This window comes from Copidosoma floridanum, unplaced genomic scaffold, assembly GCF_036245765.1.
Source record: "Copidosoma floridanum isolate Cflo_tuat_1 unplaced genomic scaffold, Cflo_Japanese_pri ptg000029l, whole genome shotgun sequence".
In the NCBI taxonomy this organism is placed as follows: domain Eukaryota; kingdom Metazoa; phylum Arthropoda; class Insecta; order Hymenoptera; family Encyrtidae; genus Copidosoma; species Copidosoma floridanum.
Window position 1 is genome coordinate 2,847,930 of NW_028321906.1, and position 62,945 is coordinate 2,910,874.

The following is a 62,945-nucleotide window of genomic DNA, read 5'->3' on the forward strand; positions in this document are numbered from 1 at the left end:
AATTGTACTGCATGGTAAATTTTGGACCAATATGATCATTTTAACAACCATACAACTACGGATCAGTATTGGCGAGCAGTATTGTCAATAATGGGTATCTACCGATGTTGAGTCACTGTTGGGCCGTGTTGGCTTTCTTTCATGGAAGTGTGAATCAATTTTAAATTTTTCAAATCAATCACGAATTAAGGTACTATTCTTACTAACATTATTGATTTTAATCATAATTCTGAACTTCTGATCTGGCGCTCACATGTTTCCTAGCTTTGCTAACTCTGACTTTCCGGGAAGATGATTGAGAAATATTTTGCAACCGACTCAAATTTTTGTTGGAATGTGAAAGTATATGATGATGGCTGGAGCATAGCTGTCACGGATTATTTTTTAAAATCGTGACGAGAATACCTTTGTCTCAAACAATTACAACACAGTTTTGTATCCTTACACCTCTCCATTTTTTAAAACGCAGTGCTTTAAAAAAATCTCGACAGTATGAAATATCGTATAGTATCATAAAGTACTCCTTTTTAAAATAATATTTTAATTTAGGTTTCAAAAATCTAAAAATTTAATCAGTTTAGCAGTTTTTTAATGGTGAAGAACTTTAATTTCTTACTTCTTGGACAAACATTCAGTTGGGGTCCAACAAATTTTTTTTTACCACTGATGAATAAAAATCAAGAATTCATTATTTATTTATTAATTTATAAATGATAAAAAAGATGAGATAGCAAAGATAAACTGGTCGGAAGTTACAGGTTCCCACCAAATCTAGAGATTAAAGTTTGAATACATTGAAAAAGGATTTATACTGCTAATTAATATGACATTATGTTCTACGTCTAAAAAGAAATTGGTATGGTAAAAATGGACGTTGATTCTTTAATGGAATCTCTTTACAACCCGTTAAATATTTGCATAAAAAATATGTTACTTGTGAAACCTGGCTTTCTATGAATAATAAAAGAATGTTTTCCTCAATAATTAAACAAGTTTGTAAGCAAATAAAATACCTTAAGGAATCAAGGATATGATAGACTACAGAGTAGAAAAACAAATAAAACTGGAAAACTATGAGTACAGTACAAAGTTATGTATTTAAAAACCAAAAGATAAAATCTACAAACATTCTAAAACATAAGCTTAGTAAACACATGTTAAGAAAAAATTAATATTAGAAAGGATAACCTCAGACAAATAATATGAAGATACAAAAACTACGCATGAAAAACCCTACACGACAAAATAGTTGTGAGAGAGTAAGCTTAAAATAGTTGAGCTTACACAGATATATTTGAAACAATAAAACATAATAAAATCATAACTTAACACCTCGATGTGACTAATCACTGAAATCTTACACTATTACTAACAGAAAACTTAAATTCATTGTTATACATATTCTATTGTAACAAGTTTCTTCAGGTATCAGATGGAGGGCAGCATACCATTATACTAACGAAGAATGTGGTTTTTTTACTAAAACAATCGTGTGCTGCCCTCCTCCAGATACCTGGAGGACGAATGCATCTTTGACGTGTTTTGAATTAATTAGTTCAGGCTCGTATATATCTTCCTCTTTACCAGTTCCTAACTGACCTTCCGAGCCCATGCCCCAGGCATAGAGTGTTCCTGAAAAAAATTGTCGAGATTAATTCGTTATCGTATATTGTAGACATTAATTTTTATTTCGCATACTATAATTAGACTTACCAGTATTTGTGACGGCAAACGACTGTGCAGTACCAGCTGCCACGTCAATACACTTTAAGTTTTCCAGCTTGGGCACTGGCATCAGCTCCTGAGCATCCTCGCATAGGCTCCCAAGGCCTAATCTTCCGTATTCCTTACGCCCGATTGTATAAACTCGTCCTTTATCGTTCACAGCAACAGTGTGATGCTGACCTGAGCTGATTTGCATCCATCTGTGTCTGCTGAATGTGTTCGAAACCTTAGGGTGTAAGGTTCTATCACATCCTTTGAGACCTAAATTTAAATGAAAAATAAGTTATTCGAATCAGGTCAAACATTTATTTTAAAAATTTTCTTATAAAAACTAACATACCGATCTGGTTATAATTGTTAAGTCCACAAACGTACAGGTCACCATTCCCTGCTTCAACGAATGTGGAAAAGCTTCCAGCCCAGATGTTTTTAATACTGATATTCTTTTTTATGTTAAAGTGGACTTTCTCTGGGGTGAGGAGATGGTCCTTTCCTCGTCTTGTGTGGCGGTCTACTTTTCTAATGGAAACTCTGCCGAGCTGGCCCTGCTCAGCACATCCCAATGTTAACACTGTGCCAGTGTTATCGAGTAGCACAAGATGGTCCGAACCAGATGATATTTTCAGAAATTTTTTTTTTGGAAGTATGTTAATCGGAGTCTCTTCTTTTTTTCTAGTCACCAGCCCTAATGTTCCATGCGAATCCTACAAAGTGAAATCATGTGACAATTTATTAAAATGCTTATTACTGCTACCTAAATTATTAATTCTTAGTTTTTTTCATTATAAATTAACAAGCTTTCTCTTACCCGAAATGCTCCCCAACAATAAACCCTCCCATCTTCAAGGAGAGCGGCACTATGAGAATCACCCGCGGTTACTTGTATAGCCCGCGCAGGTAACTCTACAAATCCCGGGGTAGCTTCTCCACACTCTGTAGTGTCTCTCCCCAATGCCCCTTCGTCGTTACAACCAAAAGTTGCAACGCAACCATCTTTGGTGAGGATTATGTTATGCATGCCTCCTCCAGCTATGGAAATTACATCTGTTAATTGCGAGACTTCCGTGAATCTTGTTTTTTCTAGGACTTCCTCTCCTAGTCCCAGCTGGCCAGTGTCCCCTTGGCCGCATGTAAGTGTCGCACCACAAGTGCTCCCTTGTCGGCGGATCTCTTTAGCTACTGGATCTACGAAATGTGAATTATCATTATCTGGGGAGTATTAGATTTTTATTCGTCATTAATTTCATGGGACAGATTTATGGGCTTATAATGTTTGATTAACTTGTAACTTTTTACATTAGTTCGATCTAGAAAATTGTGTGAAAAACTGCATCTACGATATTATGGCAACCACAAAAAAATCCTGCGATATGGTTCAAAATGTGCAAAAAACAAGAATTCACGTACCCTCAATCTCCAATATTTCTTGCTTTTTTTTACAAGTCCTAGCCCGTTTTACGGGTATGGCTGACTTGTCTTGCAGTACTGAAGACTTTCGTTTAAGTGTGACTTTTTTTTTCGGTGGCACTGTTGAGAAATAGATAAACAAAGGGTTATTTATTTATACTTGAATGAATAATAAAGCAATAAAAGTAGCATATGTGTATGGTAATAGGTTTAAAAAATAAATTATCTAGTGAATACAGAAGTTTACACAATTGCGAAAGACCTTTCGAAGCTATAACATTGAGCCAGTTGAACGATGACAATAAACTTATAACATAGTTTTTTAAAGAGCAACTGTAATCTACTCGTAATTTTTTATACTGATTGTAAGCTCTTTTAAGGCACAATACTGTCTTATATCAATGTGAGTGTGAAAAATACAAAAAACAATTACAATTTTGAAGAACGTGGGAGATTATCGTTGTTGAGTTGCAAATATAGGGTGAGTATAATTCCTTACCACATAATTTGTAAATATGTTTAAGTATTTGTTTGTCTAGACTTTTCGTTTCTTCTCATGTGTACAATAAAATTCGTTGTATGAATCGTAAAATAAAATTCCTTGTTAGAAAATCTGAATGAAAATTTAATATTCATGGCTCACCACATGCATTTTTTTTTTTCCCTCAAATAGATTGTATTCTCAACAATTTTGAAAAATTCTTGTTTTAAGTTATGTTAATTATTTTCAATCCGAGTGAAAATTACGGGATTAAATCAAGTAGAATTACACCTATGTGCTTGAATTTCTTTATAATTTCTTAGGCAAACGGTATTGCAAATATCCGAGTTTTTCGTATATCGTTTTTTTTTATCGTTCTGTAGAGTTATGCTTAAAGTTTATTTTATCTAAGAAAACCTTGAAAAGTAGAATAAATAGTTCCAACAGAACGTCATATAATTTAACAATTTTAAGGCGCACAGGAATTATTTGAAAATTTGAAGCAAGTTGAGTACAAAGATTTGTAAAATTCCGTGTTATTTAATCAGTCACTAACAATTTATCTTGTGGTTGGTACTATTTTTATTTTTATTTAACTAGCCAAAGTGATCACAGCATATGTAGGATAAAGAACTTAAGTGTAATATGTTGTAACAGGCACACTGATATGTAAGTATTGTATTACAATTGAAATCAGGTATTTACACCCAATAAGGTATTTTCACTACGTCATTTAAGATATCATGTATTATGTATATTATAAGTCATAGTGCACAAAAACTTTTGATTAGATATTGATAAAACCAATAAAACGTAAACTAGTATTGGGTCTGGGTAGAATCCCGTGTGCGACAAGGTAATAGAGCACACAATAAGGTGAGTTTTTTTGTAATTTTTGGCTAGTACATTTGATATGTGTATGTTTAAATAGAAAAATCTAGGTTATTTCTTAACCTCCGAACGTGGTGCGTACACTATTTTTCTGTCTACCCTCACCAAAAAAGCTGATTATCTGTTTTGAAGCAGGTCAGGCATGAAGCACTTTCGGCAGGGGTGTGCAGAAAATATTTTTAAATTTCTTTGTGTTTTGATCGAAAGTATAACAGAAATTTTTATCAATAAAATTATATACCGGGTGTAGAATACGATAGTGCTGCTGATTATTAATAAAAACTATGATTTGTTTTATAAGTATACAGTTTTATAAGAAGCCGTATATAGGATGGCCCTACCGTCTGGAAACGTTAGAAAAAGTACGCTGTGGACATTTCTCTTTTACTTTTTTAGGATGTGGTTGTTCAGTGCCAATCCCTACATTTGTGCAGCGTGAGGTAGAGCCTGAGCACAGAATCAACAGAGCATATCAAATTTATTCAAGTTTTTGTTTTTATTTCAAACGTCAACATTGGTTGAACTTTTCTATCTTAATTTTATGCTACAGCAGATATGTCATTCCTACGTAGTATCGATAACAGCTACGAGCAACCATCACCGTGTTGTGTATGTACCTACTACTACATCTAATAAATTTTCGATTGTCTGCAAATGGCTAGACAATGTACACGAAATCTTGACAATTAATGATCTAAATTATACCACTTTTCACTTTTTGACTAATTTTCTTTAGGATTTTTTGGTATCTAGACATTTGTTACAATATGCAAGGTATTCTTCATGTACAACTTGATGAATAATGTATTATTTACTTTAAGACTATAGCTTATTTTCAGTAGATATTGTCACTTTTACGCTTTGAAATAATTAGTTCAAGAACAATAAAAATTGTAAGCCATAATATTAAATAGAAATATCTTCTGAAGTACCTTGACTTTTCCTTAAGATAAAATAAGTAAATCTTCCATAAGAGACGGTTAGGGATTAAAAATAAATTTGATATGTGTTCTCACATAAAAGCAGGAGACAGTAAAATGACGAAAACCATTGTTACATAACGAAGAAAGAAATGCTAAACTGAATATTGTTTTTTAGAGTTCGCTTTTTTGCTTACAAGTTATATAACTGTACCCTACATTTACACTAATCGGAGTGCTCAATCGGGCAAAACGATGGCAGCTGTTGACGAAAAAGGATGTTTCAGTAGATTTCAGTGAATTAAAGAAAAATGAGTTTAAATTAGAAGACAAATTCCCGATAGTACACCACTATTTCAAAAATATTGGTATAGTAAGAAAGTCATTTCTGGATGTTACATTAAAAGACGTAAAGAAAAAAAAAACTAATAACTGTTATCAACAAACAAACAAACAAAAAGTACTTCATATGGGTCAAGCTCTTACTTATTTACTCAAATTGTTCCTAAAGTAATTGAAATTTGAAAAATCAATCACATTCAATAGAAAGAAAAAGTTTTATTAGTAAATGATTGATTAAAACATGTGACATTGAAAAATATTTATAAAATAGAAAAAACCGAAAACTCTGTTATCAGATGTCTGGTCTATTAACGACTGTTATTACAGTGTCTTCTTTATTTTTTTAATAGACTTAACGTTTTTTGTAAACATTTTTACAGATGTAAATAACTCATACAAAGTATCTGTTTTTTACGAGTAAGATTTCACATTTTCAATAGAATCTTAATACTAATGATTAATATGTTTAACGTACATATTCAAATGACTGGAAACTATTGATTAATAATGCATAATACTTATTCCAAGTCTTATACATTTAAAAATTATTACTATAAATTTAGTAAAAGGGAATAATTTTAATCTGTGAAACTTAATTATCAAGTAAGACGTAGAAACATTTAGAAACTTTTTTTTTAAATCTTACATTAACATCGTAAAATTGACGTATTGCAGAATCAAAATAGTTTATGTATGTATGAAACTTGCAGGAATCACACTTAAATTCTAGTTAAATCACCTCACAAAATTTCAAAACATTTTGCCAGACAATTTTTTCGAATCGAATCACAAAAAATTTTATCGTGGTCTCTATACGAGACTATTCATTCTTGATTACGTTTAATGGAATATCTTCCAAGTAATAATTTAATTAACATTACAAAACTAGGTACTAAAAAACTATTCTACTATGATCATAAGAGCAGGAAGAGAAAATGTAAAATAAATATGACCAATGTTGTATGTGAACGTACGTATACGTAAATATCCTTTCAAAAATATAAAGTTGTGGTGTATAATATACCTTATTACTTTTGTACAAGAATATTTCCGTTTTTATAGATGTTATAAAATAGTACGCCGTGTTTACATAGAATTAATGTGTTTACTGATTAGGAAAAAATTAAAAACTATAACAACTTTTTATACTCAAGTTCATAAAAAAGTATCGCTTGTAGTTGGAATCAATTGTTCATTTAAAATGACGTTTAAAAATAAAAAAAAAAATTAGTTTAGAATTTTTTTCAACAACATTTAAAATAAATTATATCTACAGTCTAATCATAGAATTCCGTCTTATCACACCAGGCTTGTAAAGCACATAATTTAATAAGTATAGTACGCTCTATTATAGTAACATACTATATTATGTTTCTAAAACATTGGATTTTTGAAAAATCTTTGTTTTAACCCGAACCTGAATTGACTACTTTTCGAAGCCAAATCTGAGTTAACTGCTTTTTCAACTCGGATTTTAAGTTGGCTTCTTCTTCATCAACTAGGAATTGTTTATAAAAAATACAGGTTACTTGAACTGTAGCAACTTCATCACCCAATATTTTTAAGTGAGATAGTTGTATGTCACGTAACCAGGTAATGCCGGTGTGATAAGCGATCTTTAAAATAATATTGGTATTTTTTGTATAAAGAGCTGGTCTTAAGATTATTTTATTAATGCCATGATGTTTAAAAAATTTGAAAAATCGGCAGAGTTAAGTTTTTAAAAACAAGAAAGAAAATCGATGGGCGAAGTCTTCTTAGTATACGGTTACATGTATTGTGACCATCGGTCATATAACTACATAAAAATAGACTCATTTTTGTTTGTTTGTTACAATGTAAGTTTAAAATTAGGCGCTCATAAATATCAAGCGCACTCGCGCATTAAGTAGGTAATTTTCTGGGAGCTTGCTACGCAGCACATCCCGTACCGTCGCCCGCGCCGCAGTCACCAAGCCTAACGCTAGCACTACATGGGAGAATCACAATATGTGACTTGAAGCGACTACCTGTCTCTTTCTCTGGGACATCGGTATCATAAACAAGGACAGCGAAGATTCATATGCCGCCCTAAAACCGAGATTTTATGTAGCAGCTAGAAGAGAGACCTGGCACTCTAACTTTGACTCCCTTGCTTAGAAGGCTACGAGGCCTCTCTTTCCAATTAAAGAACCAAATGATAATGCTGTCAAAAATTGAGAATTATTTTAATGAAGGACTAAATAATCATAATCAAGTAAACCTTTCACAAAATTCGGATTGTAAGATTGCAAAAGTTCTAAGGAATTTAGCATTGAAATACAATTCTCCACCTACTCAGATAGACTTTTATTAGGCGAATTAAATAGCTTTTACCTTTACTACCTCTTTCGCATAAGACCTTGCTTAAGAAAAAAGAAGCAAAGAAAAATAGAAATTTTCAAATTTGATATGTCAAACAAAAATGATATGTCACAAATGGCATACTATGGAATGACAAATCAACTAAAAAAACTCATCAAACCTCAGTTACATCTGAACAAAGTGGTAAAAATACAATTTAATATGGATGGATTGCCGTTATTCAAATCCAGTTCAAAAGAATTCTGACCTATTGTATGCAGAGTATCCATTTCCTATAGCTGTACAATAAAATTTCGGAAAACCTAAGTCAATTGGATCACATTTTTTAAAATTCACGGAAATATTATGCGATGAACTTACTAACTGAAATGAGATAAATAAAGCATTTTTAAGTTGTCATCATGTGTTTTGTCTGTTACCGTCCGGCTAGATCTTTAATTAAATGTATTAAAAACCATTGTGATTGTTCGAGTTGCGAGCACTGCATTGAAAGAGGTATTTACTATAAAAAAAAGTTATAATTCCTTATTTAGAAAAACCCCTTAGGACAGATAAATAATTTCATGACAAGCAGGACCGTTAAACATATATAGGTATTTCTCCATTGAAAAAAATTTCTCAAGTCGACATGATTTACCATTTTGTCTTGGACTTCATGTATCTCTGTCGTATTGGAGTCACGAAAAAATTATTAGAAACTTGGGACTCGAGAAAAAAACAAACTAGATCGTGAAATAATATTAAGATTATCTGGCCACTTTTGTGATATTGGTAGCCCCAGGTACCTCGCGAATTCCAGAGAGCCACGTGTTCTTAAGGTGAACGAGGAACGTGGAATGCGTGTGAATTCAGATTTTCTTTTTATGTATTGTGGATCGGTGGTGTTAAAAGATCTCTCACCAATCGAGCTTTATAAAACTTTTTTATTATTACTTGTTTTAACTAGAATCTTCAACTGTCACGAATTGTATGACAAATACTTAAATCACGTAAGAATATATTCAAATATTTTTTTTAAACCCATCGCTAAAATTTTTGGGCAAGAAGTTATAACTTCTAACATGTGCAGTTTGATGCTACTATAGCTGACGATGTCGAATACATAAATTGCCTGTTATCGGACATTTTAGCGTTTTACTTCGAAAATAAATTAGAAAAATTTAAAAATGACATAAATAGTGCAAATAGACCATGGGCACAAGTAAGTAATAGTTTATAGCAGCATTTACAAAATATTTTTATAGACTCAAAAGCTTTTTAAATATTGCAGCACAAAAAATTCACCGATAGCATAATAATCGAGCAGCTTAACTGTTTAATTTTTTTTTTTATCACAAACAAGCCACTAGATAACGTTGGATTTACAAAAAAAAACAAATTATTAAAATCGAAAAAATTTACTCTACAAATAAACTAAAGAGTAATGATATATACCTGTCTGGCAAAACGTTTATGATAAAAGGCAGTGCTTTTTATTGTCCAGATTGTCCAACAAAATCTTCTATACTGAACATTTTTGAAGTGAAAGAGTCTGATGTGAATATTAATGATTTAAGTAATGATGAAGAGAACATAAATGTAAAAAAAAATTCCAAAAATATTATTTGTAAATTAAGATGTTTGATCGAAAAAATTTGTCGGAATAAAACCTTGAACATGCAATTAAAAAATTCATGCAGAGATTTAAACATAAAATACGTTAAACCGACTTTAGATATTAGAGCTATACATGGAATAGCACAAGCGATCTCATCGACACTGCGCTACACCTAAAATTAGCTATAAATATGATTCTTATGAATGTTGTAGAATTTCAAGAGTATCACTTAAGCAATTCTGATCGGGATTTCTTACAGGACTTAGTATCTTATTTATAATACTTTCAGCAGGCAACTGCGATAATTTCCAATCTGGTTTGGATAAGTTAGCTAAGCATTATCGCAAATGTAACTGGATGTATATTAATTGTTTAATTTTGGAAACGTGTCATAAGTATAAGGGTTTCGATGTAACTGCGTGGAGTAAAAAGTTAAAAAAAGTAGCTTTACAAAAATCTGAAACCATTTACAAAAAAGACTATTATAATGTGTATACGAAAAATTTTATTCAAAATTATACTGCAACAAACGAACCGAAAAATAACTACTTAGATTTAAGGTCAGTGTACTCTGTTAAAATAGATAACAGTGAAATTGGAAAATCGAAATTAATAACTACTGTGACAGGCTCAGGGTTCTCGCGAAAAATCCTATGTTACAATAGTGAAAAGAAGTGAAAAGAAGTGAAACGAGAGTGAATTCCTATTTTATCAAAGATGGCCAGAGATTTTCTTGCCATCATGCCAAGTTCAGTTTCAGTTGAGCGGCTGTTTTATGCAGCCTCTGATCTTGTCACAGTAAAACGATGTTCTTTAAGCTATGTTTCTATTCGAGTCATACGGTGTATCTCCTGGATAAAAAGTGAATTTAAACAAAAAATTAGCAAAGTACCGTTGTAGGAAACTAATAACAAAACTTAAATTTCTCCAATATAAAAACATATTTTGTCGTTACTTTAGAAATTTCAATAAATTATTAGGTGTAATAATATTTAATTTAATATCACAACTAATCCAGTCATCTAAATATAAGATGTTACTACATTCATAAGAATCGATGTTTCAATATATATGTCAGATCTAAAATATTTATGAAAATAAATATATCTTTAAATTTATGTTAGAACTACATTCTTTATTTATTTATTTACCGATACCTTTTATTTATCTGTCTGTAGCGTACTTTTTTCATCTATTATAATTTTGATTTATAAAATATTAAAACTATGGATATTTTAAGACAAGATCAAGATTTTTTGAACAAGATCTTTTACAAGAAAAGACAATATCAAGATCACATGCACAAGAAAAACTCGAGAACAAGGCAAGACTTGATTTGTGAGTATTTGTCGATAACGATAATGAAATGCTAAAAATATCGTATTGTCTTGTCTTATGGCAGCCCTAAAAATTAAAAATGATAGATTAATTCGTTTACGAGCTGCCAAATGATCAAAAAGATTTTGTCATACCGTTTCTCCATTCAAATTTAGTAGAAATTTAGTGTATTTTTCATCATTGTAAGAAATGTGTATAAAACAAAGTTACTTTGTAAGTCATGTATATATATTTACCGAAAATTTGACCACCCACACGTTTTTTATGCAAGAAAAGTAAACACAAAAATTTTTTTTATAATTGAGTTATATTTTCCAATATAATTATTTAGAATTCATCTTTATATTGCATATTGTACGTCAAATAGTATAATTCATACTTGTTCAGTCATTTCAAATGATTGCATCTAATGAAAAAAGCCATGTTCTACTGTCAGTCAAGAAATTATGCCCAAGTATTGTAAACAGTCAGATGTCATGTAATTTTGAACATTAGAAACATGACACGAGAAACATATTTATTATGCAGTAATTTAGACGATCATTTATTTATTGAATAACTTAAAGACGTGTGTAACATTTGCAAAGACACGTTTGTCATGACAACATGATACAAAACTTAACCACTGTCATACCAAGAAAAAGTTACGATTTTTTAGTTATTTTTTTTCTTTGATGAACCTAACTAAATTAAGGTGGCTTGGGCGATTTATCAGGTTGATCAAAACCTCCGAAATTCTGAAATTATATCAATAAAGTATACCAAATTCATTTGCGATAAGAAAATACTGGGGTTAACAACTTAATTTTTTTGCAAATCACTTCTAAAAATTCACTAATTTAACATCTACTTTTATGGACAGTGGTCACAAAATCAACTATATCTGCGAAAATCTTTGATTAATCTCAAAAATTAAAAATGGTTCTTGTGTATCTTTTTACAAAGAATCTATTAAATTCTTAAAAATATAGGGTCATGGACTTAACTTAAAAAAAAATCATAAGAAGAGTATTAAATATTAATCTAGCTTGATTTGCAACTTCTCCAAATTTACACAATTATGATTTCACGGTACTGTAACGTAGAATAAAGGAGCTGGTAAGGAGGTGCGTCACGAAAAGAACTCAACTCGTTGGTCAATTATTTATTAGCTTCTTGAAGGCATAGGCGTGTGAGTTTCGCGCGGTGTTTTCTACTTATCGTTCGGTCTCTTGCCTAAAAGACGCTCAAGTGCTCCGATTCGTGTCTCGCAGGGCCTTATACAAGCTCGTTCCCCGTATTGGTATCCTTTACTAGCGTTGGCTTGTTGTTACTAGGGTGAATCAGTCTGATATGCCCAGCATATGGTACGTGACAGTACTTTTCTGGGAATTTCTTGATCTTGTACTTTGGTTTTAAAATTTTTTAAATTTTATCTTCTAAAGTAAAAGGACTTTAAAGAAAGTATTAAGATAAAACTGTAGGATTAAAGTTTGTGAGCAAATCAAAAACTTTGTTGCGACTACTACAGCAAAATAAACTCCACTATATGCGATAAATGATTAGTCACAGTTGTTCTGATACTAATAAAACTAAAAAGTTGATTTGAAATGTGGAAGTACTAAATACTCGTTCTGAAAAATTGTTGTCCTCGTTTTTTTGTAAAACCTCATAGAATAGAATCAAACGATCATAATGTACTGTACGGGTAAGTCCAGAATCATGCGATACAATCTTACAAACGTTAGTTATGTACATATCGTCGGTTGTGTACGTAAGCCACATAAACGGGCTTTTTGTAGGACATTTTACATTTTTCTAACGTAATGCCATTTAACATTTTATAATTTAATGTAAACGATATTTATTCACACGTTAATAAAATATAGTTAAGCCTTTAAATGATAAAAATTAATATGAAAAGTATTTTTTGTGCTGTGTGCAACACAAATATCGTGAATAAGATTTTTTCTTACATGGGTGGTGTGAATATTGAGTATATATAGTTTTTTTTTTTTTTTTTTATATTATAGTGCTCTACGTCCGGCTCCTTCAATAAGGGCACTACTATGGGCACTTAGCACTTTGGAGAAGGAAGGGAAGAGGGATAAGAGGCCTGCCATTACTGGGAGGGGGTAGGAGGAAATTAGGCAATTATGCTGCGAGGAGGTCGCCTAAACCCTCCTCAAGGAGCATTGCGTGGTGAAAAAGCACATATGAAAAATCACAGAGGTACTTGCCCGATAAGTCGCACTGGCCGGGAATCGAACCACGGTCTCCCGCGTGTCAATCCACGACCTAGCCGACTGAGCCACCGCGCGCTCAGTATACATAGTTAATTCTGCCCTTGGGTAAAACGTACTGCTCAACCGTATAAAACTAAGAAGTAAACATGTAGAGTAAATTTGCCCTGCGTATGGTATAAATTGTCTTCTGAGTATTAAATACCCTTATAAATTCTTTTAACTTTCATATTCAACTCTAAACTTGTGTGAAATAATAAATAATAAATAATAAAATAATAAATGTTTTGTTTACCACCACTGATACCATTATTATTTAATTCACTTTCAAAATTTCCACGTTTCTTTTAATTTTTTTTTTTTAATTTGGAGAAACTTTTTATTTCTCTTTCTGTTGGGAGAACTCATTTATTCTCATTTTCTCTCATTCTGAACTTAATTCAGGAAAAGTCCTATAAATTATTACAGTATTTTGTTCTTTAAATTTCTTTAGTATTTTAATTAAGTGCTTATAAAATTTGTTTCATAAATTATTATAGTTGAAAATTTAAATTTATAGGTACAGAATTAATACTTAATTATCGTTAAAACGCATACAGATATTAGATATTAGGTAGAGATATTATTATATCTCTATGTTAAATCAGGAAATTATAATTCATTTTCATCATTCACTTGGCAAAGAAATACCTTATCTGGTATGAATATAAATAAATAAATATAAATATATATTTATCATCTCCTGTTATATTTAAATAGCAAAAATCGTCTCACAAAATAATTATTTATCAACAGCAAAAGGGCTATAAACATCAAACAATCGTCTTAGGCCCTTAAGATTAGGTGCGTAATTGCGCAAGTCAAACGCGCAGTTTTACCGAGACGTAAGCCAAAAACACCTGCGGAGCCACATTTATTCTAAGTCATCCTAGCGCTGCACACAATAACTGTTCTAGTAGGTTAAGGAAGCTCAGGAGTATCATTCAAAGGGGTGAGGAAGAAGAGCACCCTGCCAGCACAGCTTGGCCCCCTTTACCAAGTACTCAACCAAGTACTTTACAAATAGTGTAACCACTCATGAATTGTCTATTTTTAGTATAAAAAAAATTTTTAACTTAGTATTAGGGTGACCTGATTTGGTCAAATAGTGTTTGTGTGGTAGGATGTGTGAGCGTCATCGAGTTTTTTGATTAACTCAAGTAATTGTGATCTAAATTAGTTGCAATCTTATTTGTTACTTCGATTAGAATGCCTAAGCTAATGGTTTAGGTTTAGGTTTAAATCAGTTTCATTAAAAGAAAACTTTTAAATAATTTTAAGTGCAGAGCTCCGAGACAAAAAAACAGTCTTTTGGCGATAACTTTTTTCACATTCATTTTACACGTTTGCGTTCAAACATGAAGATGTAGATTTCGTTGTAATACAACTTTTTTGTATCATGCACTTTGCTGCAAATTGCAGTGTGGATACTTTATACAATAAAATATACATCAAAACAACGAAAATAATGTTTTCGCCCTTTTACAGAATAATTTCCAATTCTACAACAAATTGTCAAGTACAAAAGTTGTAGGACTCATGAAAATAAATCTTTTTTTTGCAGTAAGTGTTTTCTTAAGTGCCGTATTAACGAGTAAATCGATGGACATCGTTTTAAAATAGTCAAAAAACCATTCTACACCATGTAACTTTCAACAGCACATTTTTAGATCAAGTATCTAATATGAAAATTGTAGATCTTCTTGAAATACAATTTTTTGTTCTAAACAATTTCACTTATAATATTGTTATAAAGATTCTTAATATCAAAAAACTTTTAAAATGGCTGTAAAAGCAAGTTTTAGTTTGAATTTAAAGTTAGTATTTTGATACTAATACTCAGTTGGATATGATAATAAAGTAATACTCAATAGGATTTTGTTATTAAAATGAATTTTTTTGCTTTGGTACCTTAAGGATTCGTCATGCTTTACATGCAAGACACAGTGTTTTGCATAAATATAGCCACTTGTTTTTTATTTATCCTAAACGCTGTAGATCTCCTCGTTAGTGGGTATGGTGTAATAATACCGTGACATCTGACAATAAGGAAAACAGTGTCCGGCTTTACGGTGTAAACGTACCGTGCCGTCGGACAGTTAGAATTAACAATACCTTGAATTATTTTTCCTCGAGTAAACAAATTCATATCACATAAACAAACGATTTGATATGGTAAACCGTAGTCACAGTAAGTGACACTATGGCAACCACAAGAACAAAGACAAAACTAGCATGGAACAAAAAATCGTAAAGTTCAATTTAATTTTAAGAAAAACTGTTGCTAATGACGAAACAAAGAAGTTATTCTCTGTTGACGATTATGTTTTTCATAGTGTAAAGGTTACGCTAGGAACAGTATATATTATTTTTTGAACCTCCTTAGCAAGACATATCACGTTAGAGATTAAAAGTAATTGGGTTAATTCAATGGAATCAATATGGTTAAGTTAACTCGTCCGTAGTAAAAAATCAACAATTACACGATGTGTATGAAAAAAAAAAAAACTAATCAAGATGGAGAAAAATAATCAGAGAAAAAATAACTGTCCTATTAACTAAATAAAATGGAAATAAATAATGAATTATTGCGTAATCTAGCATGGTACGGAGTAACGCTGTACTTAATTTCATTGCAACAACAAAATAGAAAGTCGTACAGTGTTTTAAGTGTCATCATTGAAAAGTATAACATTTCGACCTCACTATGGTAAAGTTCCACGTTTAAATGTCATAAGCCACAGTGATTTTTTTTGTAAACCGTAACTTTATTTGTATTGTTTGTAGGGCACTTTCTTATTAAATTTGCGGAGAAGTTCTAGCTATGCAATACAATTTCAATCAATACTCAAATATTTAAATAAATTATTTCGTTATTAATAAAGCCTAAAACCGTATTCATAGTGAAATAAACGGTTATTTTTAAAAAAACATAATTTCTTCTGATTATTAAAATATATGATCATTGGACTGTGTAAATTTAATGACAGTCATTGGAGATCGCCCAAAAAACTTTTATAAAGAATCCAACTTTTTGCCTTTTTTTAATTGAAATTTGAATTGTATATGAAATATTAGGCGGATGGGTTTGATTTTTGAAATGCTATTTGTATATGTTTAAAGTAACATGTGTAAAGTTTGGTCATCCTAACTAACTTGCGACAGTAGATATTTAATAAAAAAAATTTCGCAGAATTTCGTGTTATTATTTAATTTGCAACTTATTTATTGGTTGTAGCGTATCCTTTATTTTTTTAAATTTAGAGACCTAAGTAGGCTACATATTTTAGATAAAACGTTTTTTTGTACGACCCATAATTTTTTTAATGTTTAATGGAAAGTAAAGAAAGTCCGATTTCAGGCTCTGAATTGTTCATAACTAATTTGACTTCCAGCTCTTTTGTTTCAAATAATATATATTACTTAAAACACTATTACGATGAGATGAAAAAAAGAAAAACGTTAGGACTTTTCGGTCTGAATGAACCTCCTAACATTTAATTGTACTGGTCTATGAAGTTGTGAAATGATGCCACTATTTAAAAGGTAAATTACCACTATAATTAAATTGTTTAATGGGAGCTTTTTTTAATTCTATATTTTCTATATAGTTTCTATATAGATAATTGACCTTATTAACTTTAGAAAGTTATATTATTCTAGAAAAATCTTTAAAATATTTATAAGAACACGATAAAAAAGTCTAGAAAATTCACGATACGGAGCACACAGTTTTACGAAATAGCACTTGAAAAATTTTATTACTGCATATTAATTACAAAATTTTAATTTTTTAAATTTTATTTCTCTAGCTAAATAAATAATGATTACGTGAGAAGCCCCAAACAAATGTATGGATTTTAAAACAGTTGATATTATTTGGGTTTTGTTCACTGTCTTAAAGGTTACACCACAAAATTATGCATGATTAGCAATTACAACGTTTTTTCCTTCAATAAATTTTTTTTTTCCATCACCTACGTGATTCTTTGAATCACAGATTGAAATTAGATACCTTTTTCTGAGTTGATCCCGTTTCAATTTTAAAAACACATCCGGCAGCTCAGTTGGGTTCTTTGTCCAGCCGCTAGGGCGGCGCTAGTAGTAAGTTAATATGTCGAAAACCTATAAGATTTTTTTCATATATTCTAACCACTGTGATAGCATCGTGGGTCTAGGCAGCTGATAGTCAAATCCTTAACCATGCCATGCTGATAATAATAACGAATGACTCGAAGGGAAGAAGGAGGGTGAGCGGGGAAGATCGTGTGATTGTGAATACGCCTATAGCAAACAATCATTAATGAAAAATATAAAATGTTGTGGTGTGTGGTGAAAGTAAAAGATTTAGCTTTATTTGTACCAAAACTATTAAAAGTCGTTAAATAAAGAAAAAAGACATGAAACGTTGTTGAACTAAGACACCGGCTTGACAGCAAGTTTATTTGTTCATAAATATTAATTACCTCCAAATATCCCAATCAATTCGCTTCTCAAAACTAGTCAATCACATGGCGTATTTGGATGTTTAAATGTCTTTAGTAGTGCATAATTTAATCTGAAAATTATTCTAGGACAAAGGTATTTTGTATGCTATATTTTTTTTAAAGTAGGCAATTACAAAAGAATAGCTTCATGCATTAGTAATTTTTAAATTGCTGTATTTCTTAGGAAGTAATTATTAGTCCCATCTTAAAGATCGAATGCCACATAACTGAAACATTTTTATTCGTTCTATAATTGGACGACAATTATAAAGAGCTGGGGAATTTGAAAACGAGTTTAAAAAAATATAGTTTCAAAAGCTAATATTTGAAATAATTAAAATTTTTTTCATCATACTGCGCTGAAAGTAGGAACTTTTGTCCCACTTCGCGGAACGAAAATCCCGTCTCTCGGCGCAGGATTGATGAAAAATCGTATACTTACAACCCACCCACGGGAGGAAACAAAGAATTCCTTAGATCGCATGATTATCGCCCTCGGCTTCGTCTCGGGCGTCAATTGCCTGCAATCTGAGACATTCTTTGTTTTTACTCCCTAGGTGAGTAATATACTAATAATGTAAGATAACTAATTAATTAATAACTATGGATTTACATACAGCATATGGTTATTGGAAAGAATTATTTTAAGTATCGATTTTGTTAAATCAGAGTAATAATTAACTTAAAAAATTAGTTAGCGTTGTTAAAATTATCTGGAGCTGGGTACTATTTGATTTGTTTGCACTCTTAAATTCAACTGTCATTTTTGGAATTACTATATTACTTTATAAAGTTAAGATCCTTAAGTGTTTAGTATGGTATCTAAAATTAGGAAATTGTTGATACAATCATCAGTTTGAAGAAAGAATCAGAATAATAGATAGAAAAAAATAATTCTTTTTAATTTTGACATGATACAAAATGCAGAAAAGTTACTTTGTTCGGTTATACGTTAAAATTAAGTAAAAGAAAAATAAAGGGCGCAAGTGCTTCTGACATAACTTTGAACGATTTCTAAAAATATATCTAGCATACATTAAAGAACTGTAAACATCACGAAGTAGCTGGTAGTATAATGTTAATGCGTGGAAAATGTACTGGTGTAAGTTACTCTTGTAGAATAATTATAGTAGGTACACCATTGCTCTATAGTGCAGACTTTAACTACATCCAGTACTTTTTAATATGAATAGTATATCACTTATAAAAATAAATATGAAGAAATGCTATTTTCCTAAAAGTATAAGTGACATAATTACTTTTAATTAATATTTTGGGAAAAGCGATATCATGTTGTCTCGTTATCTGTTTCAACTGACGATTAATTCATACTTAACTAAACAAAGCATTGCTAAGTGCAGTCTCGAAAACACATCAATTTTAAAAAACAGATTAGTAAAATTAAAAAAAAATCTTATTCTTGCACAAGTTTCACAAGTATAATATTCTGTTTCCAGACGTAGGTGATTTTAAAAAATCATCTTTTAATTATAGGTTTTTTTTAAAACACTCATTACAAATGTGCTAAATTTTTATTTCGTGTTGAGCAACAACGTGACGATATGTGCTTTTACATTCTCCCTTACAGCAATCTTCTTGAAACATTGTAAAAAATTTCAATTTTTTCGAAATAATTTTTAAAAACTCTAATATCAAACTGACTTACTACTGTACAACGTTCTCTAGGAGCTCTTAAAATAAATCATAGTTAGCGAAGTTCACTAACATAGTATTTACCAACAGCTTATCTATATATTTGAATCCCATATTTGATAGAAATAATACTTAAGCTAAAGGCACTTTTTAATGCAACTTACTCTAGAAAATTATGATCCATAAGACACAGACACATACTGACTTATAGTTTCGCTGGTATTACGTGATTTTTGTGTATAACAAAGCTTTTTCTATGAAAAAGCAAGATGAAATGGTAGTTTTTGTACCTGGTGGCACATATCGCCAGTCCTGAGGGACTCCTTGTGATTGCTTTTATTGGATGCTCACCAGGTGCAAAAGCCTATTTTTTCTATTGAGGGCGCACTTAACGTCCGAATGTTAAAGAAAAAAAAATCCCTAAGGTACTAAAAGGTATTTATTTGTACAGTGACTTGATAACAGTAACTTGATAATTTATTCAAGTGTGAATCTTATAACACTGATATAAATTTTGTTTTTAAATTATTTAATTTTAGACACTAACAAATTATTAAATATTCAGAAGCATATTCTTCAGATACCAACCAATGATAAAACATTTAGAAATTTGGGACTATTGAAAATACGCAAAAGACCTTTGTTCAATAACGTTAGAACATCAACTTAATTAAATATTGTAATAACCTGTACTTACCATCAGTCTGCATAAAAACTCGTTTTACGGCTCTGGTTTTATCCTGCAATTCGACATTAGCGGGCCGTTTTCTTCCAACTTTTTTTTCCGGCTGCACTGTAAATCAAAACAAAAAATACAGGATCATTTAATAATAATTAAGTTTATAAAGGAAAGAAAAAAGGCATAAATGCATTACTAATAGTTAATAAAATAAAAAAACTGGTTTACACTTACTCTTCAAAGATGCCTTTTGAAGTTTCAAAGTTGAGCTGCGAATACACTTCTAAATAGTTCAAATAAATTTTAGTTGCTCTGAGCGAGGCAGTACTAACACTGAAGTCCAAAGCTGGTCTCTTGCCACAGTTATGCCACGTGGGGTGGAGTCAAGTTAAAATTTGTCGTGAGTGTGAGAAAAATAACACGACATCACTGTCTCAATTCACCACGTCATTGTTCGTTGTTAATAGGTGATTGGTCGCTTAGGAGCAGCCAAATGAAATTTCATCACCTGACTACAGCAAACAAATTGGTGGCTTTGTCAGGTGAGTGATGTAGTTACTAAAAAATTTCTGTTTGGGGAAAAGCGATATCATGTTATTTGTTTCAACTGATGATTATTTAACACTTAACTAGACAAAGCATTGCTGAATGCAGCCTCGAAAACACGATACGACTATAGCTTTAGTATATATGGCTGTAGACTTTCACAAGCTTCTAAATGAATTTGTTATCATCAACCGTTACACTGATAATATGGTTTTCTTGGTAATCCTCTTGGGAAATTTTTTTGTCAGTGTGCGAACGCCTGTATAAACTTAAAGTAAAGACATTAAAGGCTTTTTATGATTGTAGCCAGACTTTGCATTTTTTCCTTCATTAGTTATACAAATATTAAAATTTTGATTCTTAATATGGGGGTAAAATTCTCTACAATTAAACAGTGGGTTTTGCAAAACTACTTCTAGAAACCCAAGCTGTCTTTTATTTTCTTGATCTTGTATAACACATATGGTAATAATCATAAGCATTTGTCCAGTTGTTTTTCCTACATACTGTTTTTAAACTCTATAATACAAAAACATAAATAATTTATTAGAAAAATACTACATTCTTGTACGCTACTAGATAGTACTTATATTTTTATTCCCTATAATTTGTTATTATATGGACGATCATTTTTATGAAAAACCAAAATAAAAGGTATTTTTATACATATACTTTTCAATCACTATCGGCGATCTTATGGCATCAATATGTTCATTATGATTTGCAATATAAAAAATATGTGATAGAAATGTGAAAAAATTTATATTTATCTAAGTATTAATCTTCTGACAGTGATACAAATTTTGTATTTAAACTGACCCTACCTGGCTATGAGACTACCTATTTTTCCTTCACTTTGCTGTATATTCTGGACCAACGCGAAAAAGTTGGACGTTTACAAAAAGGAAATTTATTTTAAGCAATATTTTATACTGTCATATTTCAGTTTCTATCTGACCCCTTACTTACGTACTGATTTCGAACATCTACATAGATTTTGATTTAATTTAATTTGCATTGTAAACAAAAAATGTCTAAGGTAACTAAGTAGATCTTGTACTAGGTGATAAATGTCCTGAAACCTGAAAGACACTGTGAATTAGGGCCCAAAGAACTGCTTATAGACTTGCACGTTTGCCCTGGTTAGAGTGTATGAGATGCAAACTCAACTTTTACTACTGAGGGCCCAGTTTAAGTGTAAAGGTAAAAAACGATCGTTTAATATCAAAAAAATAACTTTTTATACTAATTTAATTATATACAGGCTGTAAAACAACTCGAAATAAATTTTTCTATTCAGGATATTTAAAGTGGGATGAAATCCTCTACAAATGTCAGGTTGTGTCAATTTTAACTAAATTATAGTACATTAGATTGAAAAAAAAGATACAGAAGTAAAATTTTGTTCTTAAAATAACGTATAGTTTCTTCATTTCCTCAAACAATGATTACTAATTTTTTTCATACTACTTTCTTATCAGAGGTTAAAACATAGTGTCATATCGATTAGCAATGCAAACACCTTGCCCATGTCAGTAATAAGTGCATTACACTTCTAACCTGGTTTTAGTAACCTGAAACTTTCAACCAGTTTATCTTTGTCATCTTACCTCCTTTAACATTTATTAAAAATAAATAAATAATGAATTTTTCATATTTTTCTGTATGGTGGGAAAAAAAATTTGTTTGACCCAAACAAATTATTCGTTCAAGAAGTAAAGACCCCAATTGTTTCGTCTATTAGAAATTTCAATGTTGTCATTACTTGTTGCATGTAAAAATGGTGAATATATGTTTGGGGTGTCCACTAAAGCGTCAGCATTAATATCCGGTCCCGCTTGTGACATAGAGTACTTTTTCACGACATGCATTAATGGTATCACTTGTTTTAAATTTGGAAAAAATTGAGTGGTTTGATGAAATGTCATTTAAATTGTCCTTGATTTTTTCGTACAAGAAAAAACAATGTTTTTGAAGGAAGGAATATCAAGTTAATTTTAAAGCTAATAAATATCAATTTACAGCATCTATCAGAATTGCAAAAAATATATGTTGTAAATAAATTTAGTGTGAAATCCAACCTTTTTTAATTGGATTTTAATAATATCATGAGTTAAATTACGTGTTTCACTATCCAGTGAAATTTGAACGTATCATTTTTTGAATATAAATATAAAATTCTCTGTAAGAAACAAAAAAGTTTTGATAAATAATTATAAAACAAACTTGTTTTTTTTGCTACGACAAAATAGACCAGAACTTGAGGAATCTTCATGTGCACCGTCTACCACCTATGGGTGGTGTGTGTTGATCCTAATATTAACTAGTAACCCCTTTTCCAATGTTTTATTTACTCTACAGATAAATCTATGATCCTGGTCTCATTTTTCTTAACTAATATTTGACATCAAACCCCTTTTACGTTTTTTATTAATCCTAACGCATCCTTAACTAGTAGTGCACCTACCAGACACCCATGTAGCTGACATCGAGGTGGTCTCTGAGGCCAGCAGTAAAGCGTAAGAAGTAATCTAAGCCTAAAATAACTCTGAAAAAAAATTTTTAATGGGCAAGTTAACCCTTGACCAAGATTTGAATCAACAGTCTACTAATGCGCCCGAACCTAAGAGAACTTGGACTTCCATCTTGACCAACCGAGCTAAGACTAAAATAAAATACATTATTAAATAAAATACATTATAAAAAAATCGGTTTCTGGCAAAGTGTGACGCAATAGTAGTATTCCTACGAGTTCGAAAAGTCTTTGCTTGCGAACCGAGAGGTTTGCGGCCCGAGCCGAAGGTGAGGTCCGTAACGAGGTTTGTAAAGAAAACTTTTTGAACGAGTATCGGAAAACTGCTTTTTTGCCCAAGGAAGTACCACCCTCCCAAAATCACTTGAGGGTGGAAAAGTACTTTCATGTCCGTGGGCACAAACCAAATCTGCAGGGTATGAAGACCAATTACCAAAATTAAAAAGTTAAAATAACTGCTATAATGATTGAGGAGGTTCCGGCAAAAATTAGAAAATGTTAAATAACGCTGAAAAAAAATCAAGTTTTTTTTAAGAACATTATATGTTGAACTTTTTCGATATTTTCTTCCAGACGTATTTTCCAGAAATAAAATCATTCTTTTCTATGAGTTTACGTATACTTTTATAGATTTTAGTTTCTAATTTGTATTGAAACTACAATTCCATTGAATTAAAACTTTTAAATAAACGAATAAAAAAAAATCACACAATAAACTAAATAAGTTCTTTTTTCGAAAACACTCGGTAAAAATTTATAAAATAACAATTAACTGTTAAATAACAAAAATTTTTCAAGGCAGCTGATTTTTTATTTGTATAAACTAGTATTAAAAGTTATATAAAATACGTCAATTTATTCAGTGTTGGTAAATGTACGTCTATCATCAGTTGACTTTTTTGGAATAGGCATCTTAATACACAGTAAAGGTTATAAAACTCAGCAAAATTACCCTAATACAATAGGCGGAAATCTTAATTTATGATAGCATATTGTAGTACGATTATAGCAATTGACAAATACGATTGCCCTGGCTGGTGGAGGAATGCACAACATAATCCGGATAAGAGAAAGCTTTCTTTAAAATGCAAAAAATTAAGAATTAATACCGTAGGTAGTAGTAGTAAGTATTGTAATAAGTTGTCACATGTAGTCACATGATTTAACTTTGTAGCATTCACATGAAACCTTAGGATTGATTAAGACAAAAAAGGAATGTACTCCAGTCAAAGTACTTCCGAATAAAAAATTTTTAAAGATTGCATCCGGGTCGGACCATCTGGTGCTCCTCGACAACACGGGAAAAGTATTTACGTCTGGCTGTGCTGAGCAGGGCCAGCTCGGCAGATTATCAGAAAGAAAAGTTGATCGACATACTGGATTGGAAAAAGACCATCTTCATTCTCAGACCAAGTTAACATTGAAATAAAAAAGAAAATATTTAAAATATTTGGGCTGACAGCTATGCCACTTTCGCCGAAGCAGAAAATGGTGACTTATATGTTTTTTTGACTAAACAATTACAACCAGATCGGTATGTTAATTTCTATAATAAAATTCTTAGAATAAATGTTTGATATAATTTGAATCACCCATTTTTTACTTAATTTCAGGTCTCAAAGGATGTGAAAAAACTTTATACCTTAAGATTTCGCACATGTTTAGTGGACACAAATGAATTCAAAGTAGCTCGAGGCAGCATTACACTATTACGGTAGATGGGAAGGGACAAGTGTACGTGATTGGAAGCAAAGAAAATGGGATGTTTAGACCTAGGTACTATCTGTGGCGACGCAACTGAACTTAGTGCTGTGCCAATGCTGGATAATGTAAACTGCGTAGACGTAGCTGGTATCGCGTTGTCTACTGCAGTTACTGATATAGGTAACTACTCAGAAGTTTTGACTAATGATAGTGTATAAAATAAAAATTAATGTCATAAAATAGATGACGATCAATGATCTTGACAATGCTATTTTAGGAAAACTTCATGTCTGAAAAATGGGTTCAGAGGGACAACTTGGGACTGGGGAAGAAGAAAATGTCTTTAAACTCATTCTAATCAACTCCAAGTATGTAAAAGATCCGGAGGTCTTCAAAGTATCAGGCAAAGGATAACATGATTTCATTTTAGCAAAGAAAATCAATGAAGTACGAAATACTAAGAATTGAGATTCCTGTTAGATTTTTTTTTTTAATTAATTTTACTGCATTGAATAAAAATGCCAGGAGCCTAATTAATTTTTGTAAAAGTGAGTGAATTGTTCTACTTTTTGTTAATACGTTAAAAACCTGTTATTCTCTAAGTGTTATTTGAAGTAATGTTAGTTTTCATGACTCGAGCTTAAATATTTTTGTCGTGTTTCACGTTGTCTGCTGTACAAGCTATCGTATCGTATGCGTGAACCTAGCGATGGATTTTTTGCAATATTATTATGACGAAATTATAAGTAAATAAATGTGTACGAAAATAAGTTATTCCCATTCATCTAGATTTTATGATTGCTACACTTGTTATAGTTTTGTTTATTTTTTAAAACGTTTTGTGTTGGAATTCATTATAATAACTGTGTGAATCGTCGTTCAAAAAGGAATAGAAATTACTGAATGAAAATATGGACGTTGATTTTTGAAGTTCTGAATCTTGTTTTTAAGAATTCTGTAGGTAATGGTGTAAGATTTCTATGATATGTGATAAATTACAAAAAGTTGTTGAACTGTATTACGTCGAGTTTGACCGCGTGCAATATTATTTTTTAGAATTTTATTATTTTATTATTTTTGTGTAAATTATATTTGTTTTGAGTGTACTCTTGCACAATTATTTTGTCTTATAGAATTTTTCCATGTATAGCTTGTTCAATACTTTCTGTGCACAACACATATAAAGAGTTTTCGTATACTCATTAGCTTTTTAACAAAAAAATAATTGTCAGTAAAATATAATTAAATCTTGATTGAGAAATTTGTTACCTTTACAAATCTAAAGTCAGTACATAAACAGTATTTAGTTACAATAGTAAAAAAAGTTTAAACAATAACAGTGATAAGCGCCGTACGTATCTAGAGAATATTTATGGTATCGCTAGAATCAATCTTTGATAAAGATTAAAACATCCGATTCCTGCAATTTTTTGCTTCAGTTACTTATTGGGTGTTTTCCGCAATCGTCACCAGCAAGTAATTTAAAATTGCGCTTTACGCTACCATCAGGTCGATAAGTTAACTACCTTGAATTAACTGGCGCTCTGTTCCGTAATCTGGCCAATTATAATAGCAGACGACAGTCAACAGCGATGAAATCTTCAGTTTTTTCTCGACTTTCACGTCGTCTGGTGTTTTAACTTGCAGATTACGGAATATATTTGTTGACTTACTGACCTGACGGTAACGTATAGAGCGCAAATTTAAATTACTTGCTGTTGACGACGATTGCGGAAAACACCCCAAGCGGCGTTACCACCACGACCTATACGTAACTTTACAGCCTCTGATTTTATCATTCTGGTGAAGAGAGCACGGTGTAAGATGTACTTAAAGTTATGTGTGGTAATTAAAGAAATTACTTTTAAGTAATGCCATGTGTTCGATATTATTGAACCATATGAATATCTCTATTTTTAGAGGTCGACTTTTTAGGATAAAATAAATTGTAAACTTGCCGCAAACAGCATAAACCACGTCAACTTTTTATTATCTATCTACAAGATTTAATGCGGCTGGTTTGTAAATATCAAAGTGACTTTGCTGTTAATAGCAATAGTTATTTGGATCAGCGCCATCTAGCGGTCTCAATTTTTTGGCCAAAAGTGGCTCGTAAAATTCTCAATCAGAGCATTCTGGAATAGAGCCATTTAGTCTATCACAAACCAGCCGCAACTCATGATGAAGCTATGAAATAAAAAAAAATTACAATACATGTGTCTTAGGCAGCAAGTTAACAATCTATTTTCTACAAAAAAATCGACCTGCTATGTGTTTGTACTTTTGAAGATAAATTTTGAAGCATAAGATAGATTGTTAACTTGCCGCCAAAAACATACGTATTGTTATTTTTTTTATTTCATAGCTTTACTATAAGTTGCGGCTGGTTTATAATTGACTATATGGCTCTAATCCTGAATGCTCTGATTGAGAATTTTAGGAGCCACTTTTGACCAAAAAACAATGACCGCTAGATGGCGCTGATCCAAAATAATTAATGCTACTTACAGTAAAGTCTTTTTGTTAGTTATAAACCAGCCGCAAATAATCCTATAAATAGACGATAAATAGCCGACATTTTTTGTGCTACTTGCGGCAAGTTTCTACATTAATATACTACATATCTCATATGGCTCATAAAATCGAAAATATTTACAAAATTACAACACTCTTGACCTTTTACCATTAACTCATGTAAGCACAAATTAATCAGTCTATTAAAGAGACAACCGAAGAAAAATGGCCTGAAAAAGAAGCACAGTCACACGAAAAGTGATCAGAGAAGGTTGGGTTCTTTGTTTACTTATAACACTTAAAATTTACATCTCTGTAATAAATGTATTTTTCAATTAGTGAGATCCGATGCTCCGTTTCAGGAGACTCTTCGTGTGGCTGCTTCTTTTTAAGACCTTTTTTCTTCAGTTGTCTCTTTTCGACTGATTAATTTACGTGTATATTTGATCGTGATTTACGATTTCTGTAACACAAATTTTGTTATGTACATATTATATAAGTTAACTGTTTATTGGAAATCTAAAGATGAAGGGCTGTTCTTTCATTAGTTAATGGTAAAAGGTCAAGAGTATTGTAATTTTATAAATATTGTCGATTTTATGAGCAATACAACATAAGTAGAATATTGATAGTTTTGGAGGTCAATTTTCAGGTAAAAGATAAATTGTAAAGAAATCTAAATTAAGTGAGATCCAATGCTCCATTTTTAGGAGACTTCCTGTGTAACTGAACTTCTTTTTTAAACTTTTTTTCTTTAGTTGTCTCTTTTGGACTTATTACTTTACGTATCTATTTAATCATTGTTAAAGATTTCTGTAACACAAATCTTGGTATGTACATATTATATAAGTTAGCTGTTTATTTAAACTGAAAAGTTGAAGGGCTGTGCTTCTGCGAGTTAATGATAAAAGGTCTAAAGTATTTTAATTTTGTAAATATGGTAGATTTTATGAGCCGTATAAGATAAGTGGAATATTTATACTTTTTAGGGTCCATTGACAGGTAAAAGACATATTGTAAACTTGCCGCAAGTAGCACAAAAAATGTCAACTATTTATTGTCTATACACATAATTATTTGCGGCTGGTTTATAACTAATAAAGTGACTTTACTGTAAGGAGCAATAATTATTTTTGATCAGCGCCATCTAGCGGTCTTTATTTTTTGGTCAAAAGTGGCTCCTAAAATTCTCAATCAGAGCATTCAGGATTAGAGCCATATAGTCAATTATAAACCAGCCGCAACTTATAGTAAAGCTATGAAATAATAAAATAACAATATGTGTGTTTTTGGCGGCAAGTTTAAAATCTATCTTATGCTTCAAAATTTATCTTCAAAAGTACAAACACATAGCAGGTCGATTTTTTTGTAGAAAATAGATTGTTAACTTGCTGCCTAATACACAAGTATTGTTATTTTTTCATTTTATAGCTTCATCATGAGTTGCGGCTGGTTTGTAATAGACTAAATGGCTCTATTTCAGAATGCTCTGATTGAGAATTTTACGAGCCACTTTTGGCCAAAAAATTAAGACCGTTAGATGGCGCTGATCATAATAACTATTGCTATTTACAGCAAAGTCACTTTGATAATTACATACCAGCCGCACCTAATTTTATCGATAGATATTAAAAAGTTGACGTGGTTTATGCTGTTTGCGGCAAGTTTACAATCTATTTTCAACTAAAAAGTCGACCTCTAAAAATAGAGATATTCATATGGTTTAATAAAATCGACCATATGGCATTACTTAGTAGTAATTTCTTTAATTACTACACATAACTTCAAGTACATCTTACACCGTGCTTTCTTTACCAGAATGATAAAATCAGAGGCTGTAAAGTTACGTATAGGTCGTGGTGGTAACGCCGCTTGGGGTGTTTTCCGCTATCGTCGTCAACAGCAAGTAATTTAAATTAGCGCTCTATACGTTACCGTCAGGTCAGTAAGTCAACAAGATAACAAATATATTCCGTAATCTGCAAGTTAAAATAGCAGACGACGTGAAAGTCGAGAAAAAAGTGAAGATTTCATCGCTGTTGACTGTCGTCTGCTATTTTAACTGGCCAGATTACGGAACAGAGCGCCGCAGTTAATTCAAGGTAGTTAACTTATTGACCTGATGGTAGCGTAGAGCGCAACCTTAAATTACTTGCTGGTGACGATTGCGGAAAACACCCATGACGATGGTGTCCGATACTTATAATGTGCTGATGAATAGGACTGTGACCATATAACAACGGACGTTTTTCTGATTTGACTTTTAGTAAAGTAATTTTTTTACACGGTTATACCAAAAGGTGGGGAAGACGTGTTCATTTTAAAATTGATAGGTCCTACACTATAGAGAGTGGGTATAATATACTACATGAGTGTGGCTGAAGATGCCATTCTCGCGAGGCCGCACTTGTTATTTCTTCGGTTATTAGTCCCAGAAATGTCGGAGTCAATCAGTGACTACTTTCTGTTATCCCCCAACTATATCTACTTGCACGAAGCCAAAATATACAGGTTTCTGTAGGATTTCTACGGTTTTCCGATACGATCAACATTATCTTATTTTTTAACTTATTATGCAATAAATTTCTGAAATCGTTTTTTCGTAGTTTTTTCAATAAAACGTAAGTGAAGGAAAAATATGAAAAGTGGTACTTACAGCTAAGAAAAAAAAAAACACCAAAAAATATTCTTTTTTCAACAAATATATAATTTATTTTCTCCATAACAAATGCATGGAAAACATGGCGCACAATGAGCTGAAGTACAATAGACAAGATGTCAGTAAAAAACAACTAATCTTAGGCTGTAAACTTTGGTGTACTGTCGTGTATTTTGAAATTTTGTCTCACTATAAGTATGCGGGTGTGTGGTGTGTACCTGTCATTAATAAGTTTACCTTAAATATTTATATTTACACATGTATCAACACTTCACTGTGTATTTTTTTCCAGTTACAAAATAATAGAGTTTATAAATTTATTACTTTCACAACGATATGAAAAAAATCAGGAGCAAGTTAAAATGCCATCACAACCACATCCTCGTCGTTCGAAGTGTGTACTTAACTCAACCAAATCAAAAAATACACGTGTCCAAATCTACTCGTTACAAATGCCCTTTCACCTGTCACCCATAACTACATCGTGAAAAAAACGGCACTCGTAAACTTGGTCCAACTCCGCAACATAAATCGTAACTAAATCTTGCTTATTTAGGGTAACAAAAAGTGAACTTATAATATTTATGCACATTTCCACAGCCTAATGTAGGGAACGATATCTACGAATAAAAATTAATTAGCAAAAAAACATATGATAAATGTATTTACGTTTCAAAGACGTGCTACTTTTAAAAAGGAAAAAAAAAAAAAAAGAAGAAACTCATCATTAAAAATGATGGATACTAAAAATATAATACCGTTAACGTGTAAATATAATTTTTTTCGAAAATATATATCACTCAAAACATGATTGTCAATACCGTCGAGGGAATGAACAATAACAAAAAAGAAATGTAGAAAAAATATATCACGATCACATTACTCTCTGAGGCAATTATTTTTGTTGAATATTGTTTTTATGTTTTCGTAAATCTATCTCAAGATCGCGTGAGCAAACAAAAAAGCTTCTGCTGCCAGCTGACATGATTTTATTTTATTTCTCTCGTTTACTTTTACGAGCTGTACGGGTAGTTAGGACACATAGGTATCATGAGATCATCCATATTCGGGAGCACTACTATTTTTTCAAATTCCTTCAATAGCTTCTTTTCGATCCACTTGGTGACGTAGACGATGTTGAAGGATCGTTCTCCAACCGCGGGCTTGGCGGTCAAATTGATTTTCGGGACGGGCTTGAAACCATACCATAATCTATCAGACGGTGGTGGTGGAATATTCACGGACAAGCAGCCTTCTATACTGGAAACACTAACCATCAGTCGAATTTCCGTATTTGAAACACCTTCCATCGCCCTCTTTACACAAGATATTTCTGTAGCCTGTGCAGATAAACAATTTAAACTAAACATTCTAGCTCTTTGTTTATTCAAATATATAATTGATGGTGCAAAAAATACTAACGTGCTGAAAGTACTTGTTGGACGCCAACTTATCGACCATATTGAGAAACTTTTTTCCGGACGACTGAGTGGGACTATCAAGACGAAAAATAATATTTAAAATCATGGAAAACAGTGACATTTAGCAAGTTAACGACTTACGTGATATCCTTGGTCGAGGCCGTAGTCGGTAGAGATACACTGTCTTCGTCTTCCGTCGAGGTTTCTGGACTATCTTCTACGTCGCTGTCGAACATCGGGGACCTGGGAGGCCGGGCGGCCTTTTCGATTCCCACAATGTCGCCGGAATACGAGTTGGAATTCGAAGGTGACGAGTTGGCCCGCTTGAGCTTCATCAGGTTCAATTTGGTCTCGATGGTCATGGTCAAGCTGCCCTCGTAAGCTATGTCTAGGTCGAACCAAAGCCCCCGATCGTCCATCACTGGTTTCGTTGAGCCGTGGATGACTGGAGCACCCTGGCCGATCACCAACTCCGAAACAAGAAGGCTCTCCATGAAATATGGGAGTTTTATGTTGGAGAGCTTGCGTTGTATTTTGTCTTGGATGACGTTTATGGTCTCCGGGCATTTGTGCATGTCGAAGAGCATTCGGCCGAGGAGTGCGTTCAACCAGAGACCCTCAGGACATGCACCAGGTGCTGGGCTTGGCGCTTCCGATTCCATGTCTGATGCTAGAGCTTGAAGCTATAATAAAGCCTTTTTTCATTCCAGATTTTTGGTATAATTGCTCAGTTAGAGTCTTTTATGTTTTTGGAAGAGCAAAAAGTGTTACCCGCCCCTTTAAACGTTTAAAAATAGTTGGGTCTACAATGCAATTTTGTTGTTACACGTAATTAACTATTCGATTTGCGATATCAGAACATAAATCAAAATCAGGTATGGAATTTCTCCAGCAATTCGCACGAAAGGGAGTTGGAGTAGAATAACTTTTTTTTCAAACGAATCGCCAATTGTGATTGGGTTATTGTTTAATTAAATACAAAAAAATTCGCTCTTTCGATTAAAGTTAAAAGTTATAAAATTTTTTTTAAATAGCTTTAGTTGCGAAAAAAGTAAAATAATTTATGAAATTGTATAGTTTCCAAATGAGAACTCATGTATACTCAATTGCCTATTGGGATTATGCCTCTACCACGTGACCTCAGTATATATATGACTAATATAGAGGAGAAATAACACAGGTCTTATGGGAGGAATCTTGTTTTTATTTTTTTTTCGCACTTAAAAAGATATTGAGCTTAAAAAGGTTGTTAATTTCATGTTACTGACACAATGAGAGTTAGGTAGTTATTTTTTTTCTTTGATGAATTCGTTCATGAAGGTTGAAACAGCGTTTTGAACGTATACGGAGTGCCGTTAACCCTACTTTGAGCTGTTTGTTTATCTCTGAGCATCAGCAGCAGTAGCGCAGCAGCAGCAACAGCTGAAACAAACAGCTCAAAGTAGGGTTAACGGCACTCCGTATACGTTCAAAACGCTGTTTCAACCTTCATGAACGAATTCATCAAAGGAAAAAAATAACTACGTAACTCTCATTATGTCAGTAACATGGAATTAACAACCTTTTTAAGCTCAATATCTTTTTAAGTGCGAAAAAAAATAAAAACAAGATTCCTCCCATAAGACCTGTGTTATTTTCCCTCTACATTAGTCATATATATACTGAGGTCACGTGGTAGAGGCATAATCCCAATACGCGAGATATTCATTATTTTTCCTCCCTAGATGAGTGATACAGTATTACAATAAGGATTCTCATTTATAGTAAGATAATGTACCCTAGTATTTCCTTCTCAAGGCAAGTATACGATTTTTTTCTTTCTTCCGCTAAAAATACCACTTTGTTTCTATTACTCCAGGAATGAAAGTGCTATACTTAACCTCAAACGTAAATAGTGTATTACGCACCTAGTGAGCAAGGTTAAGAATGTCGCAGATTTCACGTGAATAAACGTGGATAACGTGAAAACTAGGGTATTTCTTAACCTCCGAACGTGGTGCGTATACTATTTTTCTGCATACCCTCGTTGAAAGAGCTTATTAGGGTGTTTTGGAGCAAGGCAGATATGAAGCAGTTTCGGTGGGGGTATGCAGAAAAATTGCATTTTCACCATACTGCGCCAAAAGTAGGAACCTTCGTCTCGCTTCGCGTAACGAAAATCCCTTCTCTCGGTGCAGGATTGGTGAAAATAGAACACGCACCAAGTTCGGAGGTTAAGAAATGCATTATAGATTTCACGTCAACCATCGGCTTCGCCTCGGGCTTTTATTCAGAGAATATACATAGAGATATATTCTATATTCTCTGGTTTATTCACGTGAAATCTAAGATATTCTTAACCTCGTTCACTAGGTGCGTAAATATACTATCAAGTATACTGTTTAGAGCGCGCGGTGGCTCAGTCGGCTAGGCTAGATCGTGAATCGGCACGCGGGAGACCGTGGTTCGATTCCCGGCCAGTGCGACTTATCGGGCAAGTACCTCTGTGATTTTTCATATGTGCTTTTTCCCCACGCAATGCTCCTCGAGGAGGGTTTAGGCGACCTCTTCGCAGCAAAAAATTGCCTAATTTTCCCCTACCCCCCTTCAAGTAATGGGAGGTCTCCCAGTCCCTCTTTCCATCCTTCTCTCAAGTGCTAAGTGCCCCATATAATAGTGCCCTAATAGGAGCCGGACGTAAATAATATGGAAAAAAAAAAAAAAAAAAAAAGTATAGTTTATTAGGAAAGTATTTTGTCATTCTCTGCCTATCAAACACGCAGAGAGTAGCAAAGCTCTCCATCTATCCATCAGAGAATATTTTTATACTCGTTTTTTTTGTATAAACTTATGCAAAATGATCTCCTGAAATCAAATTTGGATGTTGCCAGATCTAACAGTTGGTCCCAAATCGTTTAAACAATTTTTTTCAACAAATTTTGCAAATTATTTCTTTTGACTTGAAAAAATTTTTTGTAAGATATTTGACTATAAGCAAAAAATGCCTCTTGCAACTTGTCTCTTAAGTTAATATTTTCAAAGATATAAATTTTAAAGTTGGAAAAAATGCGATAATGGCTGTTTTTATCCATGAAAAACCAACAATTTTCATGTTGCCAAAGTTCTTAAATACTCTTTGAATATCCTTGAATATATTTCCAAAGCGTTTCAAACTATGTACTTTATTGTAATTCCTTGTTTTTCAACTCTGTTTTGGGTTCTCTGAATTTAGCCTAATAGGGACACCATATACAAAGCCTAACAGAACTAAGATTTTTTTATTTATTATTTTTTCCATTTGAGATGATTTAAATTTGTGAGAAGCGTTGATGTAGCCTTAATGGCGATAACAAAAAGCTAAAATTTGTATTACCTCTGTGTAACGACTTATGTAAGCCTGGTACGACAAAAAAGATGGCATATCGGATGCAGCACTGGACGGTGTTGATGGCTTAGACAATTCATTGCCAATTTGAACTTGCGTGCTTCCTGGCGTCGCCACGTCTTTGGTCGAACAAATCGAACTTCTTTTGCTACTGAATTCTGAGGCTGATACTAAACGTCTGAACCTGCACTCAAATATTAATAAATCCACTTACTGTTATGGAATCGTATAATGTAGTATTCTAAAAACAACATTAATCAAAATTACTAACCAATCTTCTTTTTGTCGATCTGTCCTAGCAAAAATATACAATTTTAATTGAGCCTCTTCGTTGTCGTCTTGACAGTCTTCGAATATGTCTCTCGCATCTTTGGACTGAGACACATCTTCGTCAGTCTCTTCCTCCTCTATAATTATTTTATCATTTTCACCATCTAACGGCTGAGGCTCGTCATCAGATGAATTTTCTACCACGGCATTCTCTTTCATGCAATCTTTTTCGAATGTAACACATATTGGATACTTCTTGCTCCATCGCCTAAAAAAGATGTTATAATTTTTCAAGAGATCTTTGTTTGCTCCGATTACTGCACAACAGCATAATAAGAACAAACTGTTAAAACGCCAATAAAACAATCTTTGTGATTTTAAAACATTCGATAACTTGATAACTTTTAGGAAAGTTCAAATTCAACCGTTGAAATAAACATACGCTAGAGATCATTAAAAACATTCACTTTACATTCGGTTAAATTTTCTTAATTAAAAATACACGCAGTTAATAACAATAAATTTACCTGCGCCTAATAAGACCGGATGGAAGCAATTCAACTTTGGCTCCTGCCAAACAGTACACCCTTCTCTTGGTGAACTTTGGCTTCAACTTAGGCTCGTTCCAAACAGCTCTTTTGGGAACCCTAGTCCTGGTTTCTAAAACCTGAAGGACCTCTCCTTCGAGTACAAAAAATACAGGATTTGTGCGTGCCACATGATAATTATCTGGCTTGTAATTGTAGGGCAGTTCATTGAGCCATCCCTCGAACTTTTCCAGAGCTGCGTGTTCCTCAACAGGCAAGATCTCTAACACAGGTACTACAGATTTTTCCGGAATCGTCAGCAGCTTACAAATATTATTATAAATTTTTTGGGCCATAAAAGATGCAAAAATGCCAACCCATACTCCTATGAAGTATTTAGACAGTGGAATGTAATAGCAACAACAGAGCACAACTGTTAACATCAACGCCTCGTAGTATATATTATTTTTTATTTGGATAAACAAGCATTCCGACTCTGTCAAACCCAAACTTGTAGACTTGGGAATTTCTGGCAAATAGGACTTTATATTCTTTTTAAAACCCGTCGACGACGTACTTTTATCACTAACCGTAGCATCTCCTTCAATAATAGGATTACTTAAAAAACTTGAAACATCTTCTTTGCTTTGGCACTCATACGTCAGTTCTGCTGCTTCCACACCATCTTCTACGCTCTCTTCTGCTTTTGCCTTGAGACCAGTCTTTATGTAAGAAAATCCACTGAACCTCGACGAGTTTGTCCTCTTTCTAAGTATAGGAGAAGATTCTTTCTCCAGTTTATCGGAGCCATTATCTTCAGTAGGTGTGATGTCGCTCACATCTTCATAATCACTCACACTGGACGTATCTCTGCTTCTGTCTTGCTTGGACTTTTTCCTCTCACTTTTAATTTCATGAAGCTTTTCCTCGAACGTCTTTGTAATCTTCCCCTTAATACCTGAAAATACTCTCCAAGGGTCAGCTGGTGGTACACCATCTGACAAGTTTTCATCCATACTTGTTGATCTTTTCTCCAAATTGCTCTCGTAGCTGTCTCTGTCATCATAAATAGTAATACGACTCTTTCTTGGACTTAGCTTGGGAGAAGTTTTCTCTGACTCTGGCGTTGAACGTTTGTCATCATCCGCAAAAGAATAGAGCTCCTCCAGCTCGTCATCGCTGGCATGATAGCGTATCACGGGTACAGACATCGTTATTGGCTTTCCTGTTACAAATGAGAGTAAATTAATTATTCACTTGCAATTTCAGTACTTCATCATCAACTACTACATAATATATACGCGTGAATGTATGGCAGTTATGGAAACGACCTATTTCAATTAACCAAAAATATACGTCCTCAGTATCAAATTAACTTTTTAATATTTTAATTACAGTTTTACTCTTGACAAATTTTTTTATTATTACACATCAGAGTATCGAAATAAGAATTATTTCTTCCGACAAGCAAGAGCAATAAGCAATAAGGTGCAACAGTAGTTGGAAAAAAAGACACGAATGAGTCATAAAAGTATACTGTTTCCTCTGAACACACTTTTTTAGTGTTGGTTTGTATCTCGGGCATTGCATCACGATCATATTACTCATCTTTGCGAAACGAAAAAATAAAGCAAGAAAACGAAGAAGCGGCAAGTGAGAGCTGTTATCCCGTTAAATAAATAGATAAAACGATCCTTTCTCAAACATCCCAGGCATGGAGAACGACAGACGTAAACATTTTGTGGAGATAAGGAGGTTCAAAAATACAATGTAAAAGGTGCTTACCCTTAATCATGCTTAAGGTGACTTTGGCAGGACTATGTTTGGAGCTCATCTTGAGGCTGCTTATATTGCTTTAGACGACGACTGACACGTCTCCCAGGAGAGGACAAACCCTCCAATGATTCTCCCACGTAGCAAAACGACAGTCAGCAGCAGCAAAAGCAGTGTTCCGAGCAGGAGACGAGACAAAATAAGAGAGCCCTGGCACTGGGCACAGGTGACTCTAAAGACTCAAATCATCGCATTCGTTACACTTGCTGCCCGCCGGCCAGCAGGTAAACACGTATACACAAGCCAAGCACACACGAGTAATCGTAGCTAGATAATGCTCACGATCTTATCAGTGGTGGCGGCTTTTCTTTTGATAACACTGTCATATTATCGCTGTCTTCCGCTTACACAATAATAATACGTCTATTAGGAGCTTCGCTATATTCTTTTCACTCCTCTCCACCCTAGTCTTAGTTGTAGTAGAGGTGTACTCTACGTACATGTACTACATGTAGAAATAACTAAACTAAACACTTAAACACTGAATACTTATTGCGGTTACGCGCGCAGATAAGATGCTTGTAAGTAAGATGTAAGTATATATATACGTACATACGAACAGTCATGTATATACGTAATCCACGACCTCGGCTTCACCGCGATCATGCACATGTAATTTTTGTTTAGTATGAGTGTGCATGTGTGTAAACATTATGTATTTATGTTGTTGCAAATATATACATATATATGTATCTCACACACTTTCACACTCACTTTTCATTTTCTTTCTGCTCCGCTTGTCTTCTGCTAATATTAAGGGTATTTACACAAAAATGTGTTATAGACCAAGAGCTAAAAAGCCCGAGGGTGGTCAAAAATTAAAACCAGCCGCAACTCAACATCATCGAAAAACCTTATAATCTGAAATATTTGTGTCATACTTTCTTCTGGCCAAGAGTTGTGTGAGTATTTAAAAATCACCATATAGTCAATTATATAAACCAGCCGCAATCTAAACTAGCCTTAAAGAAATTAACATGTGTCTTGCAAAAGTGCCATTTGCGGTAAGATTAAAATTTATACATTACCCGAAAATCGACCTCCAAATAATGAACACTAATCTTATCTGCTATTGGTTTAATATCGGTTTTTGCGCCCGTATATTCCAATTTACCCACATAAAACTTGAACTTCAAGAGCACAATGAAATATTTGGCCTTTGTAAACTGCAATGAATGAAATATAAGAATTATCTGATAAATTTGAAATCAGTTTAACCAAGTACTTTCCAACAAAAATTTAATCGGTTTTTAATAATAAAATTGTAGTGTTATATCTGCAACGATATTATTCCTATAAAATCCAATAAACTACATATTTGACTTGGAAAAAAAATTTTTAAATTATTTTAAGAAAAATTTTCAGCTCCTTACCATAAGTTCTATTAAACAAAATAGGCCACATAATTGTCATACAAAAACTAATAAAATTTTTATGAGAGCTTCATTTTATACAATAGGTATTACTCAAAAAATTTTTTATGGGTTTTTACTAGACTGCAACACTAGTAAGGTATCTGAAATTTAAATTAATTTCTATAAATACGATTATTAGTTTGTACAATTTTTTTTCAAACAATGACTATATTTTTTATTTTTGTCAAACAACCCCCTTAAGATAATTTTCTTATTAAGTGATAATCAAAATGGAAGATGCCCACGTATGGCTACACCGACGGGAATCATCACATTCCTGGCCACTGGCATGAAAAATAAATTTATTGCATTGCAAAATTAAAATGTCAAAGCAACTCATAGTGAAAACCAGTTAATTGGTGAAAAATCATTTCTAATTCTCAACAGATTTTTTCAAAATTATTCTAATGGAAGAGAAGGTCTTGCTCCATTTTAAATATTAATAAGAATAATAAATTAAGTCTTTTTTTGCTGAAAATTGTACATTCACGGGTTTTTTCTTGTCACAACAGATCAAAAATTATGTGCTTTACAACCACCCGTTACGATCCACTTTCAAAATTCTGATACTTACAGAATCTTAAAGTGCGTCCAGTGAGCTTGCCCAGAATTGTTGACAATTTTGTTTTTTACTCTCATGCATGAAAAAGACTGGTTAAACGGCCTATAACCAGTTATCACGTACTTACGGTGTCGAGCTGTTTGACTATTTTTTGTTACCCGTAGTTTTTTCATCCCCACACGAATTAACCGGTTTGATACTTTTGAGTTAGAAGCTGAAAACGCCATATTTTTTGCTTCGTACCACGTATAACATGCACATTTATTTAAAAAGCAAATTGAACAACATTGAACTAATGCATCTGAGAAACTATTGTACCAACAGAATAAATAGATTGTACCTCTAGTTTTGGGAGTCGGAAAATTTGTTTTACATACTCTAGATCAAAAAGTACGTAAGATCGATACCAGGAATTGTCTGCGCTTTTTTAAATTCCAATCTCACTTGGCCAACAATACTCATCACACGATGCCAAGAAATACCCAAGCTAAAATTATCTCATTCATATGATTGTTTGTTAACAAAAGTAATAACTAATAATAACAAATGCGTAAGTCCATATTTAAGACTATTATAACACTCAGGTATATTTCTGATAAATATTATCAGTTCTTATTTTTTTGTAATTTTTTGTGAAAATCGATTCGAAAAATTTAGTTTGACTTCCTCATTAAATCATGGCCACAAAGAATTTTTATCAACAGTTAGTAGTAATTCGTAGAAATTTTTATCAGTCGCTCAAAAATTTTAAATTAATTAATAATATAAATAATACAATGAAAAAATTTTTCGCTATGGTAAATAAACATTTATTTGAATAAAATGAAAATTTAGTTAAATTTCTTAAATACTACGTTATAAAAAAATTATGTATTTCATTAAAATGATTTTTTTTTAATTAAAAAAAAAATTGTTTTATTCAAATAAATATTTTTTTGTTTGTATTCAAATAAAAGTTTATTTGGATGGATGAAATTCTTTCTTCAGCGTACATATTATAAACTGTAAGTTTCAGTTGGTTACAATTTATTATAGTTATTATCAATTTTAATTTTTCTTTGTACCTTCCTAGTGTGACTTGAGACAAAATTTAAAAAAATCTAATAATAATAATCAACAATGACAGTTGTTGAATTCTCTTTTGAGTCTTAAATTTGGACTGTTATTTTTTATCATCGGTTTAAATCACTTATTAATTATTTACTTATTCAATTACATCGCTTGGGTAGGTCTAAGGATACACTGAGAGAAAAAAAAAAAAAAAGTATAGAGAAATTCCAACAAAAATTACCATTCCGTACAGTAAATCGAATACAAGGTGTCAAAAAGGAAAAAATCATTATTTTTAAAAGTAAAGACTATTGTTTGAACATTTAAAATTATGGTTAGAACAGTAAATATTTCGATGCGGGAAAGTAAAGTTCATTAACCGATCCTTTTAAGGTTTACTGTTCCAGCATGATAATTTTTACTGTTGTAACCATAATTTCTACTCTTCGAACCATAATTTTAACTGTTAAAACAATAATCTTTACTATTAAAATTAATAATTTCTACTTTTTTGCCAACTTGCATCCGATTTAATGTACGGAATGGTAATTTTTGCTGGAATTTCTTTATAACTTGTGTTATTTTTTTCTCTCACTGTATAATGCTCCACTAACAAATCTACTGTTCTTACTTAAAAACAGTAACTGCATATCCGTGCATGCACATAAAAATGCGATATACTTAGCTTTTGTAAGAGAAGCCTCAAGTTATTAGACCTTCGTAATAATACAATACTCTGAAATACACGGAGTTAAACAAAAGTTTGATCTAGTTATTTTTCACTGTATATGTACTGTTCATTACACGTGTTCTTTTCTCTGCATTTATTATGTGGAGAATAAAATTGGGGGTTGGTTAAAAAGAAAGCCAATTTTCATTTTCTTTTTCTTTATTGTAAGTACCACTCGTCACGTTCTTTCCATCACACACATTTTATTGCAAGTATAACAAGAAAATCATTACGATAAAATCATTTTCAGAAGAGATTACGGCAAAGTTTCGCAGTAATTATTGCTAAATTTCTCGTGTTTTAGCATTCGCACTGCAATTAGAATTTATTTCATCGTAAAGTTTCGTGTAAACCTTTTACAACAATGATTTAATTTCATCACATACTGATGAATCTATCAAGATCCACGAATTAATATATTTATATATATTTAAAAAAAAACATCGATATGAATTGTATACAATATTTATTTCGTAAACGACGACGAATAAATTCCTTTTTATTAAAAATCTTTTATAATAATACAATAATATCACAGTTTGGAGATCGATGTCTTATTTTCGAAGTACATCCAATATATATATATACACAGGCTGCCACACGTTCAAGTTACGCGTAGTTCTACATACTAGCAGCTATTTACACGCCTTTTGTACAAAGAAAAATGATTGCTCCGTTAGTCGAGCAGTAAAATTAACCGATGAATGACATACATATGCACACACACAAGCTTTGATCTGCCATTGCTCGGAAATTTATATGTACATACATGTCCACACGCGCATTTAAGAGTATACACACCGTCTCGGGAAAAAAAAAAATATTGAACTCTATCATTATATCTTTCGAAGCGTAAAAAATATAACAAAATACATCTTGCTCTTCATTTTCAATATCGGATTGTTGCGCGAATTCCAAGTTTTCCAGCCACAAAGTAGATTTCCTTCATCCCAACAACGAACAATAAAATTTAAAAGCATTACAAGATGCCATCTGCACTCAACTTGGCTTGAACATACAAGTGTTATTTTCAAACTCGTGGGCAATCGAAAAAAAAAGAAAAAACTGGAATTCACGCAAAAATTACAATGAAACAAACAAACAAAAGTAATAATAATAGTAATAATAAAAATAATAATAGTAATAATAGTAATAAATCAACTTTGCTCTCCAAGTACTAGTTACATGGTATTATTACAGAATCGTCGCGATCGAGGGAAGCCCTAGCTTTTGAGGACGCAGGGCGCGCTTTCCATGTCGCGCACAGCCTCGGCCCATTCCTCGAGTCTCGGGGCGCAGGAGAGGGCCAGGTCGCCGAGCCGCTTCTTGGCCATTATCACAAATTCGCCGGGCCCGTGGCGCGCGTCGCAGGCCATCGGTACTCTGATTCTCACCTCCTTCGCCAGCCGAGGATCGCCAGAGTCCACTTCGTTCTCCTGCAACGATCATCGATCAATTTATTATTACTCCTATACGTATGATTCAACTCATGTTAATTATCATATTTAGTGGATGGATTTTATTTGCGGGCACGCATCTATATGGTGACAGTTTGTCGTCTTTGTCCAATGTATGTACATTGGCATACCTCGGACACCACACAAACAAGCTATTCAACTTATTTATGCGTTTTTCTTTTGCTCCCTGTAATCGTATTTGCTACTCACATGGGTAAGTATTTCACTGATATCGGCGTGTTTGATACCAACACCCTTCGATTCTCAGATTTTGACTACTAAATTTAAGTACTTTGAATACTTTCCTGTAGTTACGAGCAATAATGGACTTGTTAGATTTTTACCACGTAAGTAAGGCATATTATATACTCGGATCTAAGAAGTTATACGAATTTTTTACTTAAAACACGAAAAAAAAAAAAGAGACAGTGATACTGCTGTTCACAACCGAAAAAGCACGCACAGATAAGTGTCGTCTCCCTTTTTTCGTACAACAATTAGCGTTTTGCATGAAAAATTCTATTTGGTCCGTCTTGTACAGTTTTGAAAAGTAATCTAAACCTGTTTTTTTGTTTTTTTTTTAATTAAAAACTTTACAAGATATAGCCCCTTGAACCAATTAAGTGTTCTCGTCCTAAATTCAACGTTTGGACAAAAAAATTTCCAGGCAAGAAAATCAGTATTTGCTACTTTTAGTAGATAGTAGCCTGGTGGAGATGTGTCGCGCTATTAGTTACATTTTTCCCCTAAAAAGGCGCGTCCAAAATCCAAAAAGAAAAGACTAAAGTCACCCACCTCGTTTTCATCGACGCGCCTCAGCGTCTTGGTAATCCTGAGCCTCAGCTCCGAGCTCTCGATCTCGGGCCTGCGCTCCACCGCGCTGACCGTGCCCCTGGCGACGAGGTCGCTCTGGCAGTACGCCTCGGCGAGCTCCTCCTTGCTGCACGGCCTGCACTCCACCTGCTCCGGCTCGTCCACCGTGACCCTCACCGACCTCCTCCTGGACCCCCCGTCCTCCTCGGCCCCGACGAACCGCGCCGGCTCGAGGTCGTAGTGCAGCCTGACCTTGAGGTGCTGGCCCTCGGGGCCCGACTCGTGGCGGAGCAGCCCACCGTCGGCCTCGACGTACAGGGCAGCCATGCCGGCCCGCGAGCCGAAGCACCGGTGCAGGGCCTCGTGTTTACCGTCGCCCGGGGCGTACAGGAGTTTCAAGCTGTTCTTGCTCTCGAGGTAGACGCGCGCCGGGCCCGAGGCCTTCACGCAGCCGCGGAATATGCGGTCGTGACTGCCGCCGCCGTTCGATAGGACGACCCGGAGGGCGCCCTTGGGGTAGCGCCAGGACACGCTGCCTCGGGAGCAGCGCAGGTAGACTGGGCGCACGCCCTTGCCGCTGCCGCCACTGGAATTTAAAAAATTCACGACTTCGTTAGTATGCCTATTTTATGTATTTGGTTGCTTACTGTTTTTCGTGTATACATTCAAAGAGGTGCAGGTATATACTGTATATGAAAATAATTTTGGAGGGTTCGTGTCGGAGAGGTTGTACGGATAGGTACCAAGGTGTGGTTGTCGATGACTGTTACTTTTGATCTGGTGATGAAATAAGCATAAAACACATCTTTATATAACTGTATAATGAAGCAATTTTGTTGTATACCCTCTTTGATTGCAAAGTTGTTGCACATTGTTTCATATAGCGATTACTTATTGTATACGGCACAGCGTAAGGAACGCGATTTCACAATCAAGCGTAAAACGAAAAAGAATGTGTACGTATATTCAGATGAGGAGAAAAAAAAAGCAAAATGCACCTTCAATGTATGGACTGTTTCACATCGTTGCACCGACTATCATACGGCCCCTGGAGCATGAAAAACTTCTGTAAGGTATATCGTCCGCGTAACATCTACACCACAACCCAGACCCTTACTCCTTGCGCGCTAGACCGTGATTCGCGAGTTTGTCGGCTTTTTATATTTTATTTTGACACCACCGCGTTACATACGTGGTACATAAATTCCTATTATTACCATCCTCATAATTATCTTTACTCATATAATCATTATTATTATTATTATTATTATTACTATTATTAAGCTTACATCACTTATGCGAGCGGCGATTATCCAGCTTCTCTCTAAGCTAATCATGACACGCATCAATGATAATAACCTATTTTTTTGAAAATAGGTGGGTCAACATTTCAAGTTGCTTCAAGTGTTTATTCATTCGTAAATCGATGTAACAATACCCACGCGAGTGAAGTGGTGTACACTTGTGGCGTACGCTATTATTCAGTTTGGTGATGGCTGTTTCAAACAACACTACTACTGATCACATGAGCAGGTCATTTTCGGTGTATGTTAACAAATGCTGTTCTTACGAGCACAATTAAAATTTTTCGTGTACAAAAATAGAACGTTTTCATAATCATCGGATACAATTAAAAATTTTTTATCTCGAGCTTTCATAATTTTTTTTATACTGCTTCAAACGTTTTGTTCATTAATTTCATTTATATGATACTACTTGAATATCCCTAATTTTTTGGTTACTTCAATGTTTCGAGGTACTTGCGGACAGTGTTAGTGTATAATTTGGCTTGATATGTGTTTTGAAATTTATTAAAGTGTTATTTTGATTGGCACAAAAAAATTGCTATTTTTTATTAATAGTTTTTCGGTTGTATTGTCTCGATTCAGCTAAGATAGGAAGGAATTTTCAAAATGAGTATGTTTAAAATGCATTGACAAAAACATAATATATTTTTTTTTAATTTACCCAAGAAACAAAAATGTAATTTTTAGTGAAATCCGAAAATTTCTTAAGTGTTTAAAAAATTTTTTAATGACATGATGGTCGTTAATTACTTTTTTTAAGAGCAAGAACAATTTTTTTAAGAGAGGAATGAGTGGATACATATATTTGGAAGTGTGCCAATCAAAAAGCTAATGTTCTTAGATCTAGTTGAGCATTTTCGCACTGGATATCATTGGATAGACAAACAGTTCAAACAGAAATTCTGTTATAAAAAATCCAAAAACATTGATTAATTCGAAAGTGATCAACATTTAAAAATGGGATAAATGAGCTGTTCTCAACTTTAATATATTCGTAACTTTCCATGATAAAACTTATTGTAAATAACATTCGGATGTGTTTATCGGATGTTGGACATATGATGTGTTTCTAGTTTTAAGCTATATTTTACGAAGTATTTTGATTCAAATAAAATTTTGTAAATTAACAAGCTTATTATTTAAGCTTAAACATTATTCAAGCTTCAGCGATTCAAACAAATGGTTTTTTCAAGATTGAAGAAAATACATTTTTGAAACATCTAATAATAGTGGGTATACAAACGTTCCAACTTATAATGCTCCAAAAAAGTACTATAAAATTTAAAATCTAGAAAGTTGGACCTAATGCATATTATACATTCATGTGTACTCATATAAATTGTTACACAATAAGAAAATAAAAGTAGCCGGAGGCTAAAGTACAAACTTCACTCGGAAAGACAATTGTACTCTTCAAGTATATATGTCGTTGATCTAGTTATAAATCAGGTTATATGTATGGTGAATTTTTACTGCCTACTTTTTGGAACGAGATCTGTCAAAGGCGAAAATGTTTTGATTTGTTTATTGCCTTGTAAACTGAATCCTATCTTTAAAAAATGATGGCTCACGTGATGAAGCCTGTTTATTCGTCGCGTGATTGGCTGAGACTGATCAAGCGCGGGTAGATTTGAAAGCGAGATTTTGAAAAATCAGTGAAAAGTCATTTAAATTTGTAAGTTGATAAAGATTACAATGTTATGTGTTACGACAAAGATATAATTATTGTATTTTTCTTTAAAAATATAGAAAATAAATGTTTGATTAAGTTTTGGGAGTTGGCGTGCGGATTGCTCAGCCCCCTAGTGTAATAAAACGAAAATTTGGCTTCGTATTCTTTTCAACGCGATGAGTACATAGCGAATAATTTTAGGCCTAACCATGAGGAAAAATGTTGTTTGAAAGCAAAGTAGGATGAGAAATAATAGTGGAACTAAAGAATCACATTATCAGTACGTGAGTTGTTTTACGAAAAGCACGTTCTTTTGTGTCTTATAGCCAATTGAAACAAAGAATGGCACTATGTCACGTTATAGTTTTATAGAACCATTTTTTAATACTGTAAACTAGTGTTTTCTCGATAAGTGTGATGAAAACGGAGGCAAAAAATATTGTCTATTTTAAAAATTTCACATTTATCGATGTATGAAGCCAGTGTCCCTATGTTTTACATCTTTTTTTACGCGTTGCAGCAAAAATTTTTTAAATTGCAAATTTTATGCAAAAAATGCTCACAAAAAAGGTCACGTGGTCAAAAAAAGTAAAATTAATTTATTCATTAAAAAAAAAAATAGAAAAAGAAAAAAAAGAAAAATCGTAATACAGTAGTCCATACCACGCAAAAAAACGCAAAACCAAGCGCATGAGTTATTATTAGAATATGTTGCCAGCGAACTTGCGCATAGACAAAATAACTAAGCCTACAGCAAAGAGATAGAGCTCGCTTCGCTACGTATTCCCCCTTTCTTTCTTTTCTTTGGATTTTCTCGATCTTTTTACATGACGTGTATGTATACTATACATAAACCTATACGAAGCAATACACACCGCACACACGCATACGGACGTACTCACGTACATATTATCTATACGGGAGGAAAAACCGGTTCTTGCGATACATATGCGTCCCCGCGCCTCCTCGTATCCTCATCCTCCTATGACTTTGTATACAGCCTTTTTCTTCCAGGGCACAGTATACAGAGGACCACGTACATATACGTATAAAACGTAAGTAACTCGCGCATACATGCGTATAATACGAGGACAACCAGCACGACTGGTTTTTGCTTGCGTCTTCCACCTCCCTCTCTCTCTCTCTCTGAACCTGTTGTTTTTTTTCTTTCTTTTTTTTTTTTTTTTCGATAACGCGAACGTGACTACCTTCCTTTGCGTCTGTGATATTTGTACGGGTCCTTTCTTTTCTCTTTGCTCTCGTGTGGATACGTTTTTTGGACTGGTCCGCGCGCGCGAAAGCTTATTAAATCATCGTTCGAGATTTCTTTTTTACGCGCCACGCAGGTATATGTATATATAGACGGATCGTTCCGTTGGAAGTTGCAATGTGATATTGAAAGCAAAGTAGACTATATTTCATATAGGATCACAATATTATGTGTAGTTGTTAACATCTGTAGCTAATGCTTATAGATGTTTTGAGGATAGATTTGCGGTCGTTAACGCAAATAAAAGAATATTGATATTTGTCGTTTCGACCAGCTTCAAGAATAGGACAAGAGTCTCAATATTTTTTTTTCTTTTTGCTAAATAAAATTTTTGAAGGAACTATGCATATTTTTAAAAAATTTTCATTCAAAAACTACTGACCTCAAATAAAATGTCGTACGTACGCGGTGTATATACGCGGCATTGCCTGTTTTTTCCTCTCTTTTCTTCATCTTCGTTAGATCGCATCCATTGTACTGGCACGTTTGAGCTAACTATGTAAAAACATACGTCTGTCTTTTTTTGTTCGGGCCGTTGACCCTCGAAATGAGAGTTAGAAGTAATCTTGTGCATAATATGCAATACCTGTCTGTGTATACGTGTAAGCGCGTATCAGTGGTAGCACAACTCCAGACTGACTGATGGATATACATATATTACAAAAGAAATACGAGAGAGATCCGATTACGCGCGGCAGAGGGTAGTTTGCATCTAAATCACGAGCCAAGGTATTTTTGCCATCCTTATACACCTGCATATACGGACTAATTGTGCGCGTTTCCGTTCCCAGTGGTAAGAGATACAGCTCTGTATGGACGGATGGATAGCGTTATATATAACCACCTGTAATGGTAACATGTATAGTACGGACTCTCACGGGACTTTTCCCATTTAGGAGGGTACACGAGATTGTTCGAATGGTTATGTGGCTCGTCGTGGGGCTGGGGCCTTTGATAATTATTTGTGATTGAATTGCTAATGTGATCGCTGTTGCTCAGAATTTTTATAGCCTGACGATTGGAAGGGCGTTTTTTAAAATTGTTTTCATCGTGCACGAAACAAACAAACCATAAAGTGCACCAAAACAACTCTCTCGATTAACATCCATACCGTGTCTCATCTTTCAGCTTTGATAGCTTTTGATGGATCAAAATCTCCTTTCACTTTTTAAAATAAACAAAACACTCGAGCTCGAAAAAAATTATTCAACAAATTTCGCGCAATCCCAGAAACCTTGGACCTTCCAAGCGTTTTTGTAGCTCCATGAATCGTCCGTCAAAAAGTAATTGACGTCAAGCCCATAAATCGATCACGACCCGCACTCCCCCTTTCCGTGATTTTTTCGCGTACAGTTCCCAAAAGCAAAAAAAAAAAATCGTACAAACCGATACAACGAGGATCCAGGTCGTCCCCTCCTCTTACCGATAGGTATATATACACGCGGGTTAATGGGTGCGTGTAAGCGCGCGCGGGGACGACAGCAAGCACACGCTCTTCTTATTGCCGATTCGAGGAAGCCGAGGAATTTGCCGATAGCGCGCAAGGACTCCCGGGCAAGGTTGCCGTACGCGGGAAAGAAACATGGGAAGAGAACGAAGCCTATATACTCTTTTCGACTGGTTATTTCTTTTTCTTTGGCAAATGGGCGTATGTATGCGGAGACGGAGAGTTCGAGTGGGGAAAAAAGTTATAAATTCGGCCGCGCCTATATGTGTGCGTCGAGGTGAGGTGGTGACCGATATTTTACGAGGCTGGATAATTTGGACTCTTAAGTGCGCTATTGTAGATGGGAGTAGGTATGTGATGTTGTTTCTTTTAAAGTTTCTAAACTATGGACTTGTGTTTCGAAACATTACTCATAAACTGTACAGTGTTAAGAAAAGGTAAGATACAAGGATGAAAATGATGTTGCAGTTGCAATTTGGAGAAAAAATTATTTACCTCAACTAAACGTTTGACAATAACAGCCTTTGGTATCTTTGGAAATTTCGAGTAAAAGATGGAGAAACCGTCGACATGGTTTTGAAAACTTCACATAAAGTTTTTTTTTTCCATGCTGATGAGCCAATTAAGTTGTGGGTCCAAGTTTTGCGTTCCTACAAATTCAATTACCTTGAGATACTTTACGACCGAGTTTTTTTTTCAGCGTCACTCAGTGTATTATGTAGGTATGCGCGGAAGAAACCATGGCTTTGGCCGTAATATGTAAAAGCCGAAAAAAGCAGCAGTTGTTAATCGAAAAAGCGAGGGATAAAAAGACCGAGCAGCAGAATCGATGCAAATTGCGGTCCAAAAAGCGTATAATAAAACACTAAATCTCTCTCTTTCTGTCGAATGAAATGTCAGAAAAATCGCGCCGTCAAAGTTGTACAAGCATTCGTATGTTCTCAGAAACCAGAGTCAAAAAAAAAAAAAAAAAAAAAGACTTGTCGCGTCGCGTTACTCAGCCACATACATACACATTCGCAACTAGTCTGACGAAGCGGATAAACGTACGTATAAACGATACATCTCGTGCGCGCGTAGGCGAGTGTTCCGTTAAATCCCGTGGACGCGGAAGTCGAGGGCGAAAGAGCCCGCTCTCTTGGGATATGTACACTCGCTCGGTCACGATTTCAGTCTTGCGCAACTGCGAGAGAGTTGCTTACTGTACTCATGGCAGTAAGCATACATACGTGTATTATTATACCTATACTCGCGTAATAAGGAAAATGAGAGGAAAAAAAGGCCCGAGTCTATTCTTCGTGTGGTCTCTAATGCGCGTGTTAATACGGGCGAAACGAACGGCTCAAATAATCGCGAGAAGAGAGAAAGAGAAGGAGGAGATTATTTTTCGCGCTTGCGACATTTAAGTACGCCATTGTACGTGAAATGCCGTGCGTATTGGGTATCGTAACGCTGGTTCGCGAATATTCAATGGGGCTTGTTTTCTTTCACGAGATGCGGTCTATCTTTGTTCCATTTGCTAGATCCTGTCGACTTTTTATCTTTAACCATTATTGTAATCAGTTTGACCACTCTTGAGTTGTAAGAATATTTTTTCAGTGGATAGTTATTTCCGATGCGATTTTCGTACCGGTTTTTATACCGATTTCCGTTAAATCGACGACTCGATTTGAGGATTAGTCATACTTGGCATCTATTTTTCGAAAACCCGGAGTGTATTACCGATCTCAGATCTTCACCGACGGCAATAATAGTAAAACCATTCATTGGCGTCGTCGCGACAGTGGGCGTCGTATTTTCTCCAATAATCCGCCCGTAAAGCCTCGGCAAAATTTCCACGGAAGGAGGCCGTCCCCTTGTAACGGTTATACAGGCTCGTGCGTATTTACGGCTGTCCGGGGAAAAGAATTTTACGACGGCGAGCCGCAACTTTCACCGTTCGATAGAAAAACAGACGAGTTTAAGTGCACTTGGGCGATCGCTCGTTATGAGTATATGGACAAGAGCTGGGTCGTTCTCTCTTTTTCTCCTCCAATGGCCGATTATTGCCTCTCTCGGATTTCAAGAGATTTCAGGGCCTATTATGAATACAGAGCCTTTTGTGAGTATAACACGGCTGAAAAAATTCATCAACAGAAAAATTAATTTCTTTAATACTATATGTAATTTAATGGAAAGTCGAAACGTTTCGTTGCCTTGAATTTCGAGCCGCAGTAAGACGTATGCGTCCAAGTCGCTCCATAACGGTACTCGCGGAGGTCAACTTACTCGACGGGCGAAACTGAGATTTGAGTAGGTACATACGAAAAGAAGGTATCAACGGAATCGATTTGTTTATATCTGCAGGTATTTGGTAAATATGTCAGATGAAAACCACCACAAGTTTACACGCAAGTGTCAAAATAAAAGAATTGCGGCATAAGTTCGGTTCTACGCAACCGATTTTCCGATCAACGCCCCCCATGGACCACCTGATGCATTATCAATATTTTCCCCTAACATTGCAATAACAATCACACCACTGTACATATCCTACAGAAAAGGAATTGGAGATTGCATGGGTAAGAAAAAAAACGAGGGTAGAGAGGCACAGAAAGACTGACCTGCCAGTCCAGTCACACTGATCGGCCGATGGCACGGACGGCGAGTGCGAAGTGGGCGCCGCCGAGCATCCAGTGATCCCAAGCAGCATCAGCAGAGCTCCGATCGCCGAGAGGACGGCGCAGCGAAGTAGCCGATCCTCGCTACGTCGCGCCATGACTTTGCGTCGTATAACGTATGGTCCACCGAGCGATCGCTCTTCTTTCTTCGCACTATTGATGATAACGAACGGATGCTCCTTAGAGCACCCGCATATCTCCTGCTTAAACTTTGTTACTTTTATTTTTATTTTTTCTTTTACTTTTCTATAAGCAAAACACAAAAAAAAATCGGTCACTCGCGTTTCTTAAAAAATATAGTTGTAAAGACGATGATTATCAAAGACGATTATTCTGGCACGATTAACGGGAGCAGCGAGAGCTCGCTTGATCTCGGCATGATGGCGCGAATGATCATGACTCGCCTCGTCGGGAGCAGAGTCCGGACTAAGCACGTAGGTATATTATTCGCGAAAGCAGCCCGCGCTATTGCGCGCGTATACAAAGGGGAAGGAGCCAAGGATCAGTGGAGTGGGGAGAACCAGATAGAGAGTAGGGAGCACAGGAGGAAGTGGGGGGATGGTTTTTTCTCCTCAATATGTTCGATACACCAGTGCGTGCGGGTATAGTGGTGTGTGCTCGTTGGTTTTTTCTCCGCCTCCCTTACCGATCCCAACGCATGATCGCACGCATTCCCCATCGTTCGCTGCTCAGAGAGAGAGGCTTCTTTTCTCCGACTCTCCTCTTCTGATCTCCCCCACCACGGCTCTTCTTCTTGCATCTATGCCCTTGTATTGCTACTTTTCTTCTTCTTCTTCTTTATGCTCCTCTCCTACACTATATCTCTGCGGTTAGCTCGTATCGCCGTCCTGTAGGATACCTATACTGCCTGTACGGCATGCATTTTAACTCACTGTCGCTTACTTTCCTCTCTCTTCGATCTTAGCCTATGCTGACGCTGATGCTGCATTAAATTTGTGCTTCAGGAATGGTTTATGCTACATGGGTTCACTGTATTGGAGCAGTTCAATGGTTTTTCGGGGTATATTTTGTTTTTAGGATTCTTTCGTGAGATACACCACAATTTATTATTACTCTGTTGGAAAACCAAATACCCGTCAACATTCGTAACGATGGCAAAACCTCTTATAAGTTGCTTTTGTTTTGTAAATATAATGGTTGTACAAACTGTTGGTGTTATTTTATTGCACAATTGCTTAAAAAAACGTAGCTCTCTACATTGACAATATGTGGAAAAGAAAAAAAAACTTTGAATGCTTTTCAATCACATAATGTACAAATAAATTTTATACATTATGGCCATTCGAATCAATGATCAATGGAATCAGCACAATACAATACCTATTACTATTAAGCTGTGAACGATATGGCACAGCGCTTGGTAACGCGCTTTTATCTTATTATCAGCTAAAAAAGTTTCTTGGTAAGCATTGACTTCGCCTTTCATTTGATTTTTTGTAAAACTGCAGTTTTTAATACTCTGTTTGGTACATTCGTTAATCAACACCGTATTTTTTGGACTTGAAAAAACTCTACAGCAATGAAGTTATAAAATAAGAGATAAAATCAAAAATCTCACCAGCAAATTTGAAAAAGACTCCATTCAAGTATCCCAGAACGGGTCCATCACATCGCGAAGGATCAGGAGAATCTTGATTATAATATCCCTGTGGTGCAATTTTCAGCGACATTTGCATAAACTTATTTATAAATAAGCATCAGAACCTTCAAAAAGAGCTTTTTTGTACACGCGTATACTAAATCTGTATACTTATTGATACGATCGTCTTTCTTGAATAACATTATACGAGAGGCGCGTGAGATGTAACGCGAAGAGGGGAGTAAAAAAAAGACGAGAGTACACGAGTGTATGGAAAAATGAGAGCTAGACTTGTTTTATGTATCACCATGTTAGACTATTCGATTTCGAGGCATGGCACGTGTGCGATCAAATATGATACTCAAGTGTGCGAGTGTGCGTAACTAAGCTTGATGTAAATGAGGGTGTATTTCTACGGTACGCGTGGACGTTTTTCAAGTTAATGTGACTACTTTCGTTCGAAAAAAGAAGAGAGTTGAATTTCCAAGCGAGGAGAAAAAAATTTTTTTAATGGGACAATCATATACATAAGTTGACGGACGAGTATACAAATATATATATATAAGCCTACATGGAACACATAGGGAAGGGAAGAAAGATGCAGCAGCAGGTTAGTATTACCAATAGTGTCCAAATATTTTTTATTTATTTTTTTTTTTTTTACTTTCTTTCAAGTAGTTCGAGTGTGGGGCGCGTGATTTCTTGTACGCACGATTCGTAGGCGGGCCATTTTTTCGGGTGACTTCACGCACACGTGTGCGCGGCTTGCCTCTTTTTTTTCATCAAGCAGGTTTTTTTGTCGGTGACATGTGGAAGATGAGGAAAAGAAAGAAGTAAGTTAAATTTTATGACCCCATGCCCCATTGTACGGGTTTGGTAAAATGGCTTTGAACTGTAGAATTAATCATTACTGGCACAATACTTTCTAATGCTCGTGACTTTTTTTTTTACCGTTTTGTCGAAGAAACAAAGGATACTGTATTAGTTTTTCAGAGCTCTAGTTTTTTTAACCGGGTTACCGCGACAGCCTACTGGCCTAGTCACCGGGGCCACCCACTAAATCTTTATGTCTTCCTGCATTATATAATTGACTATACTACTTAGCCTTATACCCGCTATATACACTGCCCCGCGTCCTCCACTACCTTATCTCGAAAAATTTGGTTGGGAGGGTAAGTCATTTACCAGCTGCAAGTTTTAAAGACATAGTGCATGTAAAAAGAAGAGAAGAGATGAAAAGAAAGTTAAAGTAAAAAATATATGAGAGCAACAAACGGTCCCCCGCTAACTCTTGACTCTCTCCAGAAACCTTTAGGACCTGTTCGCTTAAGCGTAGGTGTATAAACTCAGGGGGTTAAAAATCCGTCCAAAGCTTGTAGATTGACTGCATTATATTCGCAAGTATAGCTGCTGACTGCTCTGTTCTCTCTTTTTCTACCTCTCTCTCTCTCTCTCTCTCTCTCACACACACACACACAACACATATTTTGATCTTGTATACCTATCGTCCTTTTGTGCGATTCTCGGGACGTTGACACGCCGTACAGTATGTACTTCGTGCACTCAGTGTATGTGTATGCATTTACACTTTTATACATACATAGGACCCTTTGCAGTCATGTGCTAACCACTTGGCCAGTATATTGCCTCATTACGCGATCGAAGGCTTGTGTGGACTGCTCATAATATATGCACCATATAATGTGTCGAGATGCAAGATGAAAAAGGGTATACGGTATCCTGGGGGCACTTCTGAGTGCAAGTGTATAGCTTTCGAGTCGGCTCAGCGCACAGCTTCGACTGCATGGTATATTCTACACTGAGTATGGGTATACACGTACAAGTGACTATACTTATATACACGAGAAGTTACGTTTCTTCGGTGCTTTTTAAGCTCTTTGTCCCTCTATCGCGCGCACTCGTTCGTCCCTTATTACTTTGCTTTTCCTTATTCATTCTTCGTTTGTTCTCCATCCCCCGTATCGGGGCACCTTCAACACCTACATATGTATACGGCTACAGCAGGAATGATGTATTTCTATATGTATACCTACAGGGGGGCATTCAACAGGGATGCACGCAAAAAACAATGGATACGCGCTATCTTTCTCTCTGCCTTCCTCTTCTCGTTCGCTACACACGTATCACTTTTTCAGCGAGATAATCGTACCCTGGGGACTTTGTAATTCTGTTGTGCTCAGGGATTGGCTGTTATTTTTTTGTTTTTTTTTTGTTTTTTACCAGTATAAGCGAATCCTCAGATGGTTGTGAGCGATAAGCATTGCAAAAATAGAATATCAGTTGCACCTTCGAAAGGGCTTTTTTGTTATTTTACATTGAAAATTGTCAATTTTATAACAATAGCGTGGTCTGTTTTCTTTTTTCTATTTAATGGTTTTTAATGAAGTATTTTGACATTTTTTGGAACGGGGATGCAACCGTTCATACCTTATATTATATTATTAAGAAAAAAATTTTTTTTTCTAATTGTTTTTAATTTCAAATTGATGAATTTTTTATAAACTCAAGATATGAATTTAACTTTGATTTAGTAACGTTACAAGCTTATCGATTTTGCAAAAAAATAAACTACAGAATTAATTAATCTTCGGAGATTTTCATGAATCAGTAGCAGAACAGAAAAATATATATGCATATGATAGCAAAAAATGTTATATTATAATAAAAAAAGTATCTATATTATGATACAAAGTTCAGATTCCTTTTTTGTATTCCCATTTAATATCATGTGTTATTTTTTATATTAATTTTTTCATTCAGCTATTACTCTCTTTTTCAGTCTTTCTGTTTTGGTACAACAAGCTGTTCACATGTACAAGGGAGTTAACCATGCAAAGTGCTTTTTTTTAATCTTGTAAGACATTTTTTTGTTTTTAGAGAGAAAGTCTACCGGATGCGGGAGCACGCGATAACTTTCATCCGACGCCAGTAAATTTGCTTTTTGTCCTCGTACAGTAATATATGCCGTGGGCCGAGCTAATCGCGTCTCTCTGATGCCTCGAAAGTGGTGGGCCGCTGAAAGGTCTTGAAATTTCTTTCGCACTCGGCTGCAAACTCATTCTCTTTTTGGCCCTCCCTTGTGCCAAATTTTTTTCTTCATCGACGGAGGAAGCGTCAACACTCTCGAGGATTGCTTATCATTTCCTTTAGTTTCTTTTCTAGGCATCTTTTGCTGAAAAAAGAAAAAAAAAAAAAAACAATCACCACGTTAGAATCCGCACATGTAAAATGAGATAAATCATCTTTTTTACATCTCAACATACTATGGTTTCTGTTTACTATTTTTGTCGCAACAAAATATCACCCTCATAATTCTTAGTCACCCAATTTATCATCCAACACTATGAAATGGCATTGTACACCATGGGCGTATTGTTTTTAGCTTCAAATAGTATATCGAGGATGCAGCAAAATCAAAGTGCGGTTAAAATACAGAGCCCTTGGGACCACATCGATGTTTTACGGGGGTGAAAGAACCGATGATGTAACGACATTAACGTCAAATCAAATGAGCGACCCCGCAAGAGTGCAGGAGCAATCGCAATGGAACTCGAACAGCCATAAATTGAAACTTTCATCGGCCAGAAGGAAAAAACAAACCACACGCTTTTACCAAGCTCACGAAGATTCATTGTCCAGCCGATAAGAGACGCGGGGGCCCCTATTATCGAGATGCTGCCGTATTTATAACGCACGCGCTACTGGGTCGTTTGGAAGAGAGAGAGAGAGAGAGAGAAATGTATGTATATCTTAGGCACGTACATATATGTGTCGCAAGGGGGAAAAAGAGTCGGTCGTTCCTCGCATTGTCATCCTTAACGAGGTTCACTTGATTCCCAAGAACAAGCAAGGGGCTTGACGTCGGCCGTGCACGCGCAGCTCTTTTCTCTCTCTCTCTCTCTCTCTCTTAGCTCTTGAGTCTCCCGAGACGTTGCGGATTATTGTTATATGGCCACTGCTCCTAAGTTGAGGCTGGGCATATGTGCGTACAGCTTATTTATGTGGATTCATGTTTACGGCTTGGAAAAAGATACTTACATGTGGCTGATTTAAAATTTCGGAATAAAGAGACAATGCCAAATATTTAGTTTCTTTATTTTCGATAGATATGTTGGATGATTTAATGAACAGTTGATTAAAGTTTTTACAAAACCAAATAATAAAACTCTGCCAATTTATAGGCCCAAAGCTTTTTCATTCGTGTATGTACTGTGATAATTGTGGGTCATAACGTTTCGATTATGCTGAACTTCAATAAGTTAGGAAAAATCAATATTTTTGGAAAAATTACTTTGTATGTAAATAAAAGAAAGCGAAAGATATATTATATAAATCTATTGAAACATATGCAAAGAATTTTAAGATGATAAATGTAATTCACTCTTACACCGCGACACCTGAATTTACAGTAATTGATTGTAAACTAAAAGAAATTTTTTTTTTTTTAACTTTATAATCTGTGGATTTTCAGACGTTCAAATATAGTTAAACAACAATGGTTAAGTACAAAGAAAAAGGAAAAAATGTATTTTTTTTTAACAAACCGATTTTTGAAAACCGTTAAAATCTGATTTAAAAAAAAAAAAAATAAATGCAAGTTTAATTTGTAGGAGTATTTATTAACCTGATATAAAAGTAATAAGCCGATGATTATCAAAATTAGTCGAGGGGAACTTGATATACAATCAATTATATACGTATGCACCTACATATTACGCCTGCATAAATTTTTGTATTTTTTAGTCTAAATCACATATTTGTGTTAAATTCAGCGATTTTCCAGACTTTTCAACATAAAATAATCCAAAACAATGAGAAAAAGCACTAGAATCAAGTTTATTAATCGAAATTAAAGGAAACCAACAGATGAAATTATAACTTTTTTTTCAGTGGTAATAGGTATCTGGGAGTAACACGATACACCAGGTTTATTTATTAAAATTGGTTTAGAGAATGCTACGATGTGACTGATATACATGCACCAACCACAAACACAAATACACACACACAGAGAGACACAAACAGAGCCATTCTATCCAGAGTAGTCTATTTTTCTTATAACTTTCGGAGACACATTAATATTATATCTGAATCTGTGATTTTTCGTTCATTTCAGAGCTACCTCAATTAGAAAGCAAAAGGAATTAATTTTTTATTGATGAGAGCTTATTTGGATTAGTTGTAATTTTACGTGAATTTGTTTAAAAAAGAATTTATTTTAACATATATAATCGCAAGCTTTCTCCACTTCATAGAGGTGCTTAATACACAGTGTTACAAAACTCATGTAGTGCAAAAATTATTCTGTGTTTCACTTCGTACTACAAGCATCACATAATTACATCCTTAATTTTAATACAACTAATAATTGCAGACTAAAAATTTTCGCAAGGAATAAGCCAATAGGCAAATGACCAAGCAGCTTTCCTCTTCGATATTTTTCATCGAAAATGTGTAAGTAAATATTTGATTTCGACGAGAGAAAGAAATGTAGGTTCTTTTACCACTAAGAAAGACTATGGCAGACACTAATCTCCAAGACGAGACACTCGAGATCCAACTTCTAATAGGTATATAAATGTAAGACAACCGTAAGGTTCGACAGAGAGCGGAGAAGGAGACAAAAAAAAAGGATCAAGTAAGGCGCACGAGCGCAAGTCAATTGGACTGAATTAACGGAGCGCCCGCGTCTCTCTTTCGAAAAAATCGTCCCGCAAGCGATGACAAACGCATCAAGCGGCCCAAGGAGGCAAACAATTCCATCAGAAAATTAATTCCGATGGACCTCTTGTCTCCGAGTTGCTTTAAAGCACTTTGCTTCCCCGTTAATTGAGAATTGATTGACTCCTCTTCGGCTATGGAGTGCCTTTGCTCTCACTCTCATGCAAAAGAGGCCACTATAAGTTTCACTTGTTAGGGGCCCAGGCTGCTTCAATGGATGTTAGTTTATTTTAATCAACTGTCATCACTTGTGACGAATTCGACGAAGCGGGCCAGACACGCGCCGGTTAAACGTTATATACATCCACCTATAGTTGCCAGAGAAATTTCCGAGCTCATGTCAGTGCAGAAATCAAAGATAAAACCGTAACTTTCGTCTGTTTTGAAGTACTTACTTTCCGTTTACTCGAGGAATTGTTGATGAATGTCAAAGAAGTACGCAATAAATTTTCATTCAATTAAATGTGTCATTATAATTCTGTTGACTTGGAAAGTTTTTGGGCTAGAAAAATATTCACATTGCCAAAATATAATGCAACGGTGTTCTCATGTGCCTGTATTTATGGGTAGATAATCTACAAGTACATAATTATGTGATGGGCGTAAAATGAATTGTGAAGATGCTATCATAGAATCCACATCAAGTAAAGTCCGCCTCCATAAAAATTAGAAGCACAACTAGGTGTTAAAACGATACAAAAAATTCTCATAAACAAGATGATATTTTTAATCATACGTATGATTGCTATTACATTTTATTTTCTATGAAGGATGTTTGGATTTTCTTTAAAAAATCTTAGGGATCTTTAGGTGCCAAACAATTTTTATGCCATTATCATTTCATTAATCAGCTATAATATTAAATATTGCGCTCTGCTGTATGACTGTATTAATAAAATACAAATGGTTGAAGCAGTTATGAACAACAAACGGTAAGTTTTGAATATTCTAGTTTCATTACTCGAGGCTTAAAAAACGCTTTTGATAATCGTTAATTAATCAGCTATCATGAAAAAAAATGCAACCTAAAACTGACAACACTCTCGATAATCAACTCATAATCAACGTTAATCTTCTACTTCCTTCGCTTCTTTTTTTATCTCTTCTCATCTGACGAGTACTCATCACACGCATTCATTGTCACCTGAATCATGCAATATAAACACATGAATCAGTGATAAGAACGAGACACATATGTATACATACACACGGGTGGTTCATATTGAAATCTCTAAAAAAAATGACATAACAAAACAAAGTCAAGCTGTTACATAATTTTTATAGGATAACGCATAGCACAAATTTTTTATCTTGGGAAAAGAAGAATATTAGCGGAGTAAGACATGTATTTCCGTTATAATTACATAGTTAAATTAAAAAAAACTTTTAAAGGTATGTGTACACCCTCAAAACTGCCTAATATAAGCTTTTAATTAGAAGTCATGTGGGAGGTATAGTTATTAAATTTGATAAAAAAATTTCATATCAAATAATTATGAGTTAAAGATAATGTATAAATTTTCGTATTAATAGGATTTAAAAAATGAAATAACCATAGATTTTTTCTTTCCATTTTCAAATAAAAACATAGTTTTGTTAATATACAAAATAAAACAGATATTTTTCGAAATTATTGTTCACTTTGATACACAACAAAAACTGACATTGGTTTTAAATAAGCTTACGCAAATTTTACATTTTTACATTTTTTCGTTACTTTGACAATTTTTCTAAGTTATTTTCGGTGATTTCCTCTAACAACCTCCTTCCTCCCTTGGATCCGTTGATTCTTCGGAATTTCTAATTAAAAGTATAAGTAAACAGTGAACACTCAAACATCTAATGCAGTTAAGACTTATGATTATTCAAAATTCATTCCCTAATTTTTCCATCTTACAGATAACAGCTGTATTCTGTATATTTAAGAATATTTTCTTTGTAAATGATTTGTTTGAGCCTTATCCTATGTTTTGGATCATTTTTTCCTTTCTTCTCTCGATGCTCTACCCTGATTTTTTAACTTTATAGTAATTTTTTTTTTTTTTTTGCTATCTTTTTAGGATTTTCTTTAACCGTGTAACGTTTTTTTCATGTTTTTAGAAGTTCTTATAAGACAGCTGAGAATGTATTAGTTGAGCTTCATTTTTCGTACCTCTGTCCCTAATTTTGTGATTCTATCAAAATTTGTATTTTCGTTTTGCACCGAATATCTCAGTGTGTTTCCGGATATTTAGTATGGTAATATTAGCTAAAAATCATAACCGTACCCCGAAAATTCTGACTAGCTCGAAAAAAATAGGGTTGTTGTTTCAATGTATTATAACAAATTGATATAGGATTTAACAAATAGAAATGTCAGCAAGAGCCACCAAAAAATGGCATTAATGGCCAAAACAAGTTTTTAGCGTCTAGAAGAAAACCGAAGAATCGTACATGAAAGTGTTTGGTGAAAAAGATGTGGAATTTCAAGACGAACAAAATGAGTTGCATGGGGCTTAAATCGGTTCAGCTGTTTTTTCGCAAATCGCAAAAAACTGCCATTTTTAGCCATTTTTTCGAAATTCAATAACTCGCATTCTATACAATACAACTATTTATTACGTCTACAAATAGCCATAATTTTTACTTATTAAAAGTATCTTAAACATCAATAATTGCAAAAAAACTGCTTTTTACTCTTCGGTCAATGGAATTGGCGGCTCGACGCCCACGCCCACTTTTCGCATGCATGTTTTGATCGAGAGCGTTCCAAACGAAAAAGTGTTTTTTTGCAATCAGATTTTAAGATATTTTGAATTGTTAAAAATAAACGGCGTTTTAGGTAGTAGTGAAGTAAATGTAAACAAAGTGAAATACGTTTGAAAAATGTACCTATGTTGGCTAACAACTTTTTTATGGCCATTTTTTGAGAGGACCTTTTTGTGGTTTTTGCTGCAGTTCACCAAAAACTTAGAACCGATTAAGCTAAATTTTGTGCGTACAATAAGAGGTATGATATCTGCCTTGTGTTAAAATTTCAACTCTAAATATTGTATAGAATGCGAGTTATTTAATTTTTTTTAAATGGCTCAGAATGGCAGTGTTTTTCGATTTGCGAAAAAACAGCTGAACCGTTTTAAACCCTACGCAACTCATTTTGTTCGTCTTGAAATTGCACATCTTTTTCACGAAACACTTTTGTATGTACGATTCTTCGGTTTTCTTCTAGACGCTAAAAACATGTTTTGGCCATTAATGCCATTTTTTGGTGGCTCTTGCTGACATTTCTATTTGTTAAATCCTATATCAATTTGTTACAATACATTGAAACAACAACCCTATTTTTTTCGAGCTAGTCAGAATTTTCGGGGTACGGTTATGATTTTTAGCTGATATTACCATACTAAATATCCGGAAACACACTGAGATATTCGGTGCAAAACGAAAATACAAATTTTGATAGAATCACAATATTAGGGACAGAGGTACGAAAAATGAAGCTCAACTAATACATTCTCAGCTGTCTTATAAGAACTTCCAACATCATTTAAAAAAAAAGTTTCATGGTTAAAGAAAAAAAAAGAAAATGGCATTTTTGAGTTCCAGCGAATGTCTTTATACATTATTTAAAATTTGTTGCACAAAAAATGAACAACTTTTGATACAAATCGACTTTTTCACGGTAAAAATAGATTAAACGTAGGTATAAAAAAAATGAAAGACTTCAGTACGATCATTCTGCTTTG

The 62,945-nt window shown here is 34.1% G+C and overlaps 3 protein-coding genes across 6 annotated transcripts; all 3 read right to left on the reverse strand.

The window, feature by feature from the left end:
* Positions 1-1,337: 1,337 nt before the first annotated feature.
* On the reverse strand, positions 1,338-8,378 carry LOC111642749 (regulator of chromosome condensation). Its single transcript, XM_089596068.1, has 6 exons — positions 8,357-8,378; positions 3,133-3,252; positions 2,534-2,910; positions 2,066-2,429; positions 1,714-1,986; positions 1,338-1,632 (listed from the first exon to the last, which is right to left on the reverse strand). Exons 1-6 carry the CDS (start codon positions 8,376-8,378, stop codon positions 1,451-1,453), a joined length of 1,338 nt encoding a protein of 445 aa, XP_089452194.1. The 3' UTR covers positions 1,338-1,450.
* A 22,389-nt stretch (positions 8,379-30,767) lies between these two features.
* LOC106637655 (testis-expressed protein 2) lies at positions 30,768-38,042 on the reverse strand. Of its 2 annotated transcripts, none has more exons than XM_014350525.2 (7): positions 37,448-38,042; positions 35,663-36,887; positions 35,137-35,403; positions 34,854-35,049; positions 31,643-32,184; positions 31,503-31,575; positions 30,768-31,420 (listed from the first exon to the last, which is right to left on the reverse strand). In XM_014350525.2, the coding sequence occupies exons 1-7, from the start codon at positions 37,494-37,496 to the stop codon at positions 31,094-31,096; spliced, it is 2,679 nt and encodes an 892-aa protein (XP_014206011.2). In that variant the 5' UTR covers positions 37,497-38,042; the 3' UTR covers positions 30,768-31,093. The 2 variants fall into 2 exon arrangements, with proteins under 2 accessions (XP_014206011.2, XP_089452061.1); XM_089595935.1 differs by having other exon boundaries at positions 31,643-32,150; positions 34,832-35,049.
* A 3,388-nt stretch (positions 38,043-41,430) lies between these two features.
* Metrn (meteorin) lies at positions 41,431-52,290 on the reverse strand. Of its 3 annotated transcripts, none has more exons than XM_089595930.1 (4): positions 51,822-52,290; positions 43,739-44,108; positions 43,505-43,678; positions 41,431-42,688 (listed from the first exon to the last, which is right to left on the reverse strand). In XM_089595930.1, exons 1-4 carry the CDS (start codon positions 51,974-51,976, stop codon positions 42,476-42,478), a joined length of 912 nt encoding a protein of 303 aa, XP_089452056.1. In that variant the 5' UTR covers positions 51,977-52,290; the 3' UTR covers positions 41,431-42,475. The 3 variants fall into 3 exon arrangements, with proteins under 3 accessions (XP_089452056.1, XP_089452055.1, XP_014206019.2); XM_089595929.1 differs by having other exon boundaries at positions 43,733-44,108; XM_014350533.2 differs by having other exon boundaries at positions 43,505-44,108.
* Between the last annotated feature and the right edge of the window lie 10,655 nt (positions 52,291-62,945).

What these genes read in the sequence shown, in the direction of transcription:
- LOC111642749 (XM_089596068.1), bottom strand. Translation starts at nt 8,378, where the DNA reads ATGGATACTCTGCATACAATAG. An exon ending in ATTGTTGGGGAGCATTTCGG is followed by an intron (nt 2,430 to 2,533) that starts GTAAGAGAAAGC and finishes TTCACTTTGTAG; the next exon opens with GATTCGCATGGAACATTAGG. An exon ending in GTTTGCCGTCACAAATACTG is followed by an intron (nt 1,633 to 1,713) that starts GTAAGTCTAATT and finishes AATTTTTTTCAG; the next exon opens with GAACACTCTATGCCTGGGGC.
- LOC106637655 (XM_014350525.2), bottom strand. Translation starts at nt 37,496, where the DNA reads ATGAGCTCCAAACATAGTCCTGCCAAAGTCACCTTAAGCATGATTAAG. An exon ending in CACCTTAAGCATGATTAAGG is followed by an intron (nt 36,888 to 37,447) that starts GTAAGCACCTTT and finishes CATTTGTAACAG; the next exon opens with GAAAGCCAATAACGATGTCT. An exon ending in GATCGACAAAAAGAAGATTG is followed by an intron (nt 35,050 to 35,136) that starts GTTAGTAATTTT and finishes ATTTGAGTGCAG; the next exon opens with GTTCAGACGTTTAGTATCAG.
- Metrn (XM_014350533.2), bottom strand. Translation starts at nt 51,976, where the DNA reads ATGGCGCGACGTAGCGAGGATCGGCTACTTCGCTGCGCCGTCCTCTCG. An exon ending in CAGTGTGACTGGACTGGCAG is followed by an intron (nt 44,109 to 51,821) that starts GTCAGTCTTTCT and finishes TTTAAATTCCAG; the next exon opens with TGGCGGCAGCGGCAAGGGCG. An exon ending in GGCGCGTCGATGAAAACGAG is followed by an intron (nt 42,689 to 43,504) that starts GTGGGTGACTTT and finishes TGATCGTTGCAG; the next exon opens with GAGAACGAAGTGGACTCTGG.